Source organism: Ailuropoda melanoleuca, chromosome 3 (genome assembly GCF_002007445.2).
Source record: "Ailuropoda melanoleuca isolate Jingjing chromosome 3, ASM200744v2, whole genome shotgun sequence".
Taxonomy (NCBI): domain Eukaryota; kingdom Metazoa; phylum Chordata; class Mammalia; order Carnivora; family Ursidae; genus Ailuropoda; species Ailuropoda melanoleuca.
The window spans coordinates 22,958,504-23,030,592 of NC_048220.1; the positions used below are offsets into that span (position 1 = coordinate 22,958,504).

At 42.0% G+C, this 72,089-nt stretch overlaps 2 protein-coding genes and 2 non-coding genes across 4 annotated transcripts in view; 2 read left to right on the forward strand and 2 right to left on the reverse strand.

The window, feature by feature from the left end:
* Positions 1–29,383: 29,383 nt before the first annotated feature.
* Positions 29,384–44,924, reverse strand: C3H5orf15 (chromosome 3 C5orf15 homolog). The gene is made up of 3 exons (XM_011224311.3): positions 44,754–44,924; positions 31,599–32,125; positions 29,384–30,877 (listed from the first exon to the last, which is right to left on the reverse strand). The coding sequence occupies exons 1-3, from the start codon at positions 44,872–44,874 to the stop codon at positions 30,746–30,748; spliced, it is 780 nt and encodes a 259-aa protein (XP_011222613.1). The 5' UTR covers positions 44,875–44,924; the 3' UTR covers positions 29,384–30,745.
* Positions 39,222–39,384, forward strand: LOC117801683. Its single transcript, XR_004624430.1, has one exon. It is a non-coding gene; the product is annotated as a U1 spliceosomal RNA (small nuclear RNA).
* A 4,250-nt stretch (positions 44,925–49,174) lies between the features above and the next one.
* VDAC1 (voltage dependent anion channel 1) overlaps positions 49,175–72,089 on the reverse strand; it is a 28,791-nt gene continuing 5,876 nt past the window's right edge. The window contains exons 2-9 of the mRNA XM_034656008.1: positions 65,971–66,043; positions 65,405–65,454; positions 63,906–64,058; positions 63,761–63,813; positions 57,171–57,398; positions 53,228–53,378; positions 51,089–51,146; positions 49,175–50,117 (exon numbers count right to left, since the gene is read on the reverse strand). Of these exons, the coding sequence (XP_034511899.1) occupies positions 50,026–50,117; positions 51,089–51,146; positions 53,228–53,378; positions 57,171–57,398; positions 63,761–63,813; positions 63,906–64,058; positions 65,405–65,454; positions 65,971–66,043 (858 nt within the window). The 3' untranslated portion in view covers positions 49,175–50,025. The remainder of the gene's footprint in view (positions 50,118–51,088; positions 51,147–53,227; positions 53,379–57,170; positions 57,399–63,760; positions 63,814–63,905; positions 64,059–65,404; positions 65,455–65,970; positions 66,044–72,089) is intronic.
* LOC117801621 lies at positions 59,768–59,871 on the forward strand. The gene has a single exon (XR_004624382.1). It is a non-coding gene; the product is annotated as a U6 spliceosomal RNA (small nuclear RNA).

Below are 72,089 nucleotides of genomic sequence, written 5' to 3' on the forward strand. Positions count from 1 at the left end.
ATGATGGGCCGCTCAGGTGGCCCATTCTGGAGGCTAGTCAATCTAGGAAGCCAATGGCCACACGGCCATTTCTCAAGTGGAGAATAGTTATTTGCATAAGAAAACACAGCTTTTGGGGCACCTGGGTGGCTCAGTCAGTTAAGCATCTGACTCTTGATCTTAGCTCAGGTTTTGATCTCAGGGTCATGAGTTTGAGCCCCACATTGGGCTCCACCCTGCGTGTGGAGCCTACTTAAAAAAAAAAAAAAGCACAGCTTTTCTTCAAAACCCTGATTCTCCCACTGGGGCTTAATAGAGTCTCCACACTGTGTCTTTCTTTACCGTAGATAACCTCTAGTATCCTTTGACCTGCTGAGTCTTAAAGCTCCATGTCAGAGCATCTTGTATTGCCGCCTGCACCTCCTGCAGAGTCCTCTTTGGGCTCAAGGCAAAACTTTAAGCCTTACAAATTAATACACAGGTCAGAGCAGCATCCTAAAATGTAGTACATGTTGCTTCCAAAATCAAAAAAAGCCCCAAAGTATTGCGCATCTTTGAAGGTAAGGGATGCAAGATGGAGCAACTTTTCTTTCACTTTGGAGGGAATATCCCCATATTCTCCAAAACCACTAGATTCCAAAACACTTCAGAGAACTTTCATGGGTTTAGTCTCTCATCCTCTGGCTTGTATGTATCTCTAAGCCTTCTAAGACGCGACTTCCTGCTTATCGGTCCAGTCAGGAGGCTCTCATCAATGCAGTGGGTCCGTGCGATGTTCTGTGGCCCGTGAAGACCATCGAGATCCTTACAGCCTGTAGCACGTCTGAGACGACACCACCAAGGACCCCCGTCAACAGAGTATCTGATGCATAAAAGCACAACTCTTTGTCAGGTTGAAAACTTGCGTATCAGGTGCCGGGAGTTGTGTTGACTTGTGCCGATAAAGTTACGGCAACTAGAAAAGTAGCTATACTTAGAATCACCAACTCATTTAGGTCCATGATGACCCATAGTAAGTTTCTAAGACCTACCATCTTTCTGCACAGGCCAAATAGATGAGCTAAGTGGGTATGTGATGGAAACCACTACCTCTACACCTTTCAAGACCTTTCCACACTAATTTCTGACATCCTCCCCCTACCCCCCACCCCTGTCAAGAATGCAGCATTGTTTTTGGCTTACTATCCTTGTAGGAAGGGCAGAGTTCATAACAGTTCTCACTTCACAAGCCAGGGAGCTAATGTGATGATTCTGCCATTTGCACAGTGTGTCTATGCCCATTATACATTGAGAAACTAAGGAAATATCACAGAGTTAGGTCATGGACCCAATGTGAAATGAAGTTTGTTCAAAACTCCATTTATCACCTGACCACCATTAACCTTCCTTTGGTAGACTACAGTGTCATTTGGAGTCCCCGGGAATTAGTAAAAATTAAGATTGTCAAGTAGCCCCAAAAAGGACTATACAGTTCCTTCGTCTACATTCACCCTAGTAAATGGTGGTGGACCCACGGGGGAAGGACCATGTTTACAGTATACATTTAAATATGTACGGCATTGTTGTGGATTGTTCCTCAGTAGGACCAAGAACCCCCTTCAACCATGTGGTTTCTGGTAATGTGAACTGGCTCAGGTCTGGGAAACTGCGTGAGAGACCATGGCTCTCCCTTGTGGGGACGGAAGCTTGGCTTCTGGCCACTGGATCTAGGCCATGCTATAATTACCGAGCCCCATGTGGCTCCACCTCAGGTGGGTGTAAGCAGCTGGGGTGGAGAGAGAGCTGAAGTTTGTCTCCTGCTCCTCAGCCAGCCCCCTCTCAGCCTCTTCCCCAGCTCTTGGCTCAGCGACTTTCTCCCTGAAAGACCTTCCAGTAAAATTCTCCATGTTTCAGGTTCCACCTTATATAACGGAGGCATTATATATAGATTATATATACATAATGTATTATATATTATATAGACATTATATATACACATTACATATATACAATATTATATATAGTATATTACATATAGCAGGGTTCCCGTGAAAAGTAGAGTGGGTAATCCATGTAAAGCAGTTAGCTAGTGTTAAAGTGCTCAGAACTGCCAGACATCATCATCATCATTACTGTTGTTGTTTATTATTTTTTTTTAAACCAGAGTATACAAATGGCCCCAATCCATCTACCAGGTCAGGAATCAGGGCACATGTCCTCCTCAGCTGCAACTCGGGCCGTGAAAGGCAAATCTCTCAAAATGGACTTGGGCTGAGCATACACACAGACACACGGCTTCCTCAAACTTGAAAACTTTGTACAGGGAAGGCCAGTTTGGGGTGAGGCCTGGTGGTGGGGAGCAAAGGCCCAGAATGTGGGCATTACCTTGGCCGTGCAGACATTTGACAGCTGGCACACTCTCTGACTGCTCTCTTCCTGCTGGCTACCAGTAGGCGGAGAGCTGGCATGGCCGGGGTGGGGGTGGAGGGGGGAGTTAGCAGTCTGATAGCATTTTCTTTTCACAGGGGCCTAGAGAATAGGGGTGGAATTTGGAGAAGCTACAAAGATAACTCGGGGCCGCTTTGAACATCCAAACCAAAAGCATTTCTGCATCCCAGAGATGGGGCAGCCCCATCAATCCATAAGTCCTTCAGAGCTACAGCCTCAGATGTGGGCTGTGTGGAGGGACCCAGTATCTGAAGCCTCACAGAAGTTGACCAGGGAGATCTCCTGGCCCATCCTTGCTGGGCACAGACACTGAAAACTCTTCCTCAAGTAAAAAGTCAGTCTTCAGAATCCTGAGCTGTTGTCAGAAACGTCTCTGGAGTCATTCCTGGGAAGCTCTTGCCTGTTCCCCAAAGCAAAAGACTACAGAGAGAGCTGGGTCAACAGAAACTGCCCAGAGTGAGAGCAGCCCATGCCTCCCCTTCTTACCTTGGCCCTCCGTGAGCAGGAGAGGTCAGAGCTGACCCAGCCACATCCCACAGTCATCTCACCCCTTCCCATCTGGGAATGATACCATGGTTACAACTGGCTCCCAGGCTATGGGGAAGACAGGACTTTGTCACAGGGCTTCTGCCTAAGAAGCTCTAGACAGCCTAGGGATTTACCTACTGAAGCAACTATCCCAAATGGCCAACTAGTCTTTCAACTGCGGTGCCATCCGCTAAAGTATATAACATATCTGGGCATCGGTGCACCCCCGATCTCTAATTCCTACCAAGTGGCTGTCTGGTCTGGGAATCATCTGTGTATCTCCAAGGAAGCAGGGGGTCAAGGACCTGCCATGGAGTCAGCATTACCTGCTGAGGCCAAAGCTGCTTCTCCAAGCTCATGCCCTTTGCCCTCCATGGAATCAGTGGAAACTGGAGATTGAACACAGAATGACTTGAGGTTGAGACTGACAGACCCCAAGTGCCCCAGCCGGGGAGACAGGGGGAAATGATAGCTGTGCATCACTTCACTCTGTTGTCTGAGGGAGGCTTGGACCCCCTGCCAGAGTCAGAAGCATTCTTCCAGCACCAGCAGAAGCTCTGAAGTTTAACTTTTCCTAAGAACCGGGGGGAGAGCCCCCTTTATAGTGTGGTCACACTACCCCCTGCTGGACAGAAGGCAGCATGACAATGAGTGCCTTGGCCAGCACTTGCGAAGTTTGCCAAGAGCCTACAGTGGGCAAGACACCAGGTACACAGCAAGCACTCACTAAATGTTACTGTTATCATCACTGTCCTTTAGTTGCTGTCGTTGTTGCCCCTGTTACACAGAGAGCACCTGCAGGTCATGTGAGCTGACAGGGGTCACAGAAGAAGAGGTCTAATGGAACCCTAGGTGAGAGGGACTTAAGAGAAACCAAAAGGGGATGATGGCCAGAGCAGAGCTGGGACGCATTGGGAGAGGCAGAAAGACTCCCTCTGCTTCCTGACTCTGCCTCCAGCTGTCTCTCAGAGAAAGGATAGCTTCTCCAACTGTGATCCCTGCGCACAGGGCCCATCTTCAAGGTTAGAGGGGCAGAAGATGCCCAGAGCCCCAGTCACCTACAAAAGCACCTCTCACTTCCACAGAAGGCCTGGCCCTGCCGCCCCAGAACAAGCACTTATGGGGACCGAGTCTTCTCAGCCCAGGTTCCGCTAACAGACTACGCAAACGCGCCCCATCCCCACACTGCAAACATTTGCTGAGCCGACCTAGCTTAATGTAAGCTTGTAGCTGACCAAAACCCCTCAAGTGAGCTAACATGACCTTGCTGTTTTCATTTTCATCAAGATAAGAAAATGCCAAGATAAGTAATTGTCAGAGTTAATAATTTAACAATGCAATAGACCTTGTAATTAAAAATAAGCTGAAGGAGGCCACAAAGTGATTGTAATAATGTTTCAAGAGCCAATTATATGAAAGCCTCCTCTCACTGTGCCAGGAGAGCCAGAAGGGAGCAATCAGACTCATTAGGGCTTAGAGTGGTTTATGCATCATGAAAACCCTTTCCTCAAAGTGTGGCCTATCAGAACGCTTTGGATACATTTGGCCAATCCTGGCTCACATCTCATATATTTTCCCTATTCATTCATTCATTCATTCATTCATTCATTCATTCATGGGGCAGAGGGGGGAAGTGTGACTCTTTGGGGAGGTTAGTTGTTGCTTTTTACTTGAGTCAAAACAAATTGTGAATTCCCCTTTCTCCATCTTCCCCTTGCCTCCTGGTACATTCCTAGAGAATCCCAAGCACCTTTTCTTTTTTTTTTTTTTTTTTNCTAAGATTTTATTTATTTATTTGACAGAGATAGAGACAGCCAGCGAGAAAGGGAACACAAAGCAGGGGGAGTGGGAGAGGAAGAAGCAGGCCCACAGCACAGGAGCCTGACGTGGGGCTCGATCCCGTAACGCCGAGATCACGCCCTAAGCCGAAGGCAGACGCTTAACCGCTGTGCCACCCAGGCGCCCCCCAAGCACCTTTTCTAAGCCTGGATTCCATTTCCCAGGTCAAGTTTCTGCCAGCCTTTAATGAGGGTGACTCAGTTTCCTCAGCTTCTGAGGGCAGGCTCCAGCCTTCTGATTCAACAATCCCATTCCAACCACAAAACACAGCCTACCACACAGTCCACATGTTTCCACTAGGAGCACCTCTTCTAAGGTATCTTGTTTTATTTTTAAATCAATAAATTTCCATCGCAATTAATTCTGACCATCAGGTCATAGATATCCCTCAGCCCCCAAAAAACAAACTGTTTCCTCAGAAATCTATGACTGCCCATGGAAGGGCACTGTATAGGTAAGCATCGTCGTCATGCCAGCAACAGTGGATAAAGGTAGAAAGGGCTGGGGAACCGGGGGGGTGGGGCAGAGAGAGAGGATAGGGAAACTGGAACAAGGAATGGTCAAGGGCACTGTGGAAGCACATGGTCTGGAACTGGAGGCTTCATCTACCAATGTGGCCACAAGAACCCCAAAATGATACCCAGCAGGCAAGACAGCCCTGCCTGCCTTCCTTTATTCTATGACTCCAGGTCCCCAAGCCAGAGGGCTCACAAGAACATGACTAAGAAAAAAGTCAGAGATACATTTGTAAACCTAGAAATAGGTTTTACCTAACAAAAAGAAAGCCCAGAAATCATCTTTGGAAACCCTGGAAGTCTCTGGAGTTTTGGGACCACAGGTCCCGCAGAGACCTCCCTTCAGCTGAATTTTCCGAGAAAACACCAAGACTTTACTTGAGGGTGGTGGGTTCACTTATCCAAAGAACATACAGATCTGCAAATGTTCGCCCTGGCCAGCAGTGTCCCTACTTAAGAGGGAGGTTCATGGTAACGAAAATAGAAATTTCCCTTTTCTGCCTATCAGAAACTCACCCACAAACTGAAGGAGCCAGGAGGCAAGAAGCAAGGGCCCAGTCCCAGGAGTAACCCAAGGAAGGAGTGCAAAGGTCCACACCTAATCCTACAATGCAGGGTGAGCCACCTCAGGTTTGGACATCTACTTCTTAGAAAAAGAAAGAGTCCTCAGGGTTCCAGAAAGGCCAGATCTTATTCATTGTTCAGCCATGGAAACACACCCCAGGTATAGGATCTTGAGAGGGCCTATTCTAAGAGTGTACGTGTAGGTTAGATAAGGTCAGAGGTCCCCCTCAAAACAGCACTTCAGCCTCCAAAATGAAATCTCTGGGTCCCTTTCCAGAAAATAAATTCAGCTTGTATGTTCTTTTATTCAAATAGAAATATGGAAAAGATGACCTCAGTGCAATTTTTTCCCTCAATTTTCCTTGGAACCAAGATTTGACCCCAGAAGGCAACTCTGGCATCATGTCCTTGATGAACCTTCCCCTCATCCTGTATATACAGAACCCAATACAGGGCCTGGCTCAGTAAAGGCAATCATTAAATGCCTCTTCAATGAATGAGTTGCCTGTGGGTTCCTGGCGCTGGGTGAGGTGCCAAGTTTCATGTTCCTTTGTAGATGGAGCATGTCTCAGAGTAACTTCTCTGTTTTGGTGTTTGACTTGGCTGTGCCTCCTTTTTAATGGGCTGAAAGACATCCCTTGTGTGTCCTCCTCGCTGGAACATGCTTTACTACATGGCTTTCTGCCTGCAGGCTCAAGGCCAGGAGTCTGGTCCATGTATCACAGCAGCAAAGAAGCCAAAGAGACCTTTGAAAGTGTTATGGTCCCATCCACCCTCAACCAAGCTATAGCACAACCTTAACTTTCTTGCTACAAAAGGGCAATATAGGCAGGACTGCATTTCTAATGAGAAATGAACACAGTATTTGTCAGCAACGATAAGGTGAATGACTTCCAGGATCCAAGAGAATCTTGCCATCAGGGCTCATGTAGTATAAGTCCCTTCATTTGGAGTATGCTAAGGATATTGGGAGTGTAAGACATCATATCTATGTACTTGAAGAGCCTAACAAGTGATTGCCCTATTGTTCATAGAGACCTGACAAAGGCAAGGGGTCAGAGAAAGTAATTGGCTCTGCCTGTCACCTGTCTCAACTGCTTTGACAACACATAATCCACTTCATCAAGAAAGAGGAAAACGTCTGCCTGTAACTATGATAGAGTAGCTAATAGCACTCTAGCCCTCCCACCATAAACAACTATAAAACTGGAATATATATATATGACAATTATTCAGGCAGGGACAGCAAGCAGTGTACGACTGATCCCCGAGAGAAGGAAAACTCATAAGGTCAGCTGCACAATCACTCAGCCACCCATCTCTCTGATTGAGGACAATTTTCCAATTGTGTTTCAAAGAGCTATAGTCCAGATAGAGCATGGCAGTACCAGTAAGATGAGGAGGCAGGGGTCACAGTTTAGAGCAGCTAATGCAGCTATAATCTGAGAGTTAGGGCTTTGGAGAGAAGAGAGCTATGCAGATATGGAGCCCAAGAGATCAATGGAGGCGTCCCTTGTAAATCTGTAGCTGACAGCTAGGTTATACATGTATAGGAAGAGACTACCTGAGTCTTGCCAGATAGTAGCTGCTACTGAGTTGAGAGCAAAAGTGTTAAAGGAAATTGGCGTTATGGCCCTGCCAAAGTGAAAAAAATCTCACTAGCACATGTTAATATCACATTAACTCTCCTGGCACTCAGCTGAGACATCCAGAAATTCGTGAGCTAAAATAACTGAAATTCACCATAAGGTTTCAACAGCAGATTTTGGCAGGCAGGAATAAAGTCAGCAAACTTGAAGATAGGACCACTGATATTATCAAGTCTAGAGAGCCGGGAAAAAGAAAGAAGAAACAAACAGTATCTAAGAGACCTGTGAGACACCATCAAGCAGAGCAACATATGCATTGTGGGAACCCCAGAAGGAGAAGAGAGAAAGAACAAAGCAGAAAGAATATTTGAAGAAATAAAAGCTAAAAACTTCTCCAATTTGATGAAAAACATGAATCTATAAATCCAAAAATCCAAAAAGCTCAAAACACTCCCAAGTAAGATGAGCTCAAAAATACCTACACTGAGTCACATTAGAATCAAACTGTTGAAAAACAAAGACAAAGACAGAATCTTGAAAGTAGCAAGAGACAAGCAACACATCACATACAAGAGATCCTCAATAAGATTAACAGCCAATTTCTCACCAGAGACCAATGAAGCCAGAAACAATGGGATGACATATTTAAACTGTTGAAATTTAAAACCAATAATTCTAAATCCAACAAAATTGTCCTTCAAAAATATGAGAAACCAAGACATTCCCAGATAAATGAAAGCTGTGAGAGTTCAGCACTATTAGAACTGCCCTACAAGAATGTCACGGGGAGTCCTTCAGATTGAAATGACAGGACACTAGACAGTAACAAGGAACCATATGAAAAAATAAAGGTGTCTGATAAGATAAATACATGGACAAATATAAAAGCTATTATTATATTTTTCATTTGTAAGTCTACTTTTTACTTCCTACAGGATTTAAAAGACAAATACATAAAAAATAATTATAAATCTATGCTACTGGGCACACAATCTATAAAGATGGTATCGGCGATGACAACAACATAGAGGAGGGAGGACCAAGCTATATAAGAGCAGAGCTTTAAAACAGATTGGTACAAATTCAGGATGTTAAATATAATCCCCATGGTAATCACAAAGGAAATATCTATAGAATATATAAAAAGTAAATGAGAATACAATCAAAGCAGTTCACTACAAAAAATCAGTTAAACACCAAAGAAGGCAGTAATGGAAAAATGAGGAACAAAAAAAGTATAAGACATACAGAAAACAAATAGCAAAATCAGAGAAGTCTTTCCTTATCAGCAATTATTTTAAATGTAAGTGGATCAAACTTTCCAAGTGAAAAGTCAGAGATTGGTAGAATGGCTTCTTTAAAGTTTTATCCAGATACATGCTGTGTACACAAGAGATTCACAATAGATCCAAAAATATAAATATGTTGAAAGTGAAAAGACAGAAAAAGATATTCCTTGCAAAATGTAACCAAAAGAGAACTGGGATGGCTAAAGTGATATCATACAAAATACTTCAAGTTAAAAATTGTTGAAAGAAACTCTAAAGAAAGGTATTATACATTGAGAAAAGGGCCAATTCATCAAGAAAATATAACAGGTATAAACATATATAAACCAAACAACAGAGCCTCAAAATATATACAGCAAACAACAGAATGGAAAGGAGAACTAGACAATTCTACAATAAGAGACTTCAGTTCACCACTTTCGGTAATGGACAGAGGGACACCTGACTGGCTCAGACGGAAGAGTATGCGACCCTTGATCTTGGGGTCATGCGTTCAAGCCAAGCCCCACATTGGGCACAGAGATTACTTAAAGATAGACATATGGATAGATACATACGTACCTACATGCATGCATACATATATGCATGCATGCTTACATACATACATACACACATAAAAATAATGGATAGGCAGACAGAAGACCAATAAGGATTTAAACAACACCATAAACCAGCCAGGTTTACAAGACATATATAGAATGTTCTATCCAACAGTAGCACACACATTCTTCTCGAGTCTAAATGAGCATTCTCCAGAACAGGCCAAATATTAGGCCATAAAACAAGTCTCAATCAATTTTTTAAACTGAATTTGTACAAAGTATATTTTCCAACCACAATGGAATTTAGCTAGAAATAAATAATTCAGAAGATAAACTGAAAAATTCACAAATATATGGAAATTTGAAATATACACCAATGGGTCCAACAAGGAAGTACAAGAGAAATTAGAAAAGACATAAAGATGAATTTAAATGATAACACAATATAATACAACTTACAGGACACAGAGGAGGCAATGCCCAGAGAGAAATTTACAGCTGTAAATGCGTGCATTAAAAATAAAACAATAATAAAGATCTCAACATTATATCTCGAAGAACAAACAAGAAGAAGACGGGGAGGAGGGGGAGGGAGAGGAGGAAGAAGAAGAAGAAAAGCAAACTAAACTCAAAGCTAACAGAAGAGGAGGAACCTTGCTAGGTCAGTCCGTAGAGCATCCAACTCTTGATCTTGAGTTAATGAGTTCAAGCCCCTCGTTGGTATAGAGATTACTTTTTTAAAAAATGAAAAAAATAAAAAAGCTAGCAGAAGGAAGAAAATAAACATTAGAAAAGAGGTAAAGAACAGAAAAATAATAGAATCAATGAAACTAAAATTTCATTCTTTGAAAAGGTCACAAAATTGACAAACCTTTAGCTATACTGACAAAGGAAAAAGAGAAGATGCAAATAACTAAAATCAGAAATTAAAGTGAAGATACTACTATTGACCTTTCAAAAATAAAAAGGATCAGAAGAGAACACTAAGAACAGTTGTAACGCCAACAAATTCAATAACCTAGATGAAATGGACAATTTCTAGGAACACACAAATCACTTAAATGATTCGAGATAAAACAGAAAATTTCTATAAATCTATAGCAGGTAAAGAGATTGAATCAGCCCGAGGAGGGGCAACAGAGAAGCGACAGTTTGCACAACGGGAAGGAGATAGGTTTATACCGATTTTGGAGCATGTTGGGGTACTTCTCTGGGAACAAAGGAATTGGCAGTCACCATGCTCCTCCAGCACCTTCCAGCAGCAACACAGAGCCACCTGCAGGAGGTGGCACTGCAGAGACACTTGCTACCTAACCTGCTAGCACTGTGCCCCGCCTATGAATTATCCTGAGGTTTGTTCTCTCCAAGCCTACTGGCCTCAGCTCTGGGCTCAGTGCAATTTTTGTTAACACTAAACTTGCCCCACCAAACCACTGCCTCTGTATGCTGCACCCCTGCAGCCACTGGGCTTCAGGGGAGCCAGACCAGGACTAGCACTTAGTGCACATGTTGATAAAACCACAAACACACCCTGCCCAGTCACCATCCACACAGATGCCAAGAGCCCTGACCACCATGCCCCCAGCACCCACCTGGCTGTGAAGGATCTGGCCTAGGACGAGTGGCTCAGTACAAATTTTGCTAACACTGCCGCCCCACCCCCAAACCCTTCTGTTGGCATGTCCCCTCAGAGCCAGCCATCCTGGGTCTCACTAACATCACATAGAGCAAGCAGAGCCCACAACAGGCAGAGTCACTGCAGACATCTGTACTGAAAGGAAAAATGACTCAGACATAATAGCAAGATGCAAGCAACACACGTAAGACACTTTTCTGAAGTTCCAGACTCTGGTGAACTGGCGGCACTGCACTGCAGGGCATGACACAACCTCTTCTTCATAAAGCCACTACTTTCAAGAGCAGAAGACCTAGCTGACTTTCCTAACACATAGAAACAAACGCAGAGAGGTAGACAAAATGAAGAGATAGAAAAATATGTCCCAAATGAAAGAATAGGATAAGAGAGCTAAGCAAAAGAGAAATAAGTAATATGCCTGATAAAGAATTTAAAATAATGATCATAAAGATGTTCACTGAACTTCAGAAAAGAGTGGAAGACATCAGTAAAACCTTGATAAAGAGATTTAAAAATTACATTTCAGGGGTGAAGAACACAATAAATGAAATTAAAAATACAGTTAGATGGAATAAATAGTAGACTACAGGAAGCAGAGGAATGTATCAGTGACCTGAAGGATAGATTAATGGAAAGCATTGTCTTTGCAAGTTGTTTGCCTAAGCTAGACAACATGAGGTAGACTTCACAGAAATTGCCACAATAGCTCACGTATAGAAAATCTTCGGGGCACCTGGGTGGCTCAGTTGTTAAGTGTCTGCCTTCAGCTCAGGTCATGATCTCAGGGTCCTGGAATCAAGCCCTGCATCAGGCTCCCTATTCAGTGGGAAGCCTGGTTCTCCCTCTGCTTCTGCCCCTGCTTATATTCCCTCTCTCACTGTCTCTTTCTCTGTCAAATAAATAAATAAAATCTTGAAAGAAAGAAAGAAAGAAAGAAAGAAAGAAAGAAAGAAAGAAAGAAAGAAAGAAAGAAAAAGAAAACCTTTGTACTTGCTATTCTATGAGGGTAATAACAGGGCATATGGGCATGGGCATATGATTATTTAAACAACTGGAAAATGGGATTGATTCCCCAACAATTGTTTAACTCAGCTATCATTAACCAATTCTGTGTGGCTGGGATGACAAAATTGCTCCTCAAAAGCCCCCACTCCATGGGGTTAACTATGGACTTGTGGAGATAATGGATGGCCCCACTTTCCCGATGATTGGATTAGATGATGCATTTGGGGATGCATCTTCCACTTCCATACATACACACATACATACATGTGATTTTTCATAACTAGGATATTGTTAAGGCTGGACCTCAAACAGGGCTTCTTGATAGTTTCATTCCTTAGTCATATTTGTCCTGGGAACTACCTCTACTGATGTAAAATTGCAAATAGAGGCTTTAGCCAAGCATACAACAACTACCTTTAACCAGGCCCAGCTCATAGTCACCCACAAATTCGAAAAGTGGCCCTCCAAAACCAAACGGCCCTTGATATCATGATTGCAGTTCAAGGAGTCCCAAAATTAGGTGACTGACTCCTAATGCAACCCAATGGCTATGTAGCTCTAACTTGTAGTCATGGCTTCCCCCAGGCTGGATAGGCCACTGTGCTCTGGGTTTTCCCCAGACACACAGATGCATTATTAAAACCATTACAAACCCAGCCAACCTTCCAAATTTAAAACAATGGTGGACACATACTGTGTTTCATTGCTATGAACATCTAGCATCCATCTCTGCTCCTTCTTTGGGACTGGAGAATGTTGTGTGACACACGGAAGCTCTTAATAAGTACACAGTGAAAGCCCTAAAACCCTCAAAATAGCATTTCTCTACTAAACACTGAAGTAACACAAATGCATCAGGCAGTTTTACAAAATGGAACATCATTAGATGTTTTAATTTCCGCACAAGTTAGAACTTGTGCTATCATCAAAACAGAATGCTGTGTATATGTTCCAGATTACCACAAAAATATTTCTGGGTTTCTAACTGACATGAATACTCAAACTGGAACTTTAGAAGACCCCTCTCTTTCCTTTAGTGATTAGTTAAACTACTGGACTAGAGGAGGATTTTTTCTCAACTATCAAAGGACTCTTACTTGGGCTCCATTTTCTTTTGTAATTTTAATCATGTTTTGCTGTTTTCTCCCATGTCTCTCCACCAGGTACCAATACTCTCACTGCCGTAACTTCAAGCCAACAGACATCCTTTACACCTGGGAAGATCTACACATGCAGTCTCCCTTGGATTCAACTGCCTCTGCCTTTCGTAACTCCCATATATAAGCCACCAACTGACCAATGTTGACCCATAGGTAGGTACATCTCTACGTTCCTATTCAGCAGGAAGAATTTATAGAAGATGAGATCTTAAACCCTCAGGAACCTTAAAGATTTAAGGGTCAAAACTGTTCTGGGGGGAATGATGCGGGAAACAAAGGCAAAAGAAAAAAATTAAATTTCCTTACTTCCTACAGCCCATTGAAAAGTCCTTGAAACAGGCAGAGTAACATTCGTCTAGGGACTCAACTGCCTCAATGTTGACACTTTGCTAAGAGCAAAAGGCAATCTTAGCTTTCCCTCTCTCGCTGGCTGTCTCTATCTCTGTCAAATAAATAAATAAAATCTTTAAAAAAAAATTAAAAAATTTAAAAAAATAAAATAAAATATTTTTGGGGGGGGTGCCTGGGTGGCTCAGTCGTTAAGTGTCAGCCTTCGGCTCAGGGCGTGAGCCCAGCATTCTGGGATCAAGCCCCACATCAGGCTCCTCCACTGGGAGCCTGCTTCTTCCTCTCCCACTCCCCTTGCTTGTGTTCCCTCTCTTGCTGGCTGTCTATCTCTGTCAAATATATAAATAAATAAATTTTTAAAAAATTTAAAAAAAACATACAAAAATCCCTTTGGAAGCTTCCTTTATCTCTATCCTCCAAGATACATATTGGCAATCATCCCCCAAGCATATGGCCCACTGATATACATCTGAAAGGTCTAATGACTAAGGTGTTAGTAGACAGTAATACATGTCCTTTTCCTAACAATTGCTAGTCCCTCAAGGTGCTGGAAACCTTGCCTCCAAAATTCCTTAGAGACTTACACTATCCCTAACCCCCTCTCAGCTAGAAAGTATATCAGTCACCTGCCACAACCCCAGGGCAGCTCTTTTTACCCATAAGTCCTGTCCCTGTGCTTTAGTAAAACCACATTTTTGCACCAAAGATGTCTCAAGAATTCTTTCTTGGCTGTCGGCTCTGAACCCCAACATTTCCTATATCAAGAGAATTCAAGTAAACAAAATCACCAATGAAAGAGGAGAATTAACAACAAACACCACAGAAATACAAACAATAGTAAGAGAATATTATGAAAAACTATATTCCAACAAATTAGACAATATAGAAGAAATAGATAAATTTCTAGAAACATGCAAACTACTAAAACTGAAGTAGGAATAAATAGAAAATTTGAACAGACTGATCACCAGCAAGGAGATTTAATTAGTAATCCAAAAACTCCCAGGACCAGAACTCACAGGTGAATTCTACCAAATGTTTAAAGAAGAGTTAATACCTATTCTACTCAAAGTATTCCAAAAAACAGAAGAAGAAGAAAAACCTCCAAATTCATTCTATGAGGTAGCACCCTGATACCAAAACCAGTTAAAAGACACCACGAAAAAGAACTACAGGCCAATATCTCTGATGAACACAGATGCAAAAATCCTTAACAAAATACTGGCAAACAGAATCCAACAATACATTTTAAAAAATCATTTCACCACAATCAAGTGGGATTTAGTCCAGGCATGCAAGTGTGGTTCAATATTAGCAAATCAATCAACATGATATAGCACATCAATAAAAGAAAAGATAAAAAACCAAATGATCATGTCAGTGAAAGCAGAAAAAGCATTTGACAAAGTATGACATCCATTCATGATAAAAACCCTCAACAGTGTAGGTTTAGAGAAAACATACCTCAACATAATAAAGGCCATATATGAAAAATCCACAGCCAACATCATCCTCAATGGAGAAGGACTGAGAGCTTTCCCCCTAAGGTCAGGAACAAGACAAGGATGTCTCACCACTTTCATTTGACATAGTACTGGAAGTCCTAGCCTCAGCACTCAGACAACAAAAAGAAATAAAAGACACTCAAATCAGTAAGGAAGAAGTAAAACTTTCACTATTTGCAGATGACATGATACTATATATAGAAAACCCTAAAGACTCCACCAAAAAAATACTAAAACTGATAAATGAATTCAGGAAAGTCATAGGATAGAAAGCCAATGTGTGGAAATGTATTGCATTTCTATACATTAATAATGAAGCAGCAAAAAGAGAAATTAAGAAAACAATACCATTTAAAACTACACTAAAAATAATAAGATACCTAGGAATAAACCTAACCAAAGTAGTGAAAGACATGAACTCTGAAAACTATAAAACACTAATGAAAAAAATTGAAGACAACACAAAGAAATGGAAAGAAATTCCATGCTCATGGATTGGAAGAACAAATATTATGAAAATGTCAATACTACCCAAAGCAATCTACTCATTTGATGCAATCCCTATCAAAATACCAAAAGCATTTTCACAGAACTGGAACAAAAATATCCTATAAATTTATATGGAACAAAAGACCCCAAATAGCGAAGCAATTTTGAAGAAGAAAAGCAAAGCTGGCAATATCACAATTCCAGACTTCAAGTTATATTACAAAGCAGTAGTGATCAAAACAGTACAGTACTGTCACAAAAACAGACACATGGATCAACAGAATAGAATAGAAAACCCAGAAATAAACTCACAATTATATGGTCAATTAATCTTCTAGAAAGCAGGAAAGAATATCAAATGGGAAAAAGACTCTCACACAAACGGTGCTGGGAAAACTCAACAGCAACATGCAAAGGAATGAAACTGGACGATTTTCTTTTGCCATACACAAAAATAAATTCAAAATGGGTTAAAGACCTAAATGTGAGACTTGAAACCATAAAAATCCTAGAAAAGAGCACAGGAAGTAATTTCCCTGACACCAGCTTGTAGCAATATTTTTCTAGGTATGTCACCTGAGGCAAACGAAACAAAAGCAAAAATAAAATATTCGGACTTCATCAAAATAAAAAACTTCTGCACAGCAAAGGAAGAAAATCAGCAAAACTAAAAGGCAACCTATGGAATGGGAGAAGATACTTGCAAATGATATATCCAGTAAAGGGTTAATATCCAAAATATATAAAGAATTTATAAAACTCAAAACCCAAAAAACAAATAATTCAATTTTAAAATGGGCAGAANTGTTCAAAATCATTAGCCATCAGGGAAATTCAAATCAAAACCACACTGAGATACCACCTTACGCCAGTTAGAATGGCAAAGATAGACAAGGCAAGAAACAACAATTGTTGGAGAGGATGTGGAGAAAGGGGATCCCTCCTACATTGTTGGTGGGAATGCAAGTTGGTACAGCCACTCTGGAAAACAGTGTGGAGGTCCCTTAAAAAGTTAAAAATTGAGGGGCGCCTGGGTGGCACAGCGGTTAAGTGTCTGCCTTCGGCTCAGGGCATGATCTCGGCGTTATGGGATCGAGCCCCACATCAGGCTCCTCCACTATTGCTTCTTCCTCTCCCACTCCCCCTCCTTGTGTTCCCTCTCTCGCTGGCTGTCTCTATCTCTGTCAAATAAATAAATCTTTAAAAAAAAAAAAAAGTTAAAAATTGAGCTACCCTATGACCCAGCCATTGCACTACTGGGTGTTTACCCCAAAGATACAGACGTAGTGAAGAGAAGGGCCATATGCACCCCAATGTTCATAGCAGCATTGTCCACAATAGCTAAATCGTGGAAGGAGCCGAGATGCCCTTCAACAGATGACTGGATTAAGAAGCTGTGGTCCATATATACAATGGAATATTACTCAGCTATCAGAAAGAACGAATTCTCAACATTTGCTGCAACATGGACGGCACTGGAGGAGATAATGCTAAGTGAAATAAGTCAAGCAGAGAAAGACAATTATCATATGATTTCTCTCATCTATGGAACATAAGAACTAGGATGATCGGTAGGGGAAGAAAGGGATAAAGAAAGGGGGGTAATCAGAAGGGGGAATGAAACATGAGAGACTATGGACTATAAGAAACAAACTGAGGACTTCAGAGGGGAGGGGGGTGGGGGAATGGGATAGACTGGTGATGGGTGGATAAGGAGGGCACGTATTGCATGGTACACTGGGTGTTATACGCAACTAATGAATCATCGAACTTTACATCAAAAACCAGGGATGTACTGTACGGTGACTAACATAATACAATAAAAAATCATTTAAAAAAAATAAAAAATAAATAAAATAAAATGGGCAGAAGACAAGAACAGACATTTCTCCAAAGAAGACATCCAGATGGCCAAGACACATGAAAAGATGCCCAACATCACTCATCATCAGGAAAATGCAAATCAAAACTACAAAAGGGGATGCCTGGCTGGCTCAGTTGGTAGAGCATGCAACTCTTGATCTGCGTTCAAGCCCCATGCTGCAGGTGCAGTTTACTTTAAAAATAAATAAATAAAACAAAAGACAACACCAAAAGTTACTATTTAAACAAACAACAACAAAAAAAAGTACACTGAGATATGACCTCACACCTGCCAGATCGGCTAAAATCAAAAACAGAAGAAACAACAGGTGTTGGAGAGGATGTGGAGAAAAAAGAACACTTCACACTGTTGGTGGGAATGCAAACTGGTGCAGCCACACTGGAAAACAGTATGGAGGTTCCTCAAAAAGTTAAAAATAGAACTACCCTATGATTCAGTAATCACACTACTGGGTATTTACCCAAAAAATACAAAAACACTAATACAAAGGGCTACATGAACCCTGATGTTTATAGCAGCATTATTTACAGTACCAAATTATACTAACAGCCTGTGTCCATCAATTGATGAATGGATAAAGAAGATGTGGTACATATATACAATGGAATATTATTCAGTCTTAAAAAAGAATGAAATCTTGCCATTTGCATTGACATGGATAGAGCTAGAGAGTATAATGTTAAGCAAAATTAGTCAGTCAAAGAAAGATAAATACCATATGATTTCAACAAACAACCAAAGGGGAAAAAAGAGAGAGAGAGACAAGACAAGAAACAGACTCCTAACTATAGAGAATAAACTGATGGTCACCAGCGGGAAGGTAGATGGGGGAATGGGTGAAATAGGTGATAGGGATTAAGGAAGCACTTGTCATGATGAGCACTGGGTGATGTATGGAATTGTGGAATCATTATACTGTTCAACTGAAACTAATACAACATTGTGTATTAACTATACTGGAATTAAAATGAAATAAAATACAAAAACGCTAATTCAAAGGGCTATATGCACCCCAATGTTTACAGCAGCAATATTGACAACAGTCAAGTTTTGGAAGTGCCCAAGTATCCACCAAGGATGAATAGATAAAGAAGATGTGGTATATATACACAATGGAATATTATTCAGCCATAAAAAAGAATGAAATCTTGGGGCGCCTGGGTGGCACAGTGGTTAAGCGTCTGCCTTCGGCTCAGGGCGTGATCCCAGCGTTATGGGATCGAGCCCCATATCAGGCTCTTCCGCTATGAGCCTGCTTCTTCCTCTCTCACTCCCCCTGCTTGTGTTCCCTTTCTCCCTGGCTGTCTCTATCTCTGTCGAATAAATAAATAAAATCTTAAAAAAAAAAAAAAAAAGAATGAAATCTTGCCATTTCCAATGATATGGATGGAGCTGGAGAATATAATGCTAAGCGAAATAAGTCAATCAGAGAAAGACAATAGCATATGATTTCACTCATGTGTGGATTTTAAGAAAAAAAAAAAAAAGCAAAGGAAAAAGAGACAGAGAGAGAGGAACCAAGAAATGGACTCTTACATACGGAGAACAAATAGATGGTTACCAGAGGGGAGGTGGGGGGGTGGAATGGGTAAAATAGGTGATGGGGATTAAAGAGAGCATTTGTCAAGCATTTGTGATGTATGAAAGTGATGATTCACTATATTGTACACCTGAAACTAATATAACACTGTATTTTAACTATACTGCAATGTAAAATGTTGCAGGATTTTCTCTCTCCGTCGGTGCCCACAGTTCTTGGTCACACCACTTCGAAGAATGAAGAGGTAGATCAGACAGAGTGGTGGGCAGCAAAGCAACGTTTATTGAGCAATAGCAAAGTGATATTACAAAGCTCCCAAGGAGGGAGGGAACCCAAAGGGGTTGCCACCGGAGTTTCTAAGTCTAGGCGTTTTTATGGGCTTGTTGGCAAGCTGTTTCAATCTGATTAACCCTCCCTGCACCTGTCATCCAACCAGGTTTGTCATCTATCTATCATATGGGAAAGGGTGGAGGGCTCCTCCCAGGGCAGTGTAAAATCCTCTTAAGAGTGGTTTCCTCTTGGCAGGGCGGGGGGGTTGTCCCTGCCTGCCTGCCTTCCAATTATCCTTCATCATAAAATAAATTTTTTAAGGGTTTCCTGGATGACTCAGTTGGTTAAGCAGCTGCTTTCTGCTCAGGTCATGATCTCAGGGTCCTGGGATTGAGCCACACATTTGGCTTCACACTCAGTGGGGATTCTGCTTCCTCCTCTCCCTCTGCCCTCCCCCCACCCCACCCTTGTGCTCTCGCTCTCTCTCTCTCAAATAAATAAATATTTTTTAAAAAAAGCAAAGCAAGAAAAGAAAAAACAAATAAATTGAACTTATCAAAATTAAAAACTTTTGTGCATCAAGGGACAGATAAAGAAAGTGAAAAGACAATCTACAGAATGGGGGGAAATATTTGCAAATCATATATCTGATAAGGAATTAAGATCCAAAATATATAAAGAATTCCTAAAACTCAACAACAAAAAGACAAAGAACTTTATCAAAAAATGGACAAAGAATTTGAATAGACACTTCTTTGGAAATACACAAATGGCCAATAAGCACATGAAAAGATACTCAACATTCTTAGTCATTATGGAAATGCAAATGGCAACCACAATAAGATACCACTTCATACCTACTAGAATATAAACAAATGAATAAATAAGTGAAAATAACGAGTGTTCACAAAGATGTGGAGTTGGAACCCTCATACACTGGTAGTGGAAATGTACAAATGGACAGCTGCTGTGGTAGACTGGCAGTTCCTCAAAAAGCTAAATCGAACATTACCACATGACACAGCAATTTCACTCCTAGGTATATACCCGAAAGAACTGAAAGCAAGGACTCGAATAGATATTTGTATGCCAATGTTAATTGCAACAATATTCAAAATAGCTGTAAGGTGGAATCCAGCTAAGTGTCCACCAGCAAATGAGTGGATAAACAAAATGTGGTATATACATACAATGGAATATTACTCAACCATAAAAAGGAATGAAGTTCTGATACATGCTACAACAGGAATATATTAATGCTAAGTGAAATAAGCCAGACACAAAAGAACAAATACTGCGTGATTCCATTTCTGTGAAATATCTAGAGTAGGCAAATTCATGGAGACATAAAGTAGATTAGAGGTTACCAGGGGTGGGGGAGGAGGGTGGGGAGATCGGCGAGGGCAGTTATTGCTTAATGATTGCAGAGTTTCTGTTGGGATGATGAAAAAGTTTTGGAAACAATTAGTGGTGATGGTTGCACAACAGTGCCAATGTAATTAATGCCACTGAATTGTATACTTAAAATGGTTAAAATGATAAATTTTATATTTTACCATAATAACAAAGTGTTTTAAAAAACCAACAGAATAAAAAAACAGCAAAAAGCAAATAATCCCATTATAACATGCGCAAAAGGCATTAAAAGGCATTTCACTGAAAAGGATATACAAATGACAAGTACATGAAAAGATGTTCACCATCATTATCTATTAAGGAAACTCTAATTAAAACCATAATAAGATATCACACCTATCAAAATGGCTAAAGTAAAAAACAGTGACAATACCAAATGTTGGTGAGGATGCAGAGAAACTGGATCACTCGTGTTGCTGGTAGGAATGTAAAATAGGACAGTCACTCTGGAAAACATTTTAGGACTTTCTTAAAAAACTAAATATGCAAGTACCTTATAATGCAGCAACTGCAGTCCTAGGCATTTATTCCACAGAAATGAAAACTTATATTCACACAAAAATCTGCACACAAATGTTTATAGAGCAGCTTTACTCATAACAGTCAAAGACCAGAAACAACCCAGACATCCTTGAACAGGTGGATGGTTAAAGAGTCTGTGGTACATCCATTCCATGGAATACCACTCAGCAATAAAAAGCAAAGAACTACTGATGCTTGAAAGAACCTGGGTGACAAAAACAAAAAACCCAGTCAAGAAATGGACAGAAGACATGAACAGACATTTCTTCAAAGAAAACATCCAAATGGCTGACACATAAAAAAATGCTCAACATCACTCAGCATCAGGGAAATACAAATCAAAACCACATGGAGATACCACCTCACACTGGTCAGAATGGCTAAAATTAACAAGTCAGGAAACAACAGATGTTGGTGAGGATGCAGGGAAAGGGGAGCCATTTCACACTGCTGGTGGGAATGTAAACTGGTACAGCTACTCTGGAGAACAGTGTGGAGGTTCCTCAGAAAGTTAAAAATAGAGCTACCCTACGACCTGGCAGTTGCACTGGTAGGTATTTATCCAAAGGATACAAATATAGTGATTGGAAGGAGCACACACACCCCCATGTTTATAGCAGCAATGTCCACAGTAGCCAAACTATGGAAAGAGCCAATGGTATTATGCTAAGTGAAGTAAGTCAGTCAGAGAAAGACAATTATCATATGATCTCACCGATATGTGGAATTTAAGAAACAAAACAGATGAACATAGGGAAAGGGAAGGAAAAATGAAACAAGATGAAAACAGACAGGAAGGCAAACCATAAGACCCACTGAACTCTATGAAACAAACTGAGGGTTACTGGAGGGAAGGTGGGTGGGGGATGGGGTAGCTGGGTGATGGGCATTAAGGAGGGCGTGTGATGTAATGAGCACTAGGTGTTATATGCAACTGATGACTCACTAAACTCTATGAAAAGAAAAGAAAAGAAAAGAAAAGAAAAGAAAAGAAAAGAAAAGAAAAGAAAGAGAAAGAGAGAGAGAGAGAAANAAAGAAAAGAAAAGAAAAGAAAAGAAAAGAAAAGAAAAGAAAAGAAAAGAAAAGAAAGAGAAAGAAAGAGAGAGAGAGAGAAAGAAAGAAAAAGGAAGGAAGGAAGGAAGGAAGGAAGGAAGGAAGGAAAGAAAGAAAGAAAGAAAGAAAGAAAGAAAGAAAGAGAAAGAAAGAAAGAAAGAAAGAAAGAAAGAAAGAAAGAAGGAAAAGAAAGAAAGAAAGAAAGAAAGAAAGAAAGAAAGAAGAGAAAGAAAGAAAGAAAGAAAGAAAGAAAGAAAGAAAGAAAGAAAGAAAGAAAGAAAGAAAAAGAAAAAGAAAAGGAGAGGGAGGGAGGGAGCAAGAGAGGGAGGAAGGAAGGACCTAAGTAAATCTCCAGAGGATGATACTGAGTGAAAAAACCAATCCCAAAAGGTTATATACTATGTGATTCCATTTATACAACACTCTTGAAAGGATAAAATAATAGAAATGGAGAACAGATCAGGGATTAAGGAGATTCTCAGAGTGCGAGAGAAATGGGCATGCCTACAAAAGGGCAACAAGCAGAGTCCTTGCGGTGATAGAAATGCTCTGTGTTTTGACACCATCGAGGTCATATCCTGGTTGTGATATTGTACTACAGCTTTGAAAATTGTTATTGAGGGAAATTGGGTAAAGGATACACAGGATCTCTATATTATTTCTTACAATTGCCTATTAATCTATAATTATCTCAAAATTTAAAGTTTAACATACATATTTACACTATATATTTAATATATTATTAAATATCATTAAGTCATTAAAATACATCATCAATATATTTAATATCTGTATAATATATATTAAATCCAGAGAGAGATTTATGTGTATATATCTAGAAATAATCGACAGGAGACTGAATAAACAAATTGTGATCTATTCACTCAATAAATACTACTCAGCAATAAAAAGTAACGAACTTCCTGGGCACCTGGGTGGCTCAGTCAGCTAAGCATCTGACTCTCAATTCCAGTTCGGGTCATGGATCTCAGGGTCATGAGATTGAGCCCTGAGTCGGGCATCATGCTGGGCATGGAGCCTGCTTAAGATTCCCTCTCTCCCTCTCCCTCTGCCCTTCCCCCTACTTGCTCGCTCTCTCTCTCTCTCAAAAAAAAAAAGTAATGAACTGCTGATAATGCAATAACTTTGGTGAATCTAAAAACAAAAAAACGAAAACATTATGTTGATCAAAAGAAGTCAGACACAAGAGAATGTATACTTTTCATTCCATCTATATGTAATTCTAGAACAAGCAGAACTAATCTGCAGTGACAGAAATCAGAAAGTGGTTACCTCTGGCAGATGGGTAAAGAAGGGTCTGGAAAGAGGTACTAGGGAACTCTCTGGGGTGATGGAAATATTGTTTATGTTATCTGGGGTGGCAGTTACACATATATATACAACTGTCAAAACTGATTAAACTGAACATTTAAAATCTGTGAATTTATGCATGTAAAGTATACAAATAAAACAGCCATAATTTCCTCAAAAAACTTTGAGAACTTCTGTTCATCAAAAGACACCCTTAATAGAGTGCCAAGACAAGCCAGACATAGAGTAAAAAAATGGATTTGAGTAACCAACTAAGGGCTCATATCCAGAATAGAGAACGCCCACAAAACAGTAAGAAAAAGACAGATAACCCAATAGAAAAATAAGCAAGAGACTTGAATAAGCCCTTCACAAAACAGAACATTCCAATAAACAAGGGGAAAAATGATTAATAAGACTAATCATCAGGGGCACCTGGGTGACTCAGTCGGTTAAGCGTCTGCCTTTGCCTCAGGTCACAACCTTGGGGTACTAAGATTGGGCCCCACATTGGGTTCCCTGCTCAGTGGGGAGTTGGCTTCTCCCTCTCCCTCTGCCCCTCCCCCACTCATTTTCTCTGTCTCTCTCTCAAATAAATAAATAAAATCTTTAAAAAAAAAAAAAGACGAATCATCAGAGAAATGCAGTCAAACCACCATGAGATGCCCCTATGGATCCACCAGAATAGTTAAAATTAAGGACACTAACAACACCAAGGGCTAGCAAGGATGTAGAGCAGTAGGAGGTCTCCCACACTGCTAGAAGGGACACAAATTGGTCCAATCACTTGAGAAAACTGGAATTAGCTGTTCAAGTTCAACGTCTGCATCTAGAAGTTGACTCCCAGGTGTATACCATCAGAAATGCAAACACTCCTACAAGTAACAGAGGACATATATACGTATAAGAGTGTTGCTAACACTGTCATCCATATGAGTCTGCAACTGGAAATAACTCCAATATCCATCGAGAGTAGACCAGAAAACTATATTACGGTATACTCCTACAATAGAATACCATACAGCAATGAAAATGAATGAACTAATGTGATGAATCTCGCCTTCATAATGTAGGATGAAAGAAGTCACAAAAGAATATATACAATGCATACTATAGGATTCAATTTATATAAAAGTCCAAAACTGCCTAAATCACAGTGTGTAGGCATATGTACTTTGGGGATAAATCTAAAAAGAAAAGCAAGGTAGTAATTGCCACAAAGATCAAAATAATAGCTCCTTATGGAGAGAAGAAGATAGTGATGAGAAAGGGGAGCTTAGGGGCTGGCAAAGTTCTATGTTTCTATCTGGGCAATTAGTGACGCAAGCATTTGCTTTGTAATGATTTATTAAGCTGTACATTTGCTTGATGTATTTTCCTATAGGGTATTATGTTACATTCAGAATAAAGGCAACTTTAAATGAAAAGAGAATACACCTAAGTGGTTAGGGCCTAAGGGCCCAGAAACTTTGGGTACTTTTTCTTCTTTTCTGTAGCTGTCTCTTTTTCGCTAACAGCAAGCAATTAGCGATGAAGAACAGGGTGTCTGGGGTCAGTCCTGACCTGAACTCAAATCCCAGCTCTCTCTTACCAGTTCTATGACCTCAGGCAAGTGGCTTAACTCTGTAGGCTTCTGTTTCCTCATCTGTGAACCGGGAATAACAGTAACTACCTTATTGGGCTAGTGTGCACACACAAGCTCACTTACATGGGGAATCTAAAAAAGTCAAACCCATAGAGTACATTGGTGGTTACCAGGGGCTGGGGGTGGAGGGGGAGCTGTTGGCCAAAGGTATGAATTTCCACTTATAAGATGAATAAGTTCTGGGGATCTAATGTATAAAATGGTGACTATAGTTAATAATACTGTATTGTATACTTGCAAGTCCCTAAGAGAATAAATCTTAAAAGTTCTCAACACACACACACACACACAATAAAACTACATGAGGTGATGGAGGTGGTAACTAACCTGTTTATGGTAATCATTTTATAATATATACTTGCATCAAAAAAAAAAAAAAAGAATTTTCGTATGCTGAAGAGGACCTACAAGATACCAGAGGCCTTGCCATTGTCAAGTTAAGGTTGTTTTTTCCTCTAGCAAGGTATTAACATTAAGATAGTTGGGAGCTTCCTGGAAGAATGTCACACAGGCCCCACCCAGGAGGGGGGTGCGGGGAGTTTGCCAAGTGTCAGCTTACACTTTGTCTTCAGCTAGCCTTCCGCTCCCTTATCATCAGGACTGTAGGCAGCCCCTGAGCAGCGCTTTTAGGCTCTCAATCCTTGGTGGTCCCAAGCCTTGAGCTGGCTCTTCTGTGGTGACATGTTGGAAACTCCTCTCTCTACACAAAGTCCTTCCTCCAGCATAAATCCATTTTCTTTTCCTGACAAACCTGTGAGGTACTCAACTGCCAATTTTACAAGGTAGGAGACTGATTTAAACCATAAAGAGCTCAGACCAAGGTCATTCCAGCTTGACCTCATCCCTCTCCTCTTTCCCCTCCATTTCTCCCCAGGTCTGTCTTCATAGAAGGGCAGGTAGGTGCAACACGGGCCAGGACATCTTAGCTCCAGCAAAGCCCAGGGCATTCAAGTTAGCCCTCAAGACCCCAGGCCTTTTCTCACACCCAAAGGTAACAGGAAATGTGTTTGGCCTCTCCCTAGAGGCTGCAAAATGGAGGACTCAGCTTTCAGGTCAGGCCCAGCATGTTAATTCAACCCAGACCTGTCTGATTCCAGGGCCTACCACGGTTAGTAGTTCTAACCCACTGCAAGGCACTGTCTCCTTTAGAAGAGTCTCACATGGGAGTGCCGTCCAATCCACATGCCAAGGGGTGGCCTGGCAGAGAAGCACAAGGGACCTTATGAGAGGGGTGTGTGGGAGATAAAGGATTCCCAGAACATGCCATCATTACCCAGCAAAGAAATGAGGCTGTTTGGGGGCTGTAAGAAAAAGAAGCATTGGGTTTAAAGTGGGAGATATTAGATGTCAGGTGGAGAAAATCTTCCAAAGGAGCAGGGGCAGAGGAGCCTGGGACTCCTGAGGAGGAAGCCAGCAAGGAGGTAGGGTTGGAACTTAAAGCACAGAAGCTGCTGCTTACCGCTCCAAAATCAGGCTCCTTGAGTCCCATCACCCAGAGAGCAGGTCACTACCACCTGGTTCCTCAGATGGGAGTCAGAAATGACCCCAGGTCTATTTGCAGAATCTGTCCCAGCAATGTCCTCCTCAAAGTAAAAACACAGGTGAAAAGAATTGTGTTCACAGACTGACTTCAAACCTCAGGACAGCCTCCTTTCCCACTCCCTTGGAAGACATTAGGCCCTCTGAATACTTTCAACCTCTTGCACTTCTGCTAGACCCTGGCACCACTGGACCTAGAAGGGAGGCAAACTATTGCACCAGCAGACCAAGCTGAGAGAAGGCAAAGTCAGCCAGAGACAGAGAAAGAAGTGGACACTTTGGGCAGCTGCACCAGCAGTGGCCTCCTCGATCCCGTTTTCCTTCATGGACAGCAGCTGCTCTGATCACAACCTGGGGTTTGGGGGAAGGGCTATTATCTCACACCATGTAGGAATGTGGATGTTCAGATAAAGCTGACACACCACATCTTGGTTCTCCCCCACTGAGTGCAGTTCTGGGTCCCGAATGTCAGTAGTATTATTAGACCAAATGCCAACTACATGAGCCGGTGCCGAGCATCATTTTTCTTGATTTTTTTCTTACCTAATTTCACAAACACATCACTGAACAATTTCAAGGGGCCTAATAGGAGCCAGGCAGGGCTGAATATGGGCCAGAGATGAGTAAGAGCCAATCTTCCGTTCTCAAGCTTACATTCTAGGAAAAAAACAGAGAGGGCCGCCTCCTGCACACATTCTAAAGAGACTGCACTCACCCTCATGAGATCACATCTAAAATCAAAACTCCAATCAAGACATTTGTGCCTGCACAAATTCAAAACGTCTGTTTCCATCTGCCTCAGCAGTTTCAAAACATTCCTTTTCAGGTAAGATACAGAAACAGAACCAAAAGGTAATCCAGTATGCCATTAGTTCCCACATTTGGTGCAGAGTGCCTCGTCTACCCAGAATGTGACACAGAGAAGGGAGCAGACAGCACACGTAAGCGGGCTACACTGGTGCTGCAGGACCCAAGTGTGGGTCTCCTTTGTGCCATCCGGTCCTAGGTACGCCTCCTCTGCCTCATGTAACCCAACACACTGATTCCAAAACAGAAATGTTCATCACATAGAAACAGAACCAAAAATTGGAAACCACCTAAACATTCAACAGGAAAACAGCTAAACTATGTAGCTAGCAAATGTTTTTAAAAATATTAATGATATGGAAAATATTCATGATTTGTTAGGTAAAAAGCAAGATCCAAAACTCTGAGATCAAATTGACTTAAAAATTATAATGTACACCTCTATGTCTGAATTATATTCATATTTATAACCCAGAAGCACAGATACCTCTGTTAAGACTTCAGCAGATTTTTTTTTTTAAGATTTATGGGGGTTTTTTGGGGTTTCTTTTAAAAGATTTGAGAGAGCGAGCACATGAGTGGGGGGGAGCAGAGGGAGAAGCAGACTTCCTGGTGAGCAGGGAGCCAGATATGGGGCTCGATCCCAGGACCCCGGGATTGTGACCTGAGCCACAGGCAGAAACTTAACTGACTGAGCCACCTAGGTGCCCCAGGACCTGGGTGACTCAGTCAGTTAAGCGGCTGCCTTCAGCTCAGGTCACAATCCCGGGGTCCTTGAATTGAGCCCCACATCAGGCTCCCTGCTCAGTGGGGAGTCTGCCTGAGATCCTCTCTCCCTCTTCCTCTGCCCCTCACCCCACTCATTCTCTCTCTCTCAAGTAAATAAAATCTTTTTTAAAAAAAATAAGATTTATCATGGAAGGAGCCGAGATGCCCTTCAACAGATGACTGGATTAAGAAGCTGTGGTCCATATATACAATGGAATATTACTCAGCTATCAAAAAGAACGATTTCTCAACACTTGCTGCAACATGGACGGCACTGGAGGAGATAATGCTAAGTGAAATAAGTCAAGCAGAGAAAGACAATTATCATATGGTTTCTCTCATCTATGGAACGTAAGAACTAGGAAGATTGGTAGGAGAAGAAAGGGATAAAGAAAGGGGGGGTAATCAGAAGGGGGAATGAAGCATGAGAGACTATGGACTATGGGAAACAAACTGAGGGCTTCAGAGGGGAGGGGGTGGGGGAATGGGATAGACTGGTGATGCGTAGTAAGGAGGGCACGTATTGCATGGTGCACTGGGGTGTTATACGCAACTAATGAATCATCGAACTTTACATCAAAAACCAGGGATGTACTGTATGGTGACTAACATAATACAATAAAAAACATTATTATAAAAAAATAATAAGATTTATGTTTTTTAAGTAATCTCCACACCCAACATGGGGTTCAAACTCACAACCCCGAGATCAAGAATCAGATGCTCCACCAACTGAGCCAGTCAGGCATCCCACTGGCAGCACTTTTAATCAATGTATGATGTGATGCTCCAAAAGTCAAAGGCTACTTGATTGCAGCACGGGGGCATGGAATGCAAAGACTGTGCCATCAGAAAAGCCCAAGAACCGTAGATCCACTAAGCGGGTATGAGCTTCCTAATAGGGGAACCTTCAACAGGGAGACAACAGGGAGGCCAGAATTCTAGAAAGTATACACTGATTTAGCTGCTTACTTTTCTTTGCAATCCTACTTTGCCACAGTTTACAATAAACTTCAGTACCTAGCAGAAAACTAGAACTAAAGTAGGATTTAGAAATCTAAGAGGATTCATAGAGGCAGAGTACTACTGCTAAAAGGAACAAAAACAAGCTAGTCACTTTAGCTTCCTCCCAAACAAAGCATTACCCCTCTGTCACCACCCAAAGGAAGGACTGCATGCCATCATTCAAATGAAACACACTTATAAAATCATAGGTTTGTATCTTTGCCATTTATTTTTAAAATCTTATTCAAAATATTAAATAATACAATTTCAGATATGAAAAATTACTGCAATAAAACAGTTCAGGTGTATTTCCATTGTGCTCCCCCTCCTATGAGGACAGTAAATTGTCCACCTGAAAGAAATGGTGGATTGCCCTACTTCTTCCATCTTTACACAAAGCACATACCCACTGGCTCACCCGGACTTTCTGAATAGGTGTTTAACATATATTAAGGGTCATGTTTTCTAAAAAGTTGCAGTGACATTTATAAGTCAACCATGGTTCAAATCACATATTTACATACTGATCAACTCTTTATTATATAAAGACAGGCTAAAATGAAATATGTAAATAATTTCCAGTTGCTGTGAAAAACCAAACAGAAGAAAATAAAACAAGTACAGGGGGAGAAAAAGTCAGTGTACACATATATCCTTTATGTATACAAACAACTTCATTCAGGTATAATTTTAATTTGAAAGGCCTAGATACAGTATTATTTAAGTGATAATGGCCCCTAAGATTTATTCAAACTTACTATAAAGTAATAAAGAAAATGAACAAATCTGATATAATTTTAAACTCTGCTCCTTACTTGAAAGCTTGGAGGAACCTGTGCTACAATCAATTGCTAACTAAAAGCAATTGTATGTGTATTTAATATTTTGTCACAATTTCTACCTCTAAATTTAATTCAGTAATTCAAGCCAAAATTCGGTATCTCTATAATATTTTATCTATGTCCACTGCAAACTGCAGAGTCTTTCTATTGCCAGAATTTCTAGAGACATTAATGTGTTGCCTAAAATTGTGGTCAGATTGAGCAATATCATTATCTTAAATTATGTTTAAATTATCCAAAAATAACCAAAGCAATTTTCCCGGAAGAAAAAATGTTACGTATATGCCAAGCACTATTACACACATCCTTGTAGATTATAGTTTGGGAGCACAAAATGTGTGCATAAAAAATAGTACTTGGATGGCAGAAAGAGAATCTGAGCCAGCAGTACCAGATATGTTAGGATTCAGTTAAAGGCTGGGATCTTTTAAAACTAGTATTACTAATACTTCCAGAAGAAGTACAATAAAGAAATCTAAAACAAAACTAACAGATAATGCTTAGCTCCACATTCTGGACACCTGATTAAATTCACCTCTAAAAGTGTAGATAAAAAATTATATACTCCTTGTTTGTGACATTTCATTTCCAAAGCACCAAGGCAAAATAAAGAGAGACCCATCTCTCATTTAAGTACCAACTGCCTATGGCAAACATCTGCACAATTTTATATAAAAAAGTCAAGCAAATAAAATTACATAATAAGCAAACTCAAATCACAGTGCTTTAAAAAATATAATCATTGGTAATCTTCAGAGAAGGCATTGCCTCATTAACATTCTGGTCTAGGCGGTGATATTCCACTGTTTTGGAACAAAGACCATCACGCCATTTCCTGCTTTGAACCAGAAGGAAAATCTGGAAAAAAACAAAATAAATTAGATATGCAAAAAAGAAAGTAGAGCACATGCTGAAAGTATAACAAGTGCACTATCTCTCTCCTAGGTTGCCAAATTTAAAAAGTAAAAAAACAACAACAAAAGGGCTTTATTTTCCATCTTGTAAACAAAGTTAAACAGTGCTGCTCAAATCTTAATGTACAGAGTACTGGCTAAAGACTGATTCTGGGTTCTATCTGCAGAGATGCATTAACAGATCACAGTGGAGCCCAGGAGCCTGCCTATTTAACAAGTCCCTTAGGTGTTTAGAACAGAGATGGCCCAACATTTCAACACAGGGATAGAATATCACTGGCATTCAAAATAAATATGTAATAAGTTTACAACCAGGGGAAAAAGTTATTAAAATACTATTAAGTTTAGTGCTTAATTAATTAAAAGTATTAAACTAACAATCTTTCTCCATAAATATTCCCACTGAAGTAGCAATGCTAACTTAAGATATAATACCTGTTTTTCAAAAACCACTAGGCTTTAGCTTTGCTCATTAAAAAACAATTTGACTTCTTTTTTTTAGAAGCACACAAGGTAAAGTGTTCTGTCTGTAATTTGTTAAAATATACCACAGGAATTTAAACTTGACTAAAAAAGAAAAAAAATCTGAATCATCAAAAATATTAGTAAGAAATATGACTGAGATAATAAAGGGTAATCAAAGGGTCTGAAAACCCCAAACATACCTTCCTTTTGTTGTGATATGTAATGTAAACAACAGCAATACAAAAAGCAAAAATAATAAGATGAAAAAAGAAATGGCTATCTTCCTCTTCAATATTTGAGGATGGTGTCTTAAAAGATCTCACTGACTGTTCAATTTCCATGTAGTTCCTGTTTTCTTCCAGGGCCTCACTGGACTCATCATCTCTGGGGCTGGTGGTCCAGTCATAGTCCGGTTCTCCATAGTCTCCATTGTCCAGAGTGTCTTTGGCAGTGGACGGAGAGCTATTGAGCGTGAGTAGATCCTCCTCCTCTATGCTGGGATCTTCGTTGTTATCTGTTTCCTCTTGAGACAGAGTAGTAGTAGGTGAGGGATGAGGGGCTACAGATGCCCCTCCACCTTTCTCTGTACTAGCCGTGGATTGGAGAGTGGTGCTGGTTTGGAAGACAGAAAGTTTGGTTTGGTTTTCATGTGTTAAAGCACTCATATTTGGAGCAGAAACATCTGGCTGGAGTACAGTGTGGCTCGGCAAATCAGTTTGTGGTAGAGCTAAAATAGTGAACAAAGAGCATTAAACTGAAATCTCCAACTTTATCTCCGCCAAGCTAGAAGCATATTTACCTAAATTTTTCACTAAGCACTTCTCTTTGCCATATTTCTCTTTTCCTTGAGAATTTGTTAGTAAGTCTCAATAGCCAGCAACCAGTTACATTTCTTCTTAGACAATCATTCACCAGGTAATAACTCTTTAGCCAGAAAGTAACAAGTTAAGCACCATAAAAGACCGACTACGTTACACAGCCTGTCATCGAAAGAAAAAGGAAAGAATGGAGAGGGGTAACTTTAGGTCACAATGGTGAAATTCACACAAAGCTCTTTTTTTTTCTCTCTTTTTTTTTTAAAGATTTTATTTATTTATGTGACAGAGAGTCACACAAAGCTTTTTTTTTCTCTCTTTTTTTTTTAAAGATTTTATTTATTTATGTGACAGAGAGTCACACAAAGCTCTTACCCATCCACTCTGTTTTCATTTCACAAAGGGGCTGGACTTCAAAAATCTTTGTCCAGACTATACCCCATCTCCAGAACAGAAAGACTGGTGGCTGATCCTAGCTCAAGTAGATCACAAACTAGATATAGAATGTGAACCTAACGAGTGCCTGGATGGCTCAATCAATCAGGCATCTGCCTTCAGTTGAGGTCATGGCCCCAGGGTCCTGGGGTAGAGCTCTGCGTCTGTTTCTCCCTCTTCCTCTGCCACTCGCGCTGCTTGTGCTTTCTCTCTCTCTCTCTCAAATAAATAAATAAAATCTTTAAAAAAATGTGAACCTAAATGTTTTCAATACAATACAACAAATTTAAGAGAAGCTATAAGCAAGCTGTAGTCAGCATTTCTAAGTGATACTAGAACTGAAAGACCTCCTCTCCCAATTCATTCTTTCTTTCTCTCTTTTCCTTCCTTCCTTCCTTCCTTCCTTCCTTCCTTCCTTCCTTTCTTTCTTTTTCAAGGTGTTCTTAGGGAGAAGAAAGCGGAAACTCCTAAAGGGGAAGAAATGGAAATTGGGTTGGAAACTTGACAACTAAGTGTGAACTAGACTATTTTAAAGATTGAGAAAGGCAATCCAGTAAGAGAATGACACCAAATACATACAAGCTTTTACTTCACTATGCTCCTACCCACTCAGTGTGGTTTACTAAAGCAGTTTAAATTATTTACAGAAGTAACTCTATACACCAAAAATTCAGAAGCATCTCTGCTGAAATTTAACAGAGTTTCTAATATACGATCTAATGTAGTATATATTGAAAAGCTTCAAAAATATCCATTATATTTGCAAAAAAAAAAAAAAAAGGAATTGTCTGGGGCACTTGGGTGGTGTAGCTGGTTAAGCATCTGACACTTGATTTCAGCTCAAGTCCTGATCTCAGGATTGTGAGATCCAGCCCTGTGTCGGGCTCCACACTCAGCACAGAGTCTGCTGAAGACTCTCTCTCCCTCTCCCTCTCCCTCTGCCCCTCCCCAATGCTCACATGCTTTCTCTCTCTAAAACTATATAAACCTTTATTTAAAAAAGAGGAACTGGTGGGGCGCCTCGGTGGCACAGCGGTTAAGCGTCTGCCTTCAGCTCAGGGCGTGATCCCAGCGTTATGGGATCGAGCCCCACAAGGTTCCTCTGCTATGAGCCTGCTTCTTCCTCTCCCACTCCCCCTGCTTCTGTTCCCTCTCTCGCTGGCTGTCTCTATCTCTGTCAAATAAATAAATAAAATCTTTAAAAAAAAGAAAAAAAAAAGGGGGGGCGCCTCGGTGGCACAGCGGTTAAGCATCTGCCTANTGGTGGGGCGCCTCGGTGGCACAGCGGTTAAGCGTCTGCCTTCAGCTCAGGGCGTGATCCCAGCGTTATGGGATCGAGCCCCACATCAGGTTCCTCTGCTATGAGCCTGCTTCTTCCTCTCCCACTCCCCCTGCTTCTGTTCCCTCTCTCGCTGGCTGTCTCTATCTCTGTCGAATAAATAAATAAAATCTTAAAAAAAAAAAAAAAGAGGAACTGGGGGAACCTGGGTGGCTCAGTCGTTAAGCGTCTGCCTCCGGCTCAGGTCATGGTCCCAGCGGTCTGGAATCAAGTCCCGCATCTGGCTCCCTGCTTAGCGGGAAGCCTGCTTCTCCCTCTCCCACTCCCCCTGCTTGTGTTCCCTCTCTTTTTTTTTTTTTTTTAAGATTTTATTTATTTATTTGACAGAGAGACAGCCAGTGAGAGAGGGAACACAAGCAGGGGAAGGTGGGAGAGGAAGAAGCAGGCTCCCAGTGGAGGAGCCTGATGTGGGGCTCGATCCCAGAACGCTGGGATCACGCCCTGAGTGGAAGGCAAACACTTACGAATGCGCTACCCAGGCGCCCCTTGTGTTCCCTCTCTCACTGCCTCTCTCTCTGTCAAATAAATAAATAAAATCTTTAAAAAATAAAAAATAAAAAAATAAGAGGAACTGTCCATGAGATCTAAAAATACAAAGATACTATTTTAAAGTCTATCAAATTAAAGTAAAATATTTTATAGGGGTAAGATTAAACCAAATCATTCCCTGGCTTTCACAAACATGTGCATGCATGTAAATTAACAACCTAACAGACCACTCTTTGTTCAAACATGTAATACTTGAATACATGAATACACTCTGGTTTGTGTATCATAGTTGACACTTATTTTGCATAGAAAAAATAGGTAGTTTCAGTTGGACTGAATGGAATCTCTTAAAAAAAATAATTTAGTAAATTGGTAAAAAAAAAAAAATTAGGAAATTAGTAAAGCCTTACAGTCTTTTCAACAGTTGGTTCCTTGAAACTTTCCATTGGAAGAAAAGAAAGAAACAGGGCCTATAATTGAGTACAGTATTCAGAAAACTATTAACAGGAATTTCTTAAAAGAATTTTTATATTTGCATTTACAAATTACTATTTCTCTGGTATAGTTAACTTTCCTGCCAAAGTTAGGGAAAATATGATTTAAAATATAATTTTAAAACTGGGAGCCAACTAATTAACCTTGACTTTTTAAAAAATTGCTTTTCTATACTTGACTTTTGGAATAATCATGTATAGCATTCACTTAGGCAGCACATATACTAAAATAGAACAATCACGTATATTTAAAGGACACAAGCTGATAGGAGTGTGAATGACTGTAATTATCCCCACCTCCCACCCCTCTCCATGTCCAGAAACCCATCCATCTGGAATTCAGTTAGATATCAGCAAATCCCTTCTTTTATCCTTTACTTTTTTGTTATAACTGAAAACTAGCTCTCCCTTAAAGATTCACTTTCCCTGAAGCCCTTTTAATTAATATTTGTTTTTAAGGGCGCCTGGGTGGCACAGCGGTTAAGCGACTGCCTTCGGCTCAGGGCGTGATCCCGGCGTTAGGGGATCGAGCCCCACATCAGGCTCCTCTGCTATGAGCCTGCTTCTTCCTATCCCACTCCCCCTGCTTGTGTTCCCTCTCTCGCTGGCTGTCTCTATCTCTGTCGAATAAATAAAAATAAAATCTTTAAAAAAAATTAATATTTGTTTTTAGACCCACATCCTTGCACCACTGGGTTTGGAAGAGGGGAAACTATTCTGGGGTGGAGGGTGGGATAGAGGGGCCCTTCCAGACCATTCTCCCAGTCCCCTCCCTAAATGCACCAGCCTTGATTCTCCTATCATCAGCTATCACCCACTAACCTTTGTCCACCAACTCCCAGTCACAGTTCCTATTCTCAATAATTTTAGCTCCTGGCTCTAGAGTTCATTCTACCCAAGTGCTCCTATCTTGAGCTCTCTTCTGATGAGCCAGACCTCCCCTTTACCTTAACCTGTCAAATCATGGTCACTATCATCACAACTCTTCCATAATCTCAATTGCATGCATCCTATTTGCTGACATGACCACCTATCCTAATTCATTCCCTGGCATTCTGAATCCAACAGGACCTACAATTCTCTGATCCTACCATCTTTTCAGTCCCTCATGACCACTATCGCATCCTTGCCCAATACCGTTGTCCTTTCCTTTACCCAGATTCAATTTTGTAGTCAGCCATGAACCCTCCCTTACGTACACCTTCAATCCCCTTCCCCCTTGCTGACTCTGTCCCATTCACTTGGCAAGGCTACATCCCAAGTTAAACTCTATTACTCCCCATCAGCACCAAGCAGCTGAACATGGCTGGAAATACACAACCATGTCACCGGTTTTATTTCATTTTAAATTCAATGCCAAAAATTCAGGTGTACAAGTAATGTTGTTGGCAATTATACTGTACTTTTCTAGTCCATTTACCCTCCTACTCCCTTAGGAGACCATTCACATGCTCCTTTGTTCTCAAACTACCAACACCTTCTCTGTTGTCCTTATTTTAAATGGATGGCATCACTTCCTAACTTTTCTGAGAAAAAAGAAGCCATGAGAACTTACATGAACTACCAGAACTCCAGACTCATAAATCCAACTGCTACTTGACATCTCCTCTTGGATATCTGACATTCAAATTAACACATTCAAAATGAATTCTTACTTAGGCTTCCAGGAAGATGGGAGTAGACAAACTTTTCCCTATTCCTCCACTGAAAACTACTAACCCTATATATTATATATAAAATAACATAAGACTCTGAAAGGTGGAGAGAATAAGGCAGAATGGTTAGAGACCTCAAGACCTTAAGAACAAACTAGTGGTGACTTCCCTGGATTTTCTTTTTTACCTCATGTATTCTAGACTTGTAGCTGAAGAAACCAACAACATGGAAACATTAAGGAGTATGTACAAAAACATGTCCTCCCCTGTCCCACTGCAAAAAAAAAAAAAAAAAAAAAAAGCCTGTTCTCTCTAACCAAAAAATTAGGAGAGAGGCAGCCTACCAAGAAAGAAAACTATTTTAGACAATGAATCCTCTACTCCAGGCAAACACTTACACACACACACACACACACACACACACACACAAACAAACTGTGGCTCCGTTCATACCCACACCAGCAAAGGCCAAGTAGAGAGCCCAGACTTCTACCCTCAGCAGGCTGTAACAAGATGTCTCTTCCCCTCCAGTGTAATGGTGTCAGAAGAGGCCTAGTGGAGAGTCAAGACTTTAATCATCACCCAGTAGTAACAAGGCCAATCCCACCACTATGTAAGTGCAGACCATGAGGGGAGACAGAACTTCCACCCCAGTCCAGAAGTAACAAGGAGACTATCACCCTAGATTTCTACATCTACCTGACAGTACTGTGAGGCAACCCCCTCCTCCCCTGCCAGAGCAATGTCATAAAAAGCCAACTAAGGGGCACCTGGGTGGCATAGCGGTTAAGCGTCTGCCTTTGGCTCAGGGCGTGATCCTGGTGTTATGGCATCGAGCCCCACATCAGGCTCTTCCGCTATGAGCCTGCTTCTTCCTCTCCCACTCCCCCTGCTTGTGTTCCCTCTCTCGCTGGCTGTCTCTCTCTCTGTCGAATAAATAAATAAAATCTTAAAAAAAAAAAAAAAGCCAACTAAAAGAGAAAGTTAAGACCAGAGTCTTTTTTTTAATTATTTATTTATTTATTTATTTGAGAGAGAAAGAGAGGAGAAAGCATAAGCTGAGGGAGAGGGAGGGAGAAGCAGGCTCCCAGCCGACCAGGGAGCCGGTGGCGGAACTCGATCCCAGGACCCTGGGATCATGACCTGAGCCAAAGGCAGACATTTAACAGACTGACCCACCCAGGCACCCCAAGACCAGAGTCTTATCTGAGAAACAAACTGAGGGCATCAGAGGGGAGGCAGGTGGGGGAATGGGATAGGCTGGTGATGGGTATTAAGGAGAGCACGTATTGCATGGTGCACTGGGTGTTACACGCAACTAATGAATCATGGAACTTTACATCAAAAACCGGGGATGTACTGTATGGTGACTAACATAATAAAAAAATATTATTATTAAAAAAAAAACAACAAAGTCTTAAATATACAAACTACCACAACTCACCCAGTATGAAATACATGATGTGAATAGCCCTGTACTATTAATGGAATTGAATCTTTAATTTTAAAACTCCCAAAAAATTAATTTCCAGTCCCAGACGGTTTCATGGAGAATTGAATGTTTAAAGAAGACCTATCACCAATTCTACAGAATCTCTTCCAGAGAACATGAGGGAACACTGCTCAATTCATTTTATGAAGCTAGTATTATTATCCTGATACCAAAAGCAAAACCATTACAGAAAAAGAAAACTACAGACTAGTATTTTTCGTGAACATAGCCACAAAAATCCTTAACAAAATATTAGCAAATAAATGAACGAAGGTTATTCCAGGGAAGCAAAACTGATTCAGTATTCAAAAATCAATCAATGCAATCTACCATATTAACAAACTAAATGAACCTTGACCTAAGTCTCACACCTTATACAAAAATTAACTAAAATGGGGGCTCCTGGATGGCTCAGTTGGTTAAACAGCTGCATTCAGCTCGGGTCATGATCCCAGGGTTCTGGGATCGAGCCCCACATTGGGCTCCTTGCTCAGCAGGGAGCCTGCTTCTCCCTCTTGCCCCTGCCGCTTCCCCCATTTGTGCTCTCTCTCTCTCTCTGACAAATAAATAAAATCTTAAAAAAAAAATTAACTAAAATGGATCACAGGGGCACCTGGCTGGCTCAGTCAGAGAAGCATACAACTCCTGATCTTGGGGTCATGAATTCAAGCCCCAAGTTGGGTGTAGAGATTACTTTTAAAATAATAATAAATAAGTAAATACAATAAAAATAAAAATAAAAATGGATGACAAATTTATTATTTTTTAAAGATTTTATTTATTCATTTGAGAGAGAGAGAGCAAGCACAAGCAGGGGGAGAGAGAGGAAGAGGGAGAAGCAGACCCCCCCCACCCCACCCCGAGCCAAGAGCACAACGCGGGACTGGACCCCAGGACATGGAGATCATGACCTGAGCCAAAGGCAGATGCTCAACAATCTGAGCCACCTAGGCACCCTTGGATCACAAATTTAAATGTAAACTGTAGGGACACCTGGGTGGCTCAGTTGGTCAAACATTCAACTCTTGGTTTCAATTCAGGTCATGCTCTCAGAGTCAGGAGATCAAGTCCACCTCCTGCTCCGCACTCAGCACGATTCTGCTTGGAATTTGGCAGGGGAGATACCATGATCACGAAGGTGGTTTTCCCAGCGTGAGGCTTATCCATTGCACTTATTCATTGTGCTAACCCCTGCAATTTCCCCAAATGTGGGACACTCAACTGCATAATTTGTGGTAGTGGGGGACGGCATTTGTGCTTTCCCCTGGTTTGAAATTTTAAAAAAAAGAAAATAAAAGGAATTTTCTCCCTCTTCCTCTCCCTCCCCCTGCTCTGGAGCACACACATGTGCTTGCTCTCTCAAATAAATAAATAAATCTTTTAAAAAATAAATGTAAAATGTAAAATTATAAAGCTTTTAGAAAAAGACAAAGGGGAAAAAATCTTTAGAATCTAGGACTAGGCACAAATTTGTAGACCTGATACCAAAAACACAGTACATAAAAGGAAAAAATCCATAAATTTGATTTTATCAAAATGAAAAACTTTTGCTCCATGAAGACTTTCCTGTGAGGATGAAAAGATAAGCTACACAAAGAAAGAAATATTTGTGAGTCCCAACCCAAAAAGACTAGTATCCAGAATACATAAAAAAATCTGAAAACTCAAAAATGAAAAAGCAAACCATCCAATTAGAACACAGGCAACAGACAAAGAGGCACATTTCAGCAAACAGAATATACAGATGGCAAATAAGCACAGGAAAAGATATTAGCCACTAGGGAAATGCAAATTAAAACCACGATAAAGGTATCACTGCACACCTATCAGAATGACTAAAATAAAAAGTAATGACAACACCAAATACTGGCAAAGATGCAAAGAAGCTAGATCACTTAAATGTTGCTGGTGGTAACATAAAATAGAACAACTATGCCAGAAAACAGTTTGGTAATTCCTTAAGAAACTAAATATGTAACTACCATACAACCTAGCCATTGCACCCTGGGCATTTATCCCAAAGAAATGAAAACTTACAATCACACAAAAAAATCTGTACATGAATGTTTACAGCAGCTTTAATCATAAAAGCCAAAAATTGGAAGCAACCCAGATGTCCTTCAAAGGATGAATGGTTTAAAAAAGTGCAGTGTGTCTATATAATAACAGAATATTACTCAGTAATAAAAAAGAACAAACTATTGACACATGGAACAACTTGATGAATCTCCACAGAATTATGCTAGGTTAAAAAAAAAAGCCAATTCCAAAAAGTTATATACCATATGATTCCATTTATATCACATTCTTCAAATGATAAAATTAAATAAATAAATAAGTAACAGATTAGTGGTTGCCAGGATTTCAGGAAGGAGTGGGGACAGGAAGGGAGAGTAACTATAAAAAAAGCAACACGAGGGTGATGGAAATCCTCTTTATCTTGACTGTATCCATGTCAGTACTCTGGTTGTAATATGGTAGTACAGTTTCTTAAGATGTTACCACTGGGGAAACTGGGAAACCAGGATCTGTATTATTTCTTAGAACTGCAAATGAATCTACAATTATTTCAAAATAAAAAGTTTAAAGAAATATATTTTTACTTCCCACGCCAAAAACAGTAAGGCCTTCTAAATGATCTGCCTGCTTCTACTTTAACTCCTACTGTCCACTCTCAACACAGCAGCCAGAGTCAACCTGTAAAAACTGAAGTTCAATGATGTTACTCCTCTGTTTAAAACCCTCTGGGAACTCTCCATTTCTCTCAAAAGTGAAATTGAAAGTCTTTGTAATAGCCTACAAGATCCCACATGATCTGGCACCCATTACCTCAACCTCATCTCTTACTAAACTCCCAAACTACTCTATCCCTGTTGCCTACTTAACAGAGAGCACTAAATGTTTACTGAATATGCTCTTGACCCAATTCTCACCATAAACCCTACACAACTTCCCAAGTAGCATCTTTGCACCACACCCTCTGAAAAGCCTTTCCCATAGTTTTCAGCCAGGCAAAACCCCACTCATTCTTCTAAGGGTATCTCCAATGTCACCCCCTTTGTTGTTATAATTCCAATACCTAGCACCAAGTAAGAGCAAAATTACTAAGTATTGTTCAAGGAGTAAAAAACTTGGATCTGCTGGGCCTCCACTCCTTCAAATCAGAGAATGTGATCTAGTCAGAAACGAAGAGTGTTCAGAATAAAGGGATCTGACTTTATGGATTTAATTGTTGAGCTTCTACAATCATATGTATTACTTTAGACTTCTAAACGTTCCTTTTTTATGCTTTTCTATTTGATATTAACACTCTAGTTAAAACAACATTTTAAAAATAACTTTCTACATTTAATTCTCTTCTACTGGTCCCTTTTTAAAACTGTCTTAAAATAACCTACATCGATACTTCTTAAACAAGAATGCAGAGGACCCTGAGAATTCATTCACACTGGATTGGGAAACATTCCCTCAAAAACTAAACGCATTACACATTAAATTTAGGTGATCATTTGGGAGCAATTTGATGACAAACATATAAAGTAGGCACTTTTGAAATGACATGGCAAGACTTAATCATAAGGTGATCAACCAGTAATCCAAAATAAGGCTTATATTATTTTTTTATGCTTTGTCAAAATAAAAATATAGAACTATAAAATCCTTACAGCTTGCCAAGAATACACTCAAGTACTTTAATTTTAAAAAACCTAACATGGGAGGCATCTGGGTGGCTCTGGGTGGCCCAGTCATTAAGCGTCTGCCTTCAGTTCAGGTCATGAACCGAACGTTCTGTGATTGAGCCCCGCATCGGGCTCCCTACTCAGCAGGAAGCCTGCTTCTCCTCCCACTCCCCCTGCTTGTGTTCCCTCTCTCGCTGCCTCTCTCTCTGTCAAATAAATGAATAAAATCTTTTTAAAAAAAAAAGTTTTAAAAAAACCTAATATGGAACAAGTTTAAATAAATCTAACGTAGTAACTTTCTAACTTTCTATGCTTACTTCAAGTTTGGAATTCAACACATCCTAACTAGACTGTTATTTTTTTAACAGCCACCTGGGTGGCTCAGTCTGTTAGGCATCGCCTTTGGCTGGGGTCATGAACCCAGGCTCCTCAGATGGCCTCGGATGGAGCCCCACTCGGCCTCCCTGCTCAGCAGAGTCTGCTTCTCCCTCTCCCTCCGCTCCTCCCCCTACTCGTGCTCTCTCTCTCAAAATAAATCTAAAAATCTTTAAAATAAAAAAATACAATAAATAAAAGAATAATTACTTTGAAATCACTCTACCATAAGGTATGCTTACAAAAAACACTTCTCTTACCCAAAGTTTTACAAATGCCACGCTGTACTGTAATGTAGCTGCTTCCCTTTTAAGAGCATATATGTTAGTTTACATTTAAATTATTTTTAGTAGAGAATAATAAGAATTTTAAATTGGCAGAAAGACTTAATAAAAAAAAGATTATCTAAAATGTCCCAGTTTACTTGGAGTAATATTTATGGCACTCTAATAAATAAAGAGACAAGAAGACACCTTAATACTCCACACTCCCCCCCCACGCCTGCCCCTCCCTACAAAATTTTCAACCAGGGGAAAAGCTGTTTGTGAACTACAGTTACCAGCTATATATTCCTCAAACTGTATGTCTTAAGCATTCCAGTAAGAAATATAAATGCTTAAATGTCAGGTTTTTTCTTAAATTATTAAATAACCAAAACAATCATGCTACATAAGTACTTTAGGAACAGGAATATCTGTATCAACCAGAGAAATCCTTGTTATATTTTACTCATGATGAAAGGGCCTTAGGAAAATGAACCTCAGTCCTTCCCCAAAGACTTACAAATGCTTCTGGGACGGTGGCTGCCCTACCCTCAGTGCTGCTGAGGAAACCTAAGGAAGTAACCACAGCACTGTAGTAAGCGAATGTATGGCCAGACAGTCCCTGTTGGCAAATGAGAAAACACTATCCCATTCACACTGTTTTTCATCTGAAAATTCAAAAAAGATTTAAGGAGAAAAGCAGGACTGTGTCTTGGCCTTAAGAAAAAAGGAAATACTAAGCAAAATACTGCTTAATCATTACAAATTCTTATTAATGGATTTGTTCCCCCTAAGCCTCAGGCACTAGGTTACACACTTATTTCCTGATAAAGCCTTCAATATCTTCATTCACAATGTAACATTTCTACAAAAAGAAATACTTAATCATGCAGCGTTATTTACAAGAGCCAAGATATAGAAACAACCTAATGCCCATGGATGGATAACAGATAAAGATGTGGTGTGTATAAACCATGGAATAATACTCAGCCATACACACATAAAAATGAAATACAGCATTTGTGACAATATGGATGGACCTTGAGGCATTATGCTAACTGAAATAAGTCAGACAGAGAAAGACAAATACCATATGATTTCACCCATATGTGGAACAAAAAAATCAAAACAAAACAAACAAGCAAATAAGCCAGACTCATAGAGAAGAGAATGTGGTTGCCAGAGAAGGGGGAGTTAGAGGATGGTGAAATGGCAGAAGAGCACCAAAAGGTACAAACTTCCAATTACAAATTTTAAGTCACAAGAATGTAATATACAGCATGGTGACTATAGTTAGTAATATAGTAATGCATATTTCAAAGTTGCTAAGAGAGTAAATCTTAAAAGCTCTCATTACAAGAAAAAAAAATTTGGTAACTCTGTATGATGATGAGTGGTAACTACACTTACTGTGGTGATGAGTTCCCAGTGTACACAAACATCAAAGCAGTATATTGTCACACCTCCATAAATAATACAAAGAATTTTAATATAAATTTTTAAATATTTTAAAGGAATTAATCAAATTCTACGACACTATTAAAATGAAGCAGTCTTGTCCAGTTAACCCAGGACACAAGAAACCATGTTTACAAATATCTCCCTTGTCGCCTTCCTCCTCTCCTCCTCCCAAGCCCCTCAGGAGCTCAATGCCTCAGTATTCTGGCTTTTTCCCAAACACCAGAACCTCCCAGATCTCAGAGATGCACCAGTACCCTAAGACAGCTTTTTCCCCTTCACTTTTGCTCTCCAAAATATTCCATCAGCTCAGTATGGTCAGTGCCCCTGCCCACCCTGGTCTTTACCACTTATCTCACCGGTTCCGGAAAGCGCCCACACTCCCTTAGCCCTGCTAGACCCCCTGGGGTGCCTCCCCCCACCTTGGGACCCTCTTAGACACCACACCTCCAACCGCGGCCATCTCCTCAGCATCAGTTCCCTCTGTCTCCTCACAACTGCCCTCTCCAAGCAATTTCGGAGAACATACCACCGCCATTCCCTGTGGCAACCCATTCTTCAAGACTCTCTAGACAACACCGCCACTCCTCCCTCCATGCCCATCTACATACTCTGCTCCCTGCTCCCTGGATCCCCGCACCTCTCATCCCCACTTCTCGCGCTTCTCAGAGACCCCACCTCCTTAGACTCCCTCAGACAGCCTACTCTCCATCCTCGCCCCTAGAGACCCTGCCCTAGCTACACACAGCCATCTGCTCCGGACACTCCGAAGCGTCCTTTCCCCGGCCGGGCCTGTCTCCCCGCCCGTGCCCGGCTCTCCGCGTCTTCCCGCGCCCGCCCTGCCGCCGCGCCCCCTTTACCACTGGACATGGTGGCGGACGCAAGCAGGAGCGCCAATACTCCGGACACCTGAAGGCCAGGCGAGGGCCGCAGTTTCGCTTGCACGGTTCCCCTCATCCTCCTCACGGCAGCAGCGGCCATAACGGACTCCGCCAGGAGCCTGCGCTGTTGCTAGGCTCTACGTCATGACATCAGACACTACGTAAGGCACCAAGGCCTGAGGCATCTACGTCCCAACGTGATGACGTCGCAGCCTAGACGGGAGCTCAGGAAACCCGGATAAGGAGGGAGGGTATGGAGCTGTGGCACAGGGCAGGCTCCACCCAAGCCCCTTGAGCGATGAGGTTGTAAAGTGTTAGATTCTAGAGAGGGTCAGAGAGAGCCCCTCCCTGCCTACCACGTAATAGGATACTATACAGTTCATGAAAGTATTTTAAAACATTGAGGTGTTTTTACAGACTTTATTTTTCAGTAATCTTTGTACCCAAAGTGGGGCTCGAACTTATAACCCTGAGATCAAGAGTGGCATGCTTTATGGACTAGGCCAGCCAGGCGCCCCTAAAACATTTTAAAAGAAAGGGGTGCCTGGAAGGCTCAGTGGGTTAAGCAGCCAACTTTTTTTTATTTAAATTCAATTAATTAACATACAGTGTATTATTAGTCTCAGAGGTAGAGTTCAGTGATTCATCAGTTATATGTGACACCGGGTGCTCATCACATCACGTTCCCTCCTTAATTCCATCCCCCAGTTACCCCATCCCTCCACCCTCTCCCCTCCAGCACCCCTCAGTTTGTTTCCTATGATTAAGAGTCTTTTATGGTTCGTCTCCCTGATTTCATTTTATTTTTCCCTCCCTTCCCCTATGCTCCTGTTTCTTAAATTCCACATATGAGTGAGATCATATGATAACTGTCCTTCTCTGGTTGACCTAATTTAAGCGGCCAACTCTTGATTTGGGCTCAGATCATGATCTCAAGGTGGTGAGATCCAGCCCCGCCTCCCCTCTGTGCTCAGGGGGGACTCTGCTTGGGATTCTCTCTTCCTCTGTGCCTCCTCCTGCTTTCTTTCTCTCAAATAAATTAATAAAATCTTTAATTAAAAAAATTGTTAAAAGGAAGATCTGACTGTATAATAGACTGATCCCAAAAGGTAAGTAGCTGTCCTCCCTCTCCCAAAGGCAAATAAAACACAACTGTTCACAGGGGCCATATCTAGGTGGTGGAACCATAGGTAAATGTTTTACTTTTTATCTTTCTCCTAATCATTTATTACTTCAACAAATATTTAGCACCTTTTCATATTTCAGTATACAGCAGTTAACAAAACGAACCACGTACCTTTGTGGAGTTTATTTTGTGAGGAAGACCTAGTGTAAAATATACACTATACAATGGTAAGGGTGTAATGGAGAAAAAGCAGGAAAGCGGGCTAGGAAGTAGAGTGCAGCCTCCACATATCCTACAATAAGCTTCTGTTACTTTTTAAATTTTGTAACTTAAAACCCCCAGTATATGAAAATGCAGATTTAGAGTTCCCTTACAGCCTTGACACATGCTTTGGTCCGTGTGTTCTGCAAATGTTTCCTAACTAAATGTCCGTAGGCTTGAAATCGTAGAAGCTCCACTTGATTGATGTGCAGGAAAATCATTGTGGCGTGAAGCACATTTGCTGCACCCATAGCTTCACCACTCTGATCTCTGTGATTCCCACAGAAGAATCCTCCAGAGACACAACTGAGCTGCCTTTCTAAGGACAGAAGGGCCCCTGTTCTCTTGAACCTGGTTTCCCTGAACATTTATCTGGCCCCAGCGACAGCTCAGAAACACACAAACTTTTGTGTTGTTAAGAAAACTAAGAGGTCATTCATGTTCATTTCCCTAAGCCCACCACAAGCCTAGACAGACTGAATGATGCCCTTATTACAAACCCTCCACGGTAGCCAGGATACAGTCTTCCCAAATTCCCTTGGAGCTTTCCCTTCTCTGAGCACACAAACCACACTCCGTTTAATGAATAAGCCTCTTGATTCCAGCTTCTGGCTTATTGCAAAATTCAGACATAGACCTTTTTCTGTAGTAAACACACCTTCAGTCTTCTCTTTTCTCTTTCCACTTTCTTCCTTTTGTCCCCACACCAGAATGTTTAGGTTCTCTAACTGGTGAGATAGCATGAACTCAAGGAATTTTGCACAATATTCTGACATGATGTATACAACAGGCAGATACTTAATATGTAAGTGGGGAGGGAAATATATCCTCAATATTCAGAGGGCCCTTTGTACATTTCAAAATACCAGTATTGTACCTGGCATCTGACTGGATGTACCCAACAACCATTATGTGCCAAAATCTCTGGACGCTATGTCACTTTGTCACAATGTAATGTCTGGGTCCCGAGGGCTTGTGTCCTGAGAAAAAGCTAGATGGATGCTGTACTGTCTTCTTTAGCCTGGGAAGTCAGTCTCTTAAACTACAGTTGACTCTTGAACAGCAATTCACAAGTTGACTGTCAAACAGATACAGATCCTCATGAACCCAATGAAGACAGTATGACAAATACTGAGGCCAGCAAGTTTTGGGTGACACAAAATGCTCAAGTAAATCTGATACTTGCTTGGCACTGTCACCTCCAAACATCCATAAAAAGGAACTCTGCCTACCCCAATGTTCATAGCTGCATTGTCCACAATAGCCAAATCATGGAAGGAGCCAAGATGCCCTTCAACAGATGACGATTAAGAAGCTGTGGTCCATATATACAATGGAATATTACTCAGCTATCAGAAAGAACGAATTCTCAACATTTGCTGCAACATGGACGGCACTGGAGGAGATAATGCTAAGTGAAATAAGTCAAGCAGAGAAAGACAATTATCATATGATTTCTCTCATCTATGGAACATAAGAACTAGGAGGATCGGTAGGGGAAGAAAGGGATAAAGAAAAGGGGGGTAATCAGAGGGGGGAATGAAACATGAGAGACTATGGACTATGGGAAACAAACTGGGGACTTCAGAGGGGAGGGGGTGGGGGAAGGGGATGGACTGGTGGTGGGTAGTAAGGAGGGCACGTATTGCATGGTGCACTGGGTGTTATACGCAACTAATGAAGCATCAAACTTTACATCAGAGAAAAAAAAAAAAAGGAACTCTGCCTAAAAATATACATATTATTGAATAGAAAAAGATGTTCACATTTACTGAAACCGGATTATGTATATATACTCTACTTTGTAAATATTTGAAATATATTGTCATTTTTTAAAATCTAAATTGCATTATTCTAGAATAAACCCCAATGATCCATGCCTTTGTATGATCCCCTGCCCTTGAATGTGGGAGTGGCCTGTGAATATGATGGGGTATCGTCACTGCGATTAGGCTGTTAAAGGACACAGTAAACTTTAAGAAGGGGAGATTTTCCTCAGAGAGCCTCACCGAATCCGGTGAGCCCTTAAAAGTGTTGGGGCAGTTATAAAATGAGTAGTCCTGGAGATGTTACGTACAGCATGGTGACTCTAGTTAATAATACTGCTTTGTATATTTGAAAATGGCTAAGAAAGTAGATCTTAGAAGTTCTTATCACAAGGGGAAAAATTGTGTGGTGACAGATGTTAACTAGATGTATTGCAATGATTTCACGATATATACAAATATTGAATCATTATGCTGTACACCTAAAACTATTACGTTCTATGTCAATTATACCTCAGTAAATAAAAAATGGGGGCGCCTGACTGGCTCGGTCAGTTAAGTGTCCTACTCTTGACTGCCACTCAGGTCATGATCTCAGGGTCCTAGGATCGAGCCCTGTGTGGTGCTCTGTGCTGAGATTCCCCTCCCGCTGCATGTATGCACCCCGTTCTCTCTCTCTTTCAAATAAATAAAATCTTTCTTAAATGAATGAATAAATCAATAATAAAATTTTTAAAGGAGTAAGGTGTGGCTGGCACTCTTCCTGGAGTTATTTTAAGCCTGAGAGGGATTTGTCAGTAAGGGAATTCTTCCATTCCAGCCTTGAAAATGGGAGGGGACCACGTAGCAAGGAATGCACATGGCCTCTATTTGCTGAGGACCCCCTGCCTGATGGCCAGCAAGGAAATAAGGACCATTATCCTACAACCAAAAGGAGGTGAATTCTGCCACAACCATGTGAGCGGGGAAGAGGACCCCAAGCTCCAGACAAGAACACAGTCTGGCAGACATCCTAATTTCAGCATCGTGAGAATCTTTACAGAGAACCCAGTCACACCGTGCTGGACTTCTCAACTACAGGCCTGTGAAATAAATAACTGAGTGTTGTTTTAAGCAACTAAATTTGGCTGATTTGTTATGTAACAATAGAAAACTAAAAATCTCTCTGTCACACACACAGTGCAAACAAAAATGCCAAACAAATGCCCTGTTTACTTACACTTTTATTAATAAAGACAACAGAAGAATGAGGTTTCAATATTTTATTCAAGTTTTACTTTAAGTGATGTTAATTACAGCATTTGAAGGGGAGGATCTAATTCCACACAAAATGGAAGACTCTAAAATGTACCCATTAAACAGCTAAAAAATAAACTGAGTGGCGAGAATATAACAAGTCCAATTTAGATTCCGAGTGTTGTCACAATGTGATTACAGTCACACAGACTCTTCCCAGCTCAGAGCTGGGACTCTTAGAAGCTATTTCATACTCTGGTGCAAGGGCAGAAAACCACAACACGAGAGGGACTTAAGTCCTGAATTATTGGCTTCATCACATCCACCTTCTCCACCCCAAAATGGCACGAAAGACAGCTACCACACCCTGCAGACTACTTTTGGTGTAAAAGAGGTGACGGACTGGGGTGGAAACAGGTCAGGGAAATCTGTCTAAAAAAGTCTCTTTCAGATGAGTCTGTACACACCATCAATGAGTCTCTCCTTCATTCGGGTAGGAAACCGAGTTCAATTCTCAGGAAGTCATAATTTCATTCATGTACTCAAATACCAATTAACAAAGTGCCCACAAATTATCAGCTTCCACTTGCAGCCATTTCTAGATAAAAAAGAAACCTGAACTCTCTAGAGGGGCCACCAAGCTCCCCCCAAGTCTACAGCTGAAAGGACTTTTCATGGAATTGAGTTTCTTCTGTACCTCTGAAAGGGTAACACCTTAAAGCTGAATCATCTTTAACCTGGAGGTCTAACATGATATTTAGCAATACTTGCATCCCAGACATACAACATTAAAAGGTACACTAAATTCTGAAGGTAGCTATGCTCAAAATAGTTTAAAATTAAACGATTGTACAGTATTCATTTATGCCTGAAATTCCAGTCCTAGACCAAGCTTGTGGCCGCCAGCATTGACATTCTTGCCATCCAGAAGAGCCGATAGCGTCAGTTTGATACCTGCAGGGAGAATGGTCCAGGGAGAGGGAAGAGGGAGGGAGGGAGGAGAGGAAAGATAAGAAAGGTCAGCACACAGAAGAAGAAAGATTAACACAGGGAGGCATGCCAAAGCTCGCTGGCCAGACCACAGCCAATTCAGAACCTGCTTTGGCTGTGTGTGATCAGCAAGGCAAAACCACATGGCCGGGGAATGCCTCTTACTGATCACTGTCGGACTAATTAATTGGTGGCCTGGAATGAGCTTATAAAACAGTAAGTATTATTCCACAGCCCTACCCAAATCCACTTTAGGAAGTCTACTTTCCTTTGTCCTCTCACGGCCCCTACTACAATAATCTCTCTACCACTAGCACCAGGCAGAAAACTTCAGCAAAGTACTTTGAAATGAAACCCAACCATGAACCAGACTCCAAGGTCTCACACTCAGCGTGCACACAAGCACACACACATGCACACATCTAACTGGTATTTTCCCTACAGTAGCTTGATTTTGCCATCATGTAATATTAGATTTCTAGAGTTCAGAGACCCAACTTGACCAAACTAACCCCAAAGTGGTACCGTCTCCTGTAGTTCTAACACACCAGGGACTGGTCTAGCCAACTGTGCAGAGGAAACCCACAGGACAGTTACAAGTGAGGATGATCTCTGCGCTAGTTTTAAGAACCTGCTGGAAATAAGTATCAAGCATTATATACACACTGGGAAAAACAGATGGAAAAAAATAACCGACAGTGTAATGTATGTTAGCCTTGGCCTTTTTCTCTCCTACTTACTACTTCTATTCTCCAAATGTTTTATAATGACTCTGTATCCTTTTATAAACATTTCATTATAAATCTTTATATACACTCAACTATAATGTATAATACAGGCATTATATAAACAGTAACATAAAGCAACAAACCAGCACTCCCATTTTTCTTTAAGACAAAGAACTAATTTCACTAATTTTCACAAGCAACACATACCTGGCTTTAGGGTCTGAGTGTATCCTAAACCTATCAGGCTGGAGTTGTTCACTTTAGCCTAATCAAGGAAAAGAACAGACGGAGTAAAATTGTTAAGTACTTTATGTTTCCATCTCTACAACGAGTAAGAGCTTTGTAATCAACCAACCCTGGACTTCAGGATCAAATTCTCTTTTCTCATGACCCTTTGTTCATATTCATGAAATATATCAAATCTGAGAGCTAAGTCTCAGAAAAGAAACTCAAAGAGTCAACACAACTGTCAATTAAAAGGAAATTATTATTTAAATTTGATTCCTGAAGGTATGAATGCCCAATTTCATTTATACTGAGTGGGTCTGTATTTAAGTTACAACAGGTGAAGACACTTTCATTTGTGGCCAGAGAAATATAAGCCTTCTTACATGGAAGATTTCTTCAAAATCTATTTGTTAGGATAAGGGAAAACAGAGCAAATGTCAGATGGAGTATTTGAGGGTTTTTTTTTTTTTTAAGGCATACATTGTTAGAATTTTCCCTTCATGGGGGCACCTGGGTGGCTCAGGTTATTATGATCCCAGGGTCCTGGGATCCAGTCCTGCATCAGGCTCCCTGCTCAGTAAGGGAGTCTGCTTCTCCCTCTGCCTCTGCCCATGCTTGTGCGTGCTCCTTCTCTCTCTTGCTCACTCTCTTTCTCAAATAAATAAATGAAATTTTTAAAAAAAAAGGAATTTTCCCTTCATGAAAAAAGGAAGCAAAAATCATAGTGACATGAAGGTGGTTCAGCATCGCCATGCCTGAATTTAAAATGAATATTAGAGCCAAAGAATGACTTAGCCAGTCACTTAAATTTCAGCACTTAATGAATGCTGATTAATAATTAAGTTCAGGGGCGCCTGGGTGGCTCAGTCGGTTAAGGGTCTGCCTTCAGCTTAAGTCATGGTCCTGGGGTCCTGGCATCGAGCCCCAAGTTGGGCTCCCTGCTCAGCAGGGAGTCTGCTTCTCCCTCTTCCCCTGCTTGTGCTCGCTCTCTCTCTCTCTCTCAAATAAAATCTTTTAAAAAAATAATTACGTTCAATAAAGCAGTTGAGTCAATAATAATTTTGCCCTCATTCTTCTGCCTGAGTTGCAGGGATATCTGGGCCTCTCCATGGCCCCTTTCTGGTGAAACAAGGAGAGGTCAGCAGCAGAGCGATCTCCAGCCATGAGAACACTGAGTCCTGGAAAAAGCTGAGGCTGTCAAGGTGCATGTTTTCTGCTTGAATGCTGTTTTCAGACCTGACAACTCCCATGAGAAAGAACAAAGCAGCGGGAAGGAAGACCTTCCGGCAGACAGTGCCCTATCTGGCTCTTCCTTTTTGCTTATCCCATCTAATTACTAAGGCCCCTTTCCCTTTGTTTCTAAGCACTTAACAAGAAGGGAGCCAGATTCAGATGCCATTTCAGACTTCAAATGGCCTGTTTGTAAATTACATAAGGAGCATCCTGCAACACGAGATTTCCTCATTCCACCCCAAAAGGGATGCAACTAGCAATGCCCTGTGACAACAGAGATGAGTTGACAGGATTTAATGCAAAAACCGTGCAGCAGCTAAGGGTCTGTGAGCAATGCCAGTGAGTCTGCAAGATTAGATGCCAACTGCTAAACGCCAGGGCCTGGTTTCTTAATATCCAATATAGGAGAGCTGGGCAAGAGAATGAGAAACAAGAAGGAAAATGAACATTTAAAACCTTCAGGTTCAAAGTAAATCCCTTTACAGTCTGCAGAAGGAACAAGAGCTGATTAGGGGAGGCGGCTCCCCAGCAATCCATCAAGTCCTGGCCCCAGCACTTACCAACCGTCTGCCCCATCTGCCCTCCACCTCTCTGAATTTCCACTTCCTCATTTGTGCACAGAGGGTTGGGATGATCATTTTTTTGAAAAGGCACCTACCTCAAATGGGTTGTGTAAGAATTAAACACAGTAACCCACATATAACGGGCTGCATGCAGCGCCTGGCACCCACAGTCAGAACTATTACTATTAGCACTTTCCTCATTTCAAGCTCTTTCCACAGGGAGAGAATCTCTAGCCCAAGCATGCAACCCCAGCAGTCCAGAAGGATGCCAACCCCACCATCAGGTGGAGCCTGGCCAATGCAGGATTCCACCAGTACTCACTGAGAAGCAGGCGTCAGGGTCGATCTGATACTTGGCCGCTATTCCAAAGCGAGTGTTACTATTTCCTGCTGTCCAGGCCAGATTGACAGCAGTCTCTAACTTCTTGTTCACCTTCTGATAAATGGAGCCACCAAACTCTGTCCCATCGTTTCTGCAAAAAAGCACAGCACAGATGCTAATCCACCCTCAAAGGCAGGTTGCAACTGGGCACAGCTGTCCAAGTCTAACAGAGGACTGGGATGCTGTAAATGAACCAAAGTGATCACAAAACGGGTACCCAACTAGGGAAAAGTCTGATAGGAAGGGAACAGATGCCAGCGTTGGGAATGTTCAGAGGAAGGGAAAGGCTATTTGAACCATCACTAGGAACACCCAAAGGCAGGAAGCTCAGGCTGCATGGAACTTGAAGCTTGCTTCCAAAATATTCTTTAAAATAAAAGCAGCAACGGCGCACCTGGGTGGCTCAGTCAGTTGAGCGTCCAACTCTTGATTTCAATTCAGGGCGTAATCTCAGGGTTGTGGGATGGAGCCCTGAGTCAGGCTCCCCTGCTCAGCAGGGAGTCTGCTTAGGATTCTCTCCCTCTGCCCCTTCCCGTTTGCACTTTCTCTACATAAATACATACATACATATAAATAAATAAAATCTTTACTAAAATAAATAAGTGAATAAAGGCAGCAAGTAAGACCTTGGGATTCTGGGGGGTTTTCTGTTTTTGTTTTTTTCTGCTGCTACTGCTAATGTTATTACTTTTATAAATGTGCCTGTGATAACAATAGTAAGGAAATAGAAGCAAATGAGAAGAGAACACAGTCAGAAACGGTAAGAAAGGCTGGGCCACTCGCATTTTTCAGAAAGCAGGTTATAGCCCACGGCACCCCCAGCTGCAGCCACTGCTGTGAAGACACGGCCAAAAGTGACCCAGGCTCCTTGGAGGTGCAGCGATGACAAAAGAGTTTACCCTGCAATTCAGACTTGTCCACCTGTGTGAAATTCTTGGCCCAAACCTCCAGTATCTCCACAGTTCTGATGCGATGAAAAGGAGCTACTTGGTGCATTACAAAATGTCTCTTATCTTTCAAAAACGGAATGAAACTCAATTGGGGCAAATGCCTTCCTCTCTTCCAAACACACCAGATTGACACCAGCCTCTGGAAATAGCCCCCTTCCCTACTTCACATTCTTAACATGAAACAGTATCAAAGTTCTGCCTCATCACTTCGGGTGTTTCGAGTAGAAATGTCATCGGAAACTAGTAAGACAGAGCCCACGTGCTTTGGAATTCTGCAAAGCGCTCAGAACTCACTAACCCAAAGAAAAATTGTTGCTGATTCATTGCAAACTCTGCTCCTCACCAATACAGTCTCTCTGAAGTAGATACTCCTAAGTGCATTCTAATGCTCAAGTTTTCCCTGAAATTCAGCCACACAGACATCGTGCTTCCGGTACGTACAGGTTGAGCCCAGGCAACCCCTCATTCACAGGGAATCCTAATGTCTTCAGAAAATCTGAGTATGCTACAAAATAGCAGCCTGTCACAAATAATAGATTTTTGAGTGATTTTAGTACAACTGAAATAGGAAAATTTTCTTGGGCTCACGTGTTTGTCCAAAAAATGTCAGTTTCTTTCAATATATTCTAAAACCGGCAACACTGCCTTCCTGTACCAAGCTCTCAAAACCATAAACAGAGGGAAGTCATTGTTCAAATTCAACTATATAAAGCACAAAGAATGTCTATTACACATCAGGGCCTCCACAAGCACCAGGGCAACCCAGATTAGCTGTGTCAGCTGTTTCCATCCCAGCTAAAAATAAACCATGTCCACTTATTAAGAAATCAGGTATGTGAGGCTTAGGTATGTGGGGAAAACAGCTAACAGCCGTTGTTATTCCTAGAACTGGTGCCAATTTCCAATTCCAAACCAAGAAAGACTTTCCACTTCAGTCAAAACTCTAACTTAAAGAACCCTTCTGGGGCGCCTGGGTGGCACAGCGGTTGAGCGTCTGCCTTCAGCTCAGGGCGTGATCCCGGCGTTATGGGATCGAGCCCCACATCAGGCTCCTCTGCTGGGAGCCTGCTTCTTCCTCTCCCACTCCCCCTGCTTGTGTTCCCTCTCTCGCTGGCTGTCTCTATCTCTGTCGAATAAATAAAAAAAAAAATCTTTAAAAAAAAAAAAAAAAAAAAAGAACCCTTCTATTGCTTGTGCTGTTCTTCCTGTGACATTTTTGTATGTTACCTTTTTTTGAATTTATGTACCTTTTTTTACTTTTTTGGTGTATATTTCTATGGATTTTAACACATGTACAACCACCACTACAATCAGGATACAGAACAATTCCACCACCCCCAAATCTCATACCACCTCTTTGTAGTCACACACTCCCACTGACAACCCAGGAAACCCTGGACTGTCCTTCACTGTGGTTTCCCTATGATTTTCTAGTTTTAAAAAAATTCACAAATTGTATTAATATCTGTTATGTTATATTAATTGTTATGTTAATTATATTAGAGTAGTCCTCCATTATCTGCAGAAGGTATGTCCCAAGACCCCCAGATGATATGTCCCTAGGTATGTCCCTAAAACCACAGATAGTACTGAATCCCTGTATATACTGTTTTCTCCTACACATACATCCCTGTGACAAATTGAATGTATAAATTAGATGCAGTAAGAAATTAGCAACAATAACTTCTAATTTATTATTTTAATAAAATAGAACAAGTATAACAATATACTGTAATAGAAGTTATATGAATGTGGTCTATTTCTAAAAATAGAAGTTATATGAATGTGGTCTATCTCTAAAAATATCTTATTATACTGTATACACCCTTCTTGGTTTTGTTTTTTTTTGGGGGGGGGGACGGGCAGAGGGAGAAGGAGAGAATCTGAAGCAGGCTCCACGCCCAGTGCAGAGCCTTACATGGCGCTCAATCTCACGACCTGACCCCAAATCAAGAGTCGGATGCTTAACCAACTGAGCCACCCAGGCGCCCCAGTACACAACCTTCTTGGGATGATGTGAGATGGCAAAATGCCTACACGAGGGGTGAATGACAGACATGTGACGCAGCGTCAGATTACTACCGACCTTCCGACAATACATCAGAAGGAGAATCATCTACTTCCAGACTCTGGTTGACTGTGGAACCATAAACTGACATCATGGAAAGTGAAACAGCAGATAAGGGGGAACTACTGTATAAAAATTCTTTTAAAAAGTTTAAGTAGAAATGTTATTAGATCTTTAAGAAGTCACTTCTTTAGTGACCTCTAGTGGAAAGAAAGAAAATTGGTAAAGCTGTCCCCGACTTGTGCCACAGGTTAGTTGCTCCTGCCTAAGGGAATTTTAGACTGAAATGTGCATTTCCGTTCACCTAAATCAGCAGCACTCCACTTAACTCCCAAGGCTGATGACAAGCGGCTCTTTAACCTAATCTGCGCTTTTCTCTCCCCTTCCCATACTGTCCAGTAATTAATTAACTTTTGCATGCTATGCCATGTGGAAAAGACGCTATGCAACTGGGATCATCGTCCCCTAACCTGTCTCTCAGATCTGCATTTCATTAAGCACAGCAACCTGACCTCAGGCATCACACAGAGAAAGACTGGCACCTTTCCCTGCCATTTTGTTACTAAAATTGAAAGGTGCTCCAATGTCCACAAAAGGGCACTAGCAGGGAAGCGACACTCCTCCGAAGGACATCATGCCACTGCCGTAACTGATCAGTCATTCTGTAGGTACCAGTGACAACAATGACTCGAGAACACCAAGGACCTAAGCCACTTCCGGAAATGGGCCGGTGGGAAACAGAAATACCAGCAGGCCATTTGGCTCATCTGATTCCAATGCACTCACTTGTAAGTGATTAAAAATGGAGCTTGAAAAGCAATCTCCCTTCTGCACACACTCACACACCACACTCATGTACACTTACACATTAGTGTGGAGCTGGAACTCGTCAGTCTTGTAGCCAACCGCAAAGTTGCTCTGGGTCACTCGAGACTTCGAAGTCTCAAAATTCATCTGGTAGCCAGCCAGCCAGCCTTCATAGCCCAGCACCAAAGCGCCCCGGACTGAAGGACCAGCAATGTCGAAATCCACGTCGCAGCCCAGGTTGATGTGCTCCCGCTTATACCCTGTCTTGATTTTAGCATTTTTTTTCCTGAAGGAAAAGAAATTGTATTAAGATCACAAGCTAACTCACCTTGCAACAACCATACCAAGAAGTATCAAAAAATTGTTTTTAAATTCCAGTTTATACACAGGGATGGCGGGGGGCAAGGTCTGGGCCCAGACCTCCCTTATGCAGCTGCTGTGGCCACAATAGCAGAACACAAGCTCTCTACCCAGAATCCAGTCTGCAAAAATGCCACAACAATGAAGTTGAGAGCAGAGGCAGGGAAAGCTTGGGGGGAAAAGGGCTAAGTAATTTTCTTTTACTAACCTCTCCCTATGCTTAATGTAATGGCCTACGTGGGCATTTATTAGGGAGAATGCCACCATGTAATTATGAAACAGATGTTGCTTTGCTATTCTCTAAGTCTATGAGAAAGATACAGTGTATCTGTCATGAAGGCAGCTATCTAAACAGCAGCTTTAAGGAGATGGCTGCTTTCTTACTCTGTGGCTCACCATGTAAGTAAAGAAAGAAACAAATACTGGAGAGATCCCTTCTAAGTAAACAGAACAGATAGCTTTTAATTCAGTATTCATGAGATCCCAATGAGTATATATTTCAGAGACCTGGGTACTGATATGCAACCTGGGGCCCTGCAGTCATGGGGGCTGGGAAACTCTGAGAGGGAAAGATCACAGGTCTTGTCTGCTAATCCCAGATTTGCATACATGACCAGATGGTGCCACCTGTGCCTACTGCTCAGGAAAGGTAGGTGAGTCATGTCACCTGCAAATATATTACCATGCCTTTACCAAAGGTCAACATGGGAGACAAGACCACACCTACCCAATAAAATTTAGACAATTTTCTGTTATTCAGCTACAAAATGGACATCCTCTTGCAGCAAGCTGCATTCTCACTAGAGATGCGATCTGCACAGCCTTGCCCACCCCAATTTCATTCACACCGAGATTAAAGTTTCAGCCACAGCACCCAGACTCTGGACTCTAAATACCATTCTTTCCCAAAAGGCACCAGTGCGCCTTGGAGAAATAGCAGACTACAGCTCAGGACAGGCAATGTGCAAGGTGAGCTTGCTATCAACGACTGTTGGGGTTGGCGCACAATGACTTGAGAGCTAGCCTGAAGAGACTCCCAAGGGATTCAAACAGGAAACAATGAGCTCATCTTTAAGAATAATACCAGCAATGGATTGAAACATAACAAATATGTTTAAATCTATGAATTTTAAATCTATAAATCAATGAATTTTTCATATTGACACTTAAAACACACACATTAGTCATCTTCAGAAACCAGAGAACCAAGGTGTTACTTTGAAACAATAAACTAAAAAGGAAGCAAACATTTATTCCACCTTTCCCACACTAACTCTGTCTCAAGGTAACCAACAGGTTATGAGAAGTTTCTTTTTATTGAAATAGGCTTGCTAATACATGAAGAATGAGTGATTAAAGCAGAATTACCGATTTGTAACCCCTAATGAATGAATTGTGAATAGCACTAACATATAAAGAACGAACCGAGCCTTCTACGTCCAAGTCATGGAAGCACGAAGCACCACTTGTATTTTACCACCCCCGCCAATGGAATCTAAATGCAAGGAAGCCTCTGACTTACCAATTAACAGTAAACATGGCAGACAGAGGAACAAGTTAAATGGCACCACAGAGATGCAAACAGCAAAATTTAGTCTATATGTAATCTTACAGGACAAATGATCTAGTTTCAACAAATAAATTGCAAAGGGAGGGAGGGGGGAAGGAGGAGAAGAATCTAAAAATTAAAGAGATTAAAGCAGCCATATGTACCAATTTTTGCAATTTTTCATGGACAATTTTTGATTCTTTAAAAAAATGAAATCATGTTGGGGCGCCTGGGTGGCACAGCGGTTAAGCGTCTGCCTTCGGCTCAGGGCGTGATCCCGGCGTTATGGGATCGAGCCCCACATCAGGCTCTTCTGCTATGAGCCTGCTTCTTCCTCTCCCACTCCCCCTGCTTGTGTTCCCTCTCTCGCTGGCTGTCTCTATCTCTGTCAAATAAATAAATAAAATCTTTAAAAAAAAAAAAAAAAAGAAAAGAAATCATGTAAATGTGGTTAGGCTAGAGATTTAACAGTATGAAGGAATTACGATTAATTTTTTACAATATAATCATACTGTGGTTATACTTTTTTAAAAAGGAATCATATTGTGCTTTCTTCAGCAACACATACATTTTTTTTTTAAGATTTTATTTATTTATTTGACAGAGAGAGACAGCCAGCGAGAGAGGGAACACAAGCAGGGGGAGCAGGAGAGGAAGAAGCAGGCTCCCAGCGGAGGAGCCCAACGTGGGCTCGATCCCAGAATGCCGTGAGCCAAAGGCAGACATTTAACAACTGAGCCACCCAGGCGCCCCCAGCAACACATATATTAAAACTGAAGTGATACAGAGAAGATTAGCATAGCCCCTGCACAAAGATGACATACAAATGCACAAAGTGTTTCCTATCTTTAACTCTAGGAACAAACTGATGGTTACCAGAGAGGACGGGGTATGGGGATGGGAGGGCACTGGTCATGATGAGCACCAGGTAATGAGTGGAATTGTTGAATCACTATATTGCACACCTGGAATTAACATAAGATTATATGTTAACTAATACGAATTAAAATAAAAACTTAAAAAAAAAGAATCTTACCACTTAAAGATACATATTAAAATATTTACAGATGAAATTATGTGACAACTGTTATTTACCTCAAAATAATCTGAGGGAGAGATTATGAATGTATAAATAAAACATAATTGGTTCTGGTTGATAATAATTAAAGCTGGGTGATGGGAACATGATGAGGGCTTAAACATACCACTCTGCTTTTTTTTTTCTCCACTTTCTTTTGTATGTTTGAAATTTTCCATATTAAAAAATTTAAGGTTAAACATTCCAAGTTGTCAATGACATGAGAATTTCAGACATCATGGCTGAAAATAAAGCAGACGCCACTCATAAATGACAGTGACACTTGTAACTTTCGCTCAAGTTGCTTCGGTGCATTTTCTCAAGCTTTGAAGGAAAGGAGTAAGAACCAAACAAATTCTCTCTCAATAGGAAAAACTCAAACCTATTCTGGTCTGCCTGCTCTTTGCAGGAAGAAGCCTAGGTTTTGGCTTCTCCATTGGGCACCATGCTAGTGGGGTGACTGATGAAAGACAGCTGCTCAGAGGCTGACATTTAGAAAAAGAAGGAGGGGCGCCTGGGTGGCACAGCGGTTAAGCGTCTGCCTTCGGCTCGGGGCGTGATCCCGGCGTTGTGGGATCGAGCCCCACGTCGGGCTCCTCCGCTGGGAGCCTGCTTCTTCCTCTCCCACTCCCCCTGCTTGTGTTCCCTCTTCTCGCTGGCTGTCTCTATCTCTGTCGAATGAATAAATAAAATCTTTAAAAAAAAAAAAAAAAGAAAGAAAAAGAAGGAGACCAAGAACTTTAAAAACCAGGCATCTTATAAACACCAGGTAAAAAAACCGCTGCTGACCACGAAGTGTGCTGCCTGGGGCAGGACCTCTGAACAGTGGTGTGCACCAGCCACACCGGACCATGCACACAGTGCCTCCCTTACACTGCCTCAGTGAATTCTGGCCAGAAGCACAAAGTCCCCAGAGAATGGGCAGTGCTGGGGCAGTGACTTAGGCTTCTCTCCAGGTTCCTGCTCTCATGTAACACTCCACATCTTTGGAGTTCTCCCTCTTACAACTATTACCGGGATTTTTTTTTTAAAGCTATTTCATGGTGCTAACTTGACAAGCACCTGAGTGAGGCATGACTCTGATTTCTGGTTAACAAGCTGGCTTTCTTCTGTGATGGGTACCCAGCATGGGTGCTGGTTCATAGATCAGTCTGCAGCCTCATCCATAATGTGGTCCTTGCTCAGCTCCCTACAGAAGCCAGGATGCTTTCCCAGGCTATCCCCCTCAGTAGCTCTGGAAAGCCAGCTTCCATTTCCAATCTCCATCAAGTCATCAAAACTTGCCTCAAATACCCAGGAGCAATATGGACACAACGCCATTCTTTTATAAAAGGAACTGAAGCTGCTTGGAGAAACAAGCAGAAGATGAGCCTGGTACCCCTTCTGAAGTAGAGCTCAAAAGAAATGATAGCAGAGTGTAAAACACAAGGATGTCAGCTTGGAGGCATGCCCAATGGCCATATCTAAAACAAATGAGTATAAAATATATTATGGTAATGGATTATAACTCACAGAATAAATGTCGATGGATCCATACTGATATAAATAATTGATTAAATTAATAAATGCAGGAGAAGAAAGCGCTCTCCCTTACAGCAGAATCCCAACTAATAAATGCAGAAGGAATGATGGGAAGAGAAAATCACCATTTGCCAAACGTAACTGCTGCAGACAAGAATCACCAGTTGAGGGGCGCCTGGGTGGCTCAGTGGATTAAGCGTCTGCCTTTGGCTCAGGTCATGATCTCAAGGTCCTGGGATCGAGCCCTGCATCAGGCTCCCTGCTCAGTGGGGAGCCTGCTTCTCCCTCTCACTCTCTCCCATTCCCATGTGCGCTCGCTCTCTTTCTCCCTCTCGAAGGGAGGGAGGGAGGGAGGAAGGAAGGGAGGGAGGAAGAATGAATCACCAGCAGATACTATCCTTTTTACCAAAGGATAAGAAACAGAATATCTGCATAGTCTCAAAGTATTTCCCAAGATACTTATTTACAAAGAGAAAAATAGCTTTACAGAGAAACCTCACAAACACCGCTTATCAAGTGATCAAAGTTAACGTCACTAGTAATGAGGCATACTGACATCTATGCCCTGACACCACACACTAAGAAAGACACAACACAACATCACTTCTGTGGCTGTGAAAAATGCATAACCTGAGTTGCACCATGAGGAAACATCAGACAAATCCAAATCGAAGGATTCTACAAAATAATTGGCCAATCCTCTTTAACGCTGTCAAGGTCATGAAAGACAAAGAAAGACTATGTCCCAGATTAGAGAAGACAAGAGACTTGACAACTAAATGCGATCTAGTATCCTGAACTGGATCACAGACCAGAAATAAGACATGGGTAGGACAACAGACTAGTTAACTGTGTGAAAGCCATATAAATTTCCTGGTTCTGATCACCATATCGTAGTCATATAAGATGTTAACATTAGGAAAAGCTAGGTCTAGGATATAAGGGAACTCCACACACTACTTGTACATTTTTGTGTATGTTAAGTATAAAATTATTTCAAAATAAAAAGTCAAATTAAAAAAAAATGTTCCTCATGTATATTGCTGTAGGACCTGGAGACTTCTTTGCAAACCTCCCAAAAGTAATGGGAAATCCCATACAAATTCCAAAGTGTGCCATCTCCGGGCAGCAGGCAAAGTCTAGGCAGCAAATTCAAGCATGTGAGCACATCCTCGTGCCCTGCATGCTATCAGAGAGTCTCTCTGGGTAACCTCTCCCATCACGGCAGGGTGCCTGGAGGGAAGTGGGCAAGCAAGAAAGCAATGCTCCTGTGGGAGAAACTATAGCAGAGATGAGAACAAGAGTAAATGCCGCTCCTGCCAATGGTCTTCACGTCATCCGTAACAAAGTTACAAAAAGACTATAATCTCCAAAGACAGAAGCCCTGTCCGCCCAGTCACTTGAGGTTTCCCACAGGCAGTACAGGCTCTGAACGCAGCACACCCTTCCTCTAAAAGACATTTGTCAGAAGGGAAGAAAAGGAACAATACAGAATGGCAAAAGACGAGATTCATAAACGCCGCTAAATGTACACTTAAAGACTGCTGAGCTGGTAGATTTTATACATGTGTTTTATTACAATTTTTAAAAATTAAAAATGAAATTTAGTACATGCCCTTGAGCCTGTCAGCAATATGCAAAACAACCTTCCCCAGGTTTAAGACACTTACTGCTCTGGGGTGGGGGGGGATGTGTGCCCCTTCTCGCCACTTTGAAAAGCTCCCAGGAGCTGCAACAACCAACACACCATCTTGCCTCCTAATGAGCCTAACTGTCAAGCCTAACTGGTTTGTGGCTGGGGGGCACAGGGCAGAAAGTGCAGCCTCAGGAGCCACCCCACAGTCAGAAGCCACACTCTCTCGGTGCTCCTAAGTAGAAAGCTGGGGAGAGGACCCTAACAGCCTGAAAACTGGGGGCGGCAACAGTGCTCGCTTAGCCCCTGCTTCCAAACATCGCCTGCTGCCCTACAGCCTTGGCCATTTGCAACAGCAGCAGGCTCACTCACATGAAACAGCACTACTGGACCACAAGTCCTGCAGTCCGCCACAACGGAGGCCTGGAGAACCACAACAGGCAGCCCAGAACCTTACCGTAACACATGGCTAAATGTCCTGGCTAAGAAAACATAGGAGATTCTTACCCTGTGTTTGGTGAGAAGGATGAATCAAAGGTCAGCTTCAGTCCACGCGCAAGCTGAATGGAAAAGAAATTTGCCAGGTTTAGTCAAAAGGCAGGGCAACAGATGTCGGTGAATAAAACTATGTCTTTTCCCAGGTGACCATTACCTGATCTTCCACAGTGATCTCTGTGCCTAGTGTGTTGTCAGTGTTCCATTTTTCTGTAAACGTCAAACCATATTCGGTCCATCTGTACTTGGTTTCCAGACTGCCCGTCACTTTGGTGGTCTCAGTGTTGGCTGAACCTGAGCTCGTAAATTCCTTTAAAGGAGACAGAGAGTCACAGCCTGTATGCCAGCATGACGCCACCCTAAAAAGAACGTACTTCCACTTATATAAGGATGTGTGGGGGCAAAAGCTACTCCTATAATTCAATTCAATATTTAAATACAGATGGGGCTGAAGTCTGTTGATTAAAGGACTCTTTTGGGGAATTCTTTGTCAGGAGACAGCTTCCTTCCTCCCTGGTAATGCTTTCGTCTAGACAGGAAGGCAATCCCCCTTCCATCCTAACAGAACAAGCATTGAGCTGAAGATGACACCGCAGTAGATCAACCCCAAAACCTCCTCCTTCCAACAACTGCTGCACGCACAATTTAAAAGGTGCCACTAAAGGGGCACCTGGGTGGCTCAGTCAGTTAAGCACCTGACTCTTGGTTTCGGCTCAAGTCATGATCTCAGAGTCCTAAGATCGAGCCCCACTGTCTTCGTGCTCCCAGCTCAGCAGGGAGTCTGCCTGAGATTTTCCGAGATTCTTTCTCTCCCTCTGCCCCTCTCTGGCTTGTGCACGTGCTCTCTTTCTCTAAAAAAATAAATAAATTTTTTAAAAAAATAAAAGGAACTACTATGATTCTTTTTTTAGAATTATGTGGCATTGAAAACAGGTCAATTTTTTTTACCTAAGATTTTTATTTATTTACTTGAGAACGACAGAGAGTGTGCGCACAAGTGGAGGGAGGGGCAGAGGGAGAAGCACGCTTCCCGCTGAGCAGGGACCCCCCCACACACACACATACACACACACAATGCAGGGCTCGATCCCAGGACCCTGAGACCATGACCTGGGCTGAAGTCAGACGCTTAACCAACTGAGCTACCCAGGCACCCCCAACACAAGTCGGTTTTAAAATAAGAAACGGGCGCCTGGGTGGCACAGCGGTTGAGCGTCTGCCTTCGGCTCAGGGCGTGATCCCGGCGTTGTGGGATCGAGCCCCACATCAGGCTCCTCTGCTATGAGCCTGCTTCTTCCTCTCCCACTCCCCCTGCTTGTGTTCCCTCTCTCGCTGGCTATCTCAATCTCTGTCGAATGAATAAATAAAATCTTTAAAAAAAATTTAATAAAAAAATAAATAAAATAAAATAAAATAAAATAAGAAACAAGGAAAAATAAAACTGAGGCCTGCCATGAGTATTAACAGCTGTTAAATTGGGGACCTGTCGGCAGGGTTCCCCCGGACCACCCATCTCATAGAGGATGCAGTGAACTGGACAAGCACAACCCGCTACAATCAAAAAGGGTCTTTCATTTGGCTCTGCCACCCAGAACAAGGCAGTTATTTACTGATCTACAATAAACACCCATACTCCATGTCGGTCAGACAACTTACCAGTCCATTCTCAGATTTTGTTTTCAAGTCAAGTTTTATTAAGCCAAATCCTAAAGAAAGAAGATGGTAACTGTTACTAGGTTAAATAACTTACTTGAGAGTAGCATCTCTGCCTCCCTTCTGCTGTTCCAAAATGCCATGAGTGTGTAGGGAGCCCATCTCCGCTGCTGCCAGCCTACGTGTGGAGCTCAGGTGCCACCAAACAGTGGCAGAAAGAAAAGGCACCCCCAGGGCTCCACCTGCACTCCCAGGAGAATGTGCGAAAGAGGTACGTGACAGCATGAGCACGTGCCTAAGGATAGGCTACATTTAGAAATCACACTCCACTCCAACAGCATACACAAAGCTGTTCCCACCCGTGGAAGAGGAAATTACAATGTACACTTGTCTGTAGTAATTCATGAGCCTGCCCCCACCGGGTGCACAAACCAAAACTACTAGCCATAGAAAGCTCGTCTTATTTTCTAGAACATGGAAGTTCTAAGAGCTGACTGACCCACGACTCTCAAAACGTGATGGGTAAAATCCCAAGCACGCCAATCCAGCCCGTGAACTGCAACACTCACCGTAACCCTTGGTGAAGACATCCCTGGCAGATTTGCCAAGATCAGCATACGTGGGAGGCACAGCCATCTTCTGCTACAATAAAAGAATCACCAGAAGAAATACATCAGTAATTAGGGAAATTAGTTTTCCATCAATAAAAATTATTAGCTATAATTAACCACCAATAAAAATCATCGGCGCAGAGTTCCAGGTGTGCACAGAGAAGCCTTATTATCTCGTGCTTCTCCTTGTATCCAGAGGTTGAGATACCCAGTAAGTTTTGTTGACAGCACATCAGCCTACCTTTAGACCTCTTCTCCTTGGCATCCCCAGGACTGCGCACAAGCCCAGAATATTGCAGGAGTTAGTAAATATCTGCTGAATAAATTAATTACCAAAGACACATTCCCACGAGCCAGCTACTTTACTGAACTGCAGGACTCTTGCCAATAAAGGTATCTTCTTACAAAATGTCGGCTGCTATGACATTAAATGCACTGAACAGAAATCAGAGCTTTTTCAGGCCAACCTATTTTCCATATGGTTCTGATTTCACTCATTCAACAAAATACTTACAGAGTACCTACTATGTGCCAAAATGAATGTAACTTTTCAAAAAACTTTCCATTTCGGGGAACACAATTTTTGAGTATCGTATTTCTCCCAGAGAATACAGTAAAACCTAACAATGAGGCAACTCTTCACATGGAAAGAAAAGGAATTACACACACCCCTGAAAAATTAATGCAAACAAACATTGATTGAGCTGCAATGGGACTTTATTTTTAAAACCAACTATGTGGGGAGGGGCGCCTGGGTGGCTCAGTTGGTTGAGTGCCTTCAGCTCAGGTCATGATCCCAGAGCCCTGGGATCCAGGCCTGCATCGGGCCCCTTGCTGAACAGGGAGCCTGCTTCTCCCTCTGCCCCTCCCCCTCCTCATGCCTTTTCTCCGTCTCTCTCTCAAATAAATAAATATATATTTAAAATAAATAAGTAAAACCATCAGAGGCACCTAGGTGGCTCAGTCAGTTGAGCATCCAACACTTAATCTCAGCTCAGGCCATGATCTCAGGGTCCTGAGATGAAGCCCTATGCTCAGCAGGGAGTCTGCTTCTCTCCCTCTCCCTCAGCCCCGCTCCTTGCTCTCCTATGCTCTTTCTCTTTATAAAATAAATAAATCAATCTTTATTTTTTTTTAAAGATTTTATTTATTTATTTGACAGAGAGGGGGCAGCAAGAGAGGGAACACAAGCAGAGGGAGTGGAAGAGAGAGAAGCAGGCTTCCCGCTGAGCAGGGAACCCGATGCAGGGCTTGATCCCAGGACCCTGAGATCATGACCTGAACCGAAGGCAGACGCTTAATGACTGAGCCACCCAGGTGCCCCTAAATAAATAAATCTTTAAAACCAACTATCAAAGTACTACTTGAAATTGCTACATATCACTAAGTCAGTCAACAAGCATTTGTTAAACACCTCCATGTTCAAGGAAGGTGAGTAATTCAAATAGTCCTTGCCCTAAGACTGCACTGTATCCCAGGGAAGCTTTGCTCTGACGTATTACATACACAGAATTAAAATCCTAATCCAGGGGCGCCTGGGTGGCACAGTGGTTAAGCGTCTGTCTTCAGCTCAGGGCGTGATCCCGGCGTTGTGGGATCGAGCCCCACATCAGGCTCCTCCGCTATGGGCCTGCTTCTTCCTCTCCCACTCCCCCTCCTTGTGTTCCCTCTCTCGCTGGCTGTCTCTATCTCTGTCAAATAAATAAAATCTTTAAAAAAAAAAAAAAATCCTAATCCAGGGCAGCACACACAGTGTGCTCCATCCAGAAGGAGAGGAGCCCTGAGAAAGCAACCATCGCCTGCACTTTCTCCATTTCTAGAATCATTAGCCTCAATTAGCAGAAATTCAATAAACCCACAGATGGTTCCATTAATATTTAAAATACAGTATACCAAAAGTGCCAGACTGAATCTGCATATACCCCATCTGAAGTCACATATGTATGTACTCACACAAATAAACATCTGCATGGCATGTTCCCAGTAAGTGGGAACCCACTGAAAAGTGGTTCAGGTGACCCCAGGGGGACAGTATCCAAAACGGAAGCCGCACTGCCGACCTAAGCCTTAACTCCCAAGACACTGCAAGAAGCCCACAGAAGCAATGAGTACACTAAAATATAAACAACTACAAACTTCCACAATTTTAAACCATAAAATTGTGGTCCAAGTTCCGTTTTACTGTTTTCAGAGGTTGTGCTAATTCTGCCTCACCTCACTTTTGTGTCAGAGCAGAGCGGAGTGGGGCAGCCCAGGGAGCTGTTTACGCTATCCTATTTTTGTTGCGCTTGTTATTTCTTGCACATGATCAAGCTAGAACCATGGATAGCTCAGTCCACATTAGGGTCAGGGCACAAGAACATGGGGGAAAATCCATTTTAGGCTGTCTCCATTGGCTGTTTCCAGTCTGGGGACACCCCTCTCCTGACCTGTTCATCTTCCACCACAAATAAACCTCGCAGACACATCCAGCCCTGGGACAGACCAGGAAACCATCCACCAGGTCCTCCAGAATATCCCCAGCCTGAGGCATATGCTCTGCCCGCAGATGGCCCTGGTTCCTCCCAAGGGAAGCAAAGAAACAGCCCTGTGTCAAAGGCTGACGTAATGTGCCCATCTCAGCTAAGGGCCTGCAACACTCTCCACCCCAAGCAAAGCTAACAGCAATCAGTGGCCTGAGCACCCCTCTTCAGTGCTGCCCTTCCCCCCTGGGTCATGAACACAGCCCCAGGGCGAGGGGCAGAGCAATACAGTGGCAGTATCTCTGGGTGAGCTAAGCCCTCCCTGTACCTAAGCGCCAGGGCCTTTCCCAAGTACCCTCTGCTGGCTCTAGGACCCATCTCACCAGACAGGAGCAGCGTTCATATCTGTACTGGCCTGTCCCTCAGAGAAAAGGCAGATCACTCATCATTTAATGCTTCCCAAATACCCTCACTCATCACTAATCCCCGAAACCCAACAAGCAAGGCCACCTGTCAAAAAAAACACTCCACTGCCAGCAAACAGCACCCTAAAGGACGTGGCCATTAAAGAGATTACCATCTAAGGACAAGGGAGTTGGGCCACAGATGGACCCTGGATAAGGCCAGGCTCTCCACGCGGCTGCAGCGCAGCTCCTGGCGGGGAGGATCCAAGCTCACTCCTGGACCTGAGGAAACACCCACCAAGGAAGGCAAGACGATGACTGCCCCTTCACTAAAGGCCCCCCAAGTGCTGTGCCACTGCAGTTTCCCCAGTGCTTCTGCGGCAGTCTTCTGCTCTCCCCACCCAGTTTCCTGCATTCATCTGAGGACTCAGGTAAGGCCCGAGGCAATCCACCTCTGAGAAGCTCAGCTTTCTTACAACTGACAAAAGCACCCAGGAAATGCCCATTTTTGCACAGTTCTAAGCACCCACTGCAAAAACAATTTTAGTGTAGAAATAATGATTCCCATTCATGTTTTCTCGGGCCAGGACCAGAGGGAAGAGAATGTGGCATCCTGCTTTCTCACATAACCTCCTGCCTGTGCTGACTCGAGGCTGAGCCTGGGCCCCAACCCCTACCTCCGCCCAGATCAGCTCCAAATCGCTCACCATCTGTCTCTGCGGCATCCACCCCATGTGCCTTCAGCAGCCCAGCCTCTGGAGGCCCAGCACAAAGCGGGGCACTCTGACATAGGAACGCAGCCAGCCTTGGACAGATGGGAATCAGAAAGCTGCCTGGGGAAGGCAGGAACCGGACAGGACTGGACTGAGCAGACCTGCCCCCAGTCACTGATGACTTTGAGAAAGACCACTGAATCACAGCAGGAGAAAGGAGTCCCTGGTATCCCTCCACTGCCTGAGAGCTTACCTACCCACCACACCCTGGCTGACCTTGAACGGATTATGCAAGCTCCACTCCAGCAAAGGAATGAAAATCCAGCCCCATACTGGAAGCTCAAAGGGTAGAGATAGTATATCGCCCAGCATGGCCTGCATAACACTTATGTAACCTCCACCTGGGGGGGACATAGCTTCCTTGACTCATCAGTTGCCTGGCAGTGACAGCTGCTTTGCTCCCAGCGCCCCCACCACTCCCACAATGCACACCTACCCCCAAATCACACCCTTGAACTCAAAGCATCCCAGAACCTGTCATGCCTAAATTTATCCGAAATATGTAAAAAAAACTATGTGTCAAAGATGACAAGCCCTGGCACGTAGCAGATATTCAATATAAATGTCTGTTTAATGAGTAAATGTGCAAGGAGCAGGAAAAAATTTTTATAGGAGGGAAAAAAAGAAACTTAGTATCTGACAAGAGCCTCGCAGTAAATGACAATGTAGCCAGGCAGGAGGCTCTCCCTCTGCAGGGAAGTTGCAGGGGGACCAGGGACAGGGGGCGGAGAGACCCACAGCCAGCACCCTCCACCACCACCGTGGCCTAAGGAGAGCTCAGCTCAGGCTAAGGAGACCAAGTGGCTTCAGAAGTAATCACTGCCACTTCTGACCTCAGAACAAGGCGTGGACTTCATTCTATGGCCCTCAGGGAACCACTTTAGAGCGGATGACACATCTGTGTTTGAGAGGCTCACCCAACAAACAAATTGGCAAACATGTAAATGAAAACATCTACCGTTGGTATGGAAAATGGTCACTCCTGTTCACACCAAGGTTAAGTAGTTTGTACAGTACAGCCCCTTTGGAGACAGCTGCTGGCCTGTGCCTAAGTGGGCATACATTAACCTAGTGGCAATTCTACTGCCAGGAGCCCACCCAAGGCACCCAAAGATGTTTCATGAGGATGCTCACTGCAGCATTACTTACAACACACAAGCCAAAGACAACCTAAGTGGCCATCAACAGAAAAATGAATGAATAAAATTAGAGTACTTGCAAACTAAGGCGTATCAAAAAGATCATCAAAAAGAATGAGATGGATTTATGCATGGTGGCAAAGCAAGCTATCTTTGATACACAGCTGAACCTTGGACAATACAGATTTGAACAAATCTACTTATATGAGGCTTTTTTTTCAATAAATACAGTGTAGTACTGTAAATGTATTTTCTCTTATGATTTTCTTTTTTTTTTTAAGATTTATTTATTTATTTATTTAACAGAGACAGCCAGCGAAAGAGGGAACACAAGCAAGGGGAGTGGGAGAGGAAGAAGCAGGCTCCTAGCGGAGAAGCCCGATGTGGGGCTCGATCCCAGAATGCCGGGATCACGCCCTAAGCCGAAGGCAGACGCTTAACGACTGCGCCACCCAGGCGCCCCCTCTTATTATTTTCTTAATATTTTTTCTCTAGCTTAGTCTACTGTAAGAATATATAACATACGTAACATACAAAATACGTGGTAAAATTGACTATGTATTGGGGGGTGGGGGAATGAGATAGACTGGTGTTGGGTGGTAAGGAGGGCACGTATTGCATGGTGCACTGGGTGTTATACGCAGCTAATGGAGCATCGAACTTTACATCGGAATCTGGGGATGTACTGTACGGTGACTAACACAATATAATAAAAAATCATTTAAAAAATTTGACTATGTATTATCCATATGGCTTCTGGTCAACAGCAAGCTATTAGTAATTAAATTTGGGGCAAGTAAAAGTTATACAAGGATTTTTGACCGCATGGGGGGTAAGTACCCCTAGCCCCTATGCTGTTCAAGGGCCAGCTGTAGTTAAATGAAAAAAGCAAATCACAGACAATGCGTAATTCCACGTTATTAAAGGAAAACCCTTTTATATACACATTTATAAGTTCACACATTTGTGAAGGATGGAAAAGCATGTTGAAAAGCTACAAACCCATTTGCAAATTGTGGCTGCCTGGGAGTTTACGGAAGGAGTGGAGTTAAAATAGGATTTTCCATGTTTATTACACTTCATTATTTAAGTTGCTGGTACATATTGATAATTTTTTTTAAGGACAGAAAACCAAAAAATCCACCCAATGTGTGTGAAATTGAGCTATGTGGCCTTCATGACACCACAGTAAATCACATTCTAAAAGACTGTTGCAGTAAAGTGGCCAAAAGGAAAAGCCGTGTGGAAAGTATCTATCTTGGTTCCAAGAACAGACTCAAACTACACTGAGACGGCAGG

Coding starts and splice junctions, on each gene's coding strand:
- C3H5orf15 (XM_011224311.3), bottom strand. CDS start 44,874: ATGGCCGCTGCTGCCGTGAGGAGGATGAGGGGAACCGTGCAAGCGAAA. Junction 32,126..44,753: donor GTCCGCCACCATGTCCAGTG/GTAAAGGGGGCG, acceptor TCACTATTTTAG/CTCTACCACAAACTGATTTG. Junction 30,878..31,598: donor CATATCACAACAAAAGGAAG/GTATGTTTGGGG, acceptor GTTTTTTTCCAG/ATTTTCCTTCTGGTTCAAAG.